The sequence below is a fragment of the Dasypus novemcinctus genome, chromosome 8, assembly GCF_030445035.2.
Source record: "Dasypus novemcinctus isolate mDasNov1 chromosome 8, mDasNov1.1.hap2, whole genome shotgun sequence".
Classification (NCBI taxonomy): Eukaryota; Metazoa; Chordata; class Mammalia; order Cingulata; family Dasypodidae; genus Dasypus; species Dasypus novemcinctus.
In genome coordinates this window covers 21,128,674-21,200,762 of record NC_080680.1, presented here as the reverse complement: position 1 = coordinate 21,200,762, position 72,089 = coordinate 21,128,674, and the positions used below count along the sequence as shown (strand labels likewise).

The window sequence follows — 72,089 nt, the reverse complement described above, 5'->3', positions numbered from 1 at the left end:
CACAGAGAAGAGATCATAAAAGATGCATCAGTCCAGGGAGCTGAGGTGGTACAAGGGAATGATCATCTCTCTCCCACTCTGGAAGGTCCCAAGATTGGTTCCTGGAGCCACCTAATAAGAATACAAGCAGACACAGAACACACAGCAAATGGACATGGAGAGCAAACAATGGAGGGAGGGGGAGAAATAAATAAAAATCTTAAAAAAAAAAAAAAACCATTGTATATGTGCACCAAATGGTTCAAAGAAAAAATGACAATATCAAATGACGGTTAGCATGTGGAGCAACTGGAATTCTCATAGCCACCTGGTAGAGTATAAATTGGTACAACCATTATGGAAAACAAATAATGTCTCCTAAGTTGAGCGTACCTAGGGAACACTATGACTTAGGATTTCACTTCTTGATAGCCAGCAGAAAGTCATATATATGTCCACTAAATAGATGTACTAGAATATTCATAGAAACACTAGTCGTAATTGCCAAAACCTAGAACTAATCCAAGTGTCCAGCAGTAATCCAATGAATAAGTAATATTGTCATATTCATAGAATGCAATGTGATATAGCAACAAGAATGGAAAAACAACTGCTACGTGCAACAACTTTGTAGAGTGTAGTGTGAGAGAAGCCAGGCACAAAAGAGTACATATGGTATGATTCTATTGATATAAAGTATAAAACTAGATAAAACTAACAAATGAGTTTACCTTTAGGATTGTAGAAACAAGAAGGGATCTTAAGAAGTGGTGCCTAGAATCCTAATAAGGTTCTTTTTCTTGAACTGGAAGAATGGTGTTAGATGCATTCACTTTAAGAAAATGCATCCAGCTAATATAATGAATTGTACATTCTTTGGGCACATTATAATTCAATAAAAATTTTAATCACCACCCCCCCCAAAAAAAAAATGAAGGGTCAAAATACTTTGAAATAGGGCTTTATAATGCATGTTAAGCTCATCTAATGAGAAAGTATTAAACAAAACAAAAATTTCAATGGAAGGTAGATAAAAAACAATGAGAATCTTATTTTGATGTCTGACCAGTAGAAAACTATATAAGTTTTTTCTTTGGTTCAGAATCCCTATGTGTGTGGATTGATTAAAGGAAGAGCATGAGTGTGTGCTGTTTGTTTATTGACTCAATTAACTCAATGGTTTTGAACAACCAAAGTAATTTTTTCTCCACCCTTGATTGGAGCCTACTTAAACAAAGGAAACATTTTCATGTAATGTTTATGAGTCATAAGATCAGGAAATCTTCAACAATCAGCATGTTCATAAACCATTTAAACATTGAAGTTTTCTTCCCATTGTATTGGTTTCTCTGTTTAACAATTGGCTTGTATTTCCTTGAGGCAGTATGTCATAATTGGCTTCACAGCCAAGCAGCACATTTCTGCACATGTACTATAATGCATTCATGGATCATGAGATTCAAATTAGGTCAAGTTTCAGGAATGAATCAATTTATATTCTCAAAATAGATCGTTTTTTAAAAATGTTGTTAAGAGAAGCATATTTTTTATGTTATAGTATTAAAAATCTGCTTTTATAAGAAAGTCCGATACAATAAGAAAGCAAAGAGGGGGCTCCAGGACATTAGTTACTGTTGAAAATTTAATAAATTTTCCCTATTGTCTTAGTTATTTAGATAAATAGGAAGAGCTAAAAGGAAAATCTGGTTGTGAGTTGTCGGTTTGGCTTTTTGCCTGTTTTAACGCAGGAAACAAAATAAGTTAACCGAATGCCATTTCAAACACACATTGATCTTTGCTGTAATGGCAAAACCTTTGGAGAAATAAGTGCAGCTCTGTGATTTCTTCAAAGCAAAAATCACAGTATGATGGATCAAACTGTGTTCCCTACTCTATATAACCAGGGGGAAAGAGACAAACATCTATTACTCCAAGAAGTTTATGAAAAGAAAGTCCGACATGTGTCCTTTCTCCTGCTTTCTGTTTCTATGATCATCAACCCTTTGCTCAGGGCTGGGTGTTCACAGGAAAGACGCCAGGACTAAGTAAGGAAGACGTCTATCTCATCGTGTTTCAAGTTCCAAGATCCTTGTTTGACAATGCCTCATGGCTGTCATCTTCCCAGACGAGTATATCAAAATGAGGAACAACGCAGGCCTGGCAGGAGAGCCTTCACGAGAGGGAGGTGAGGGACGAGAGGGACGTGTGGAGGCAGGAAGGGGAGAGCCAGGCCATCTGTCTCTCAAAAGCATTTGCTTCCTATCAAAGTGTAGGAGACAATGGCGAAAGCCATGGGGGCCGTCTGAGAGTCACTAAAATCCATTAATTCATTCCAAAATAATTACTGTGATCTATCAAGTGTCAGGCAATATTAGGGGCTTTGGGCATACCCTAGTAAGACAGGAGGAGGATCTGCTATCTCCGTGGTAATTCTCCTTCCCCATGAACCCTGTCCTCCTTTATTTTCAGTGCAAATTGCAAACATGGAGAAGAAGGTCCTGAATCAAAACACAATCTGCGATGATCATATTCATTCAAAAAATAATTTTCAGTGCCAACTATAGGAGGACTTCGGAATATTTTTTTTAAATAAAAAGAAACTCATGGCTTGAAATGCAGATGCTTCTAAAGTGAAATGTGTTTGAAAATTGCTATGACTTCCTTATGTATTTACGTAAGAAAAAAAAAATTTTTTTTTGTCATCGTTTCTTTTAGTGATCCTAGTGCCATAACTGCTAGAACCATGGCATATTGAATTTTTTGGTTCCTTGATAAGTTTCAAAAGATTTAACCTATTTCGAGGACAGTCATTGCCCTAACAAATTGTGTTAAGATTTGCATTCTCCTTCTTCCCTATTAGAACTAATTATTATTTGGCAGATGGCAACGTTTTTGGAATGGACAAATCTTGTACACACAGACAGTACCTTCATCCACATGTTTTAAGAGTGTATTTATTATCTGACTTGAGTATTTTTCAACAGATTCTAATATTTGATTGTTTTTAATTGCTTATAATGGCTTAACAGCATTTTAATATTTATATGATTTCACTAATTAAAATCTCTAGTTCATAGAAACACCAATTCCTTCCTTAAACCCAGACTGAATTCCTATGTCACAGCCTTTTATTTAAAACAGCTTAACTGAGGTATGATTGACAAATAAACTAGACATGTTTAAAGTGTAAAATTAGGTAAGTGTGGCATCTGTGGATATCAGTGAAACCACCACAGATAATGAGCATATCCATCCAAGAAGTTTCCTTGTGCCTCTTTGCAGCCTCCCTCACACCCCTTCCCTCCTCTCTCCTCCCTGCCTCCACTCCCAGGCAACTGCTGATCTGCTGTCACTCTAGATTAGATTAGATTTTCTAAACATTTACATAAATGGAATCATACAGTATGTACTCTATTTTTGTCTACTTCTTTCACTCAACATAATGATTTTAAGATTAATCCATTTTATTGTATGTACCAATAGTTTATTTCTTTTTTTTGCTGACTAGTATCCCACTATATGGATATGCCATGGTTTGTCTACTCCTTTACCTGTTAATGGATATTTTGGTTGTTTCCAATTTGGGGCTATTACAAATAAAGCAGCTATGGAAGTTATTATGTAACTTTCACCACTGTTTCCAGACTATTTTCATCATCCTACGCTAAAACTCACACTCTTAGCAAAAACTTCCATTCCCCACCTGCCACTCCCGATAACCACTGCGCGCTGCTTTCTGTCTCTATGAATTTACTTCTTGTAAGTTTTTCAAATAAGAGAAATAATACACTCTTTGTGTTTTTGTGTCAGGCTTATTTCACTCCACACGGTGGATTCAGGTTTCATCCATATCGTAGCATGCGCCAGCTCTGCACTTCTTTCTACTGCTGAGTAATATCCCATTGCAATTTGTTTATCCATTCATCTATTGTTGGACCCTGGGTTGCTCCAACCATCTGGCTATTGTGCATGACGCTATAATGAACATTAGGCTACACATATCTGTCTGAGTCCCTGCTTTCGATTCTTTTGGGTGTATTACTAGGAGTTGAATTGCAGGGTCATATGGTAATTCTATGTTTAACTTTCTGGTGGCACCATTTAACATTGCCACCAACAATGAATGAGGTAAGGGTTCCTATTTCTCTACATCCTTGCTAACATTGTTATTTCCCATTTTTTAAATAATAGGCATCCTAGTGTGTGTGAAGTGGTATCTCATTGTGGTTTTGATTTGTTTAGGAGGTACCAGGAATTAAGGTCGGGACCTCACACATGCAAAATAGGTACTCAGGCACTGAGCTACACCCACTCCTTATTGTAGTTTTAATTTTCATTTCTCTAATGACTAATAATGCTGAGCATCTTTTCATATATTATTGTCCATTTGAATATCTTCTTTGAAGAACTGTCTATTCAAATCCTTGTCCCATTTTAAATTGGGGTGTTTGTCTTTTTGTTGTTGAGTTGTATGAGTTCTTTATACATTCTGGATATTAAACCCTTAACAGATACATGGTTTCCAAATATTTTCTCCATTCTGTAGGCTGTTTTTTCAATTTCTTGATAATGTCCTTTGATACACAAAAATTTTTAGTTCTGATGAAGTACATTTTATCTATTTTTTATTTTGTTGCTTGTGCTTTTGACACAAAATATAAAAATCTACTGCCTACAAGGTCTTGAAGATATTTCCCTATGTTTTCTTATAAGAGTGTTACAGCATTAGTTCTTATGTTTAAGTTACTCACCCACTTTGAATTAATTTTTGTATATAGTGAGAGGAAGTGGTCTATATTCATTCTTTTTATTTTTATTTTTTATTTTTTTAGGAGATACTGAAGATTACATCCAGGACCTTGTACATGAGAAACAGGTGCTCAACCACTGAGCTACATCCACTCCCCCACATTCATTCTTTTGCATGTCAATTTCTGGTTGTTCTAGCACCAGTTTTGAGGACTATTCTTCCCCATCGAATGGACTTGGCATCCTGTCAAGAAGCAACTGGCCATGGATGTGTGGATTTAATTCTGAACTCTCATTATTATTCTATTGGTCTATATGTCTATCCTTATGCCAGTACCACACTGTTTTAATACATAAATTTTTTTAAAAAATATTAAATCAGTCCTGCATTCCTGGAATAAATCACATCTGATCATGATGTATTATCCTTTTTTATGTATTATTGGAACAAATTTGTTGAAATTTTATTAAGAAATGTTACATCTTATCCATGAAGAACATTGGCCTCTAGGTGCCCTTTCTTGGAATTTCTTTTTCCAGTTTTTGGTATTATATAAATGCTGATCTTATAGAATTAGTTGAGAAAAAATTGCCTCCTTTATAATTTTCTTCAAGAGTTCAAATAGAATTTATAATATTTGTTCTTTAAATATTTTATAGAATTCACCTGTGAAGACCTGGAATTTCTTTGTGAAGAGGCTTTTAACCACATATTCAACTTCTTTACTAAAACTTGGATGTATTCAAGATATCTATTTTTTCTTAAGTAAGTTATGGCAGTAACTTTCAAGAAATTTAGACATTTCATCTAAGTTGTCAAATGTTTCTGGCATAAAATTGTTTATATATTTTTTTAAGATTTATTTTATTTATTTCACCCCAACCCATTCCCCCATTGTCTGCTCTCTGTGTCCACTAGCTGTGTGTTCTTCTGTGTCCACTTGTATTCTCATTAGGTGGCTCTGGGAACTGATCCTGGGACCTCCCGCAGTGGGAGAGAGGCGATTACTCTCTTGTGCCACCTCAACTCCCTGTTCTGCTGTGTCTTCTTATTTTCTCTCCTCTGTGTCTCTTGTTGTGTCATCTTGCTGCACCAGCTCTCTGTGCTGGTTGGCACTCCTGCGCAGGGTGGCATTCACGTGTGGGCCGGCACTCCGTGTGGGCCAGCTCGCCACTTGGGCCAGCTTGCCCTCACCAGGAGGTCCTGGGCATTGAATCTTGGACCTCCTATATGGTAGACGGGAGCCCAATTGGTTGAACCATATATACTTCCCTAAATTTGTTTATAATAGTCTCTTATTATTATGCTTTTAATACCTGTAAAATCCGTAAAATCCTGATGTTGCAATTTTGTATCATCTCTCTTTTTTTCTTTCTCTGATCATTCTGGCATGGAGTTTTATCAATTTTATGGTTTCCAAGAGCCAGTTTTTAGTTTCATTTATTTTTCTTTATTTTTTTTAAACTTTCTATTTCAATGATTTCCACTCTGATCTTTACTATTTCTGTTTTTCTCCTTACTTTGGATGTAATTTCTCTTCTTTTATCTTAGCCTGTTAAGATAGAAGCTGAAGTCCTTGATTTGAGAACTTCCTCCTTTTCTTATATAGGTGTTTAATAGTAAATATTATTATCCTGCTTTATCTGTGTTCCATAAATTTTAATCGTTTTTATTTTTATTCTCTTCAAAATACTTTCTAATTTTCCTTTTGATATCTTCTTTGATCAACAGATTATTTAGAAATGTATTGCTTAATTTCCAAATACTTGGAAACTAAATAATATCAATATCTTTCTGATTTTGATTTCTAACTTAATTTCACTTTGGTGAAAGAACATACTTTGTATGACATTAACCCTTTTAAACTTTCAACACTGGTGTTATGGCTCAGGATATGATCTACCTTGTTAAGTATAATACACTTAATAAAAATGTATATTCTCCTGATGTTGAGGGAAATTTTCTCTAAGTGACAGTAGATAAACTTGGTTGATAGTGTTGTTCAAGTAGTCCATAGCTTTACTGATTTCCTATCCAATTGTTCTGTCAACTATTGACAGTGGAATTATGGGTTTTTCTTTCTCCTTGAAATTCTATCAGATCTTTCTGCAAGTATTTGAAGCTCTGTTGTTTGGAGCTTAAGTATTTAGAACTGTGTATGTCCTTTTGATTTATTGACCTTTCTATCATTATGAAATGACCCTCTTTATCCATGGTATTATTCTTTGTTGTGACATCTACTTCGATATAAAGTTAGTCATTTGATCTCTACAGCTGTTTTTGGCTAGTATTAACATCATATTTTTTTCATTATTTACTTTTAACCATTTTGTGTCTTTATTTTCAAAGTGTGTTTCTTGTATGCACCATATAATTAGGTCCTATTTTGTTGTTGTTGTTGTTTTTAAATCCCTTCTGACTATCTCTCACTTTTAATTGGGGTGTTTAGACCATTCACATTTAATATAATTATACATAGTAATTATTGATACAACTACTATATTACTATTTTCCTCATTGTCTGATATGTTCTTTGTTCCCTTTTTCCACTTTTTTTCCCCTCTTTGGGATTGAGAGTATTTTTATTATTTAATTTTATCACCTTCATTGGTTTAGTAGCTCTATCTCCTTGTTCTTAGATTTTAGTGGTTGAAATATGGCCATAATACACATTTTAAACTTATCACAAACTACCTACATGTAATATCATACTATTTCATATTATAGTATAAGAAATTTTCAACAATATGCACCTATTTCTCCTTTCCCCAAACATTTTCCTACTGTTGTCATATATTTTACTATGTACATTATAAACCCCACAGTATATCACTGCCATTTTTGCTTTAAAAAATTATCTTCTTAAATAAAAAGAAAAAAATCACATTTACCTATGCAGTTATTATATTCAGTGGTCTCCATTCCAACGCAATGTATTAATCCTGGATTCTATCTGGTATCATTTTCTTTTTGTTTGATGGACCTCCTTTAACATTTCTTATAGTTTAGGTACAGTGGTGATTAAATTCTTTTGGATTTTGAATAACTGAAAATGTCCTTATTGAGCCTTCATTCTTTTAAAGACGTTTTCACTGGTAATAAATTTTAAGTTGACAGTTTTTGTTTTTTCCTTTCAGTACTTTTAGTACTTACTTTCTTTCAGTACATGTTGTCATCTTTATTTTTGTTACTCTGTGTATATAATGTGCCTTTTTCCCTCAGGCTGCCTTTCTTGTTTTTGCTGGTTTTAAACAATATGCTTATGATATGCTATGATGTCATTTTCTTCATGCTTCTTATGTTTGAGTTTTGTTGAGTGTCTTGGATCTGAGTTTACAGTTTTCACTAAATTTGAAAAATATGGGGCCATTCAAGTATTTTGTATGCCCCCCTTCCTTCAGGGACTCCAATTACATCTATGTTCGATCAATTGAAGTTGTCCCAGAGTTCACTGATATTCTGGTCTCTTCTGCAATGTCCAATCCCATTAATCTCATCCATTGTAGTCTTTATCTAAGTCACTGAACTTTTCCTCTCTGCAAGTTCAATGTGGGTCTTTCTTCTCTTCCACTTTTCTGTATAGCATGTGCAGTCTTTTCTCTAGTTCTTTGAACATAGGAAATATAGTCAGAATAGCAGTACTAACATTCTCTTTTACTAAATCTACCACCACATCATTTCTGGATTAGTTTATATTCATTGGTTTTTCTTTTGATTGAGTGCTTTATTTACTTCTTTAAATGTCTGATAATTTTTGTTTGGATGTCAGACATTATGAATTTCACATGTTGAATGCTGGATATTTTTGTAGCCCCATAAGTTTTTTTGAGATTTTATCCTATAATGCAATTAAGTTGCTTGAAAAAAGCGTGAACTTTTTGGGTCTTGCTTTTATGATTTGTTAGATGATACCAGAGCAGCATGTAGTCTAGGTTTGATTTTTTCCTGGTCCTGAGGCAAAAACTTTTTTACAATTCTCCACTCTAGCTGTTGGGAACAGGCACAATTCCAACCCTGGGTGAACTCTGGGCACTGTTTGCTCTAATCCTTTTGGGTGATTCTTTCCCCAGCCTCAGTTTCCTTCAACTCACGCACTAGTTAGTACCTAACTGAATACTACAGATCTCCAGAGGTCTCCCTATAGACAATTCTCTCCTTTTTAGTACCCTGTCCTGTGAATTCTAGCCACTTTAGACCTCTTGCAACTCTGTCATCTCAACCAGAGGAGACTGCTAGATTCTCCCTGGGCTCCCCCTACCTGAACGGCAGACTAGAAACTTTTCCCACACAATAATCTGGGGCTTCTATAGGGCTCTCTTCATTTGTTTCCCATCTGATTGGGATCACTGTCCTTCACTACCTACGTATTGAGTACCATTGTTCCATATATTTTTGTCTGATCTTTTGGTTATTTCATCCATGAAGGTAAATCCAGTACCTGTTACTCCGTCTTGACCAGAATCAAAAGTATCTCCATCTTCTTTCTAAGCTTTTCTAGAACCCAGAGCTTCAGAAGCAAGGGAAGGCGTATATAATTTTTGAAATTCTGAGTGATTATATCATTGAAAAGTATAAAAGTGTAATATATATTGGTACAGTTTCTGAATCCATAAATATGCCTTTAAAATACTCTTCTTTGGGGACCTGGTGTAGCTCAGTGGTTGAGTGCTGGCCTCCCACATAACAACGTTCCTGACTCAATCCCTGGCCCCAGTACCTTAAACACACACACACAACTTTTCTTTTAATCTTACCAAATACGTGTTTCAAATTCTAAAGCATTGTTTCGATTTTCTTCATAAAGGAGTAAACTCTGTTGGACTGAAAAGGTGAAGACTCACTTTTTTTTGTTGTTAATGTTACAATAATTAAAAAATCAAACTAGACTTAAATTAAAACTCACAAAGAAATCAGTTAATATTTCCCTGAGTTAGAAATAGTTTCAATTCTCTCTTGTCTTGAGGCTTAAAATTTTGTGAGTTTGATATAATTTTAAGGGAGAAATGCCTCCCATTCTTTCAGAAACAGGAGCCAGATTAAGGAAGGATTAGAAATTCAATCTTCATCTTTTAGGTTTCAGCTTTTCAGAATGGCTCTAGACCTGCAATCTCACTGCCCTTACCCCTGCATCTATTCCTGGTGCTCAACAAACACAGATTAAAAACAAGCTTCTTTTTTGTTACCCATCTAAAAAAATCGATAAGAGTGAAATTTGAGCAAGCTTATGATTTTAATCAGTGCTGCCTTAGGCTTTAATGTCAGGGCATCAGGCATCGGGCCAAAGAGATGAAATTCGCCCAGAGCCTCACATCAATGTACTTGTTTTCTAAAGATGTCGAATCTCAACTCAGGGAATGCAACCTTGGCAGTATCTTGCGTTTGCTTAACTTTTGTTGGTTTGCTTTGGTATTAGGTTAAAACGGCATCAAGGACATTCCTGAAGGAGAAAGGAGCTCACAGCTAGGGGAGAGAGGAAGCGTGTAGATGGGAAGACTAGCCGACTCTCAACACTTGCTCTATCGTGGTAGGGGAAGATAGGGACAACGCATGAGTTGGCTGAATGTGTAAAACTCTCCCTTGTTGGAAACTCACCCAGTGACCAGGTTATGGATAGACAGATGTGCAGGAGCAGGTGAAGTCAAACTGGCATATGAGTCATCCACGGGCAAGCCAAATGCAGGAGAGAGAGGAATCTCAGAGGCCAAGTCAGGGCACAAGGAGCTAGGCTGGTGAGAGTCACACATGGAGCAAAAGGCTCAGGTCTGCTGGGCCATTCATTTTACCAACTGCTCCTGAGTCCCCCCTTGGGCCAGGCCCTGTGCTCTTGTCTCAAAGAACACATGAACGGGACGGTCCTGCCTTAGAGAGATGGCAGTGAAGGGAAGACTTCGGTCAGAATTGCCAGGAAAGAACCGCATTCTCTGTGATCTAGTCACCTTTTCTTACTGTGCGGAAGGGCAGAAATCAAGAGAAAAATCTAGTGTGGGCTGTGAGGGAAGGTCTTACTGGGATTTCTTGCCTTCTGAAACCAATCTATTCAGTTCTCCAAACTCTGTGCTTTCTTCTTTTACTCTTTTCTTTCTTTTATACACACACATACACACAAGGCTCAAAAAAGTCATAAACAAGTGGCAGAGCGATAATAAGAAATCTCTAAAAGTGGTACATGGAAAGCTTATAGGAAACACATGAGGGCGAAATCAGTTGTTAGAGGAAAAATGGGACAGAGAAGTTTCTAGAAAGGGGCATTTGAGTGCACTTTTTAAAAAACGAAATTCATGAGGTGGTTAGAGGAGGAATGCTGCAAGGAAAGGGCTAAAGGAAGAGGAAGCAGCATGACCAAAGGGAGAACATTGTGGGTGAAATCGTGTCTCCCAACAAGGTATGCTCAAGTCCTGATAACCCCTGTCTTGTGAATGTGACCAGATTTGGAAATAGGATCTTTGAAGATGTGACTAGTTGAAATGAAGCCAAAGTAGATCAAGGTGGACCCTAATCGAAATGGTTAGTCCTTATAAAGGGGGGAGGAGACAGCAGACAGACCTCTGAGAGAATGCCGGGTGAAGATGGAGGAGGCACACATACGTGAATGTCCTTGTTCTCAGGAAATGTACCTGAAGGCATTAAGTGTTCCAGGAGCATGATGTATACAACCTATTCGCAAATATTTAGAAAATAGAAAGAAAGAAGGATTGATAGGGCAAATGTGGCAAAATGTTAACAGTTGGTGGATCTCGTGGGGGTATGTTGGAGTTCTCTATAAGGATTCTGTCTTACTTTTGCAATAGTCCTATAAGTTCAAAAATTATTTAGAAATAAAAAGGTTAAAAAGAAAATAAGCACCAAACTCTGGGCACGTCCTGCGAGAGCTCCCAGTCCGGGGGGGATGTAGCCTCGCCTGGGTGCTGCCAGCCCTCATGCTCAGTGCTGTTGTGGAAGGATTCAAGAGGTGTGGAGGGGAAAAAATAAAAAGGTGGAAGGGACACCGGGGATCCTTAGCAACATACCAGAAACTACAAGAGGCAAGGAAGGGGTCTCCTCTACAGGGCCCCGATTTCAGACTTCTAACCTCCAGAGCTTTGTGGAAATACTCCTATTGTTTGAAGCCATCTAGTTTGTGGTATTTTATTACAGAAATCCTAGGAATCGAACACGAGGGGCCTTGGACCTTCCAAGCTTCCTGCTGTGTGTGAGCTTTATACCTTATCCAGGTGGAAGGCTGTGCTGGAAAGGGCCCTCCAGAGCAAGTCTGTGCTTCCCGAAGCTAGTTTGGGCAATTGAATGGAGAACAGATTATCCCATAGGGAGTTAGAGAAAGCACGGGAATCAATAAGGAAGTTATCATAATAGTCCAGGCAAACGATATCGGTGGCTTTTCATACCCTGGAACATTCCTAGCATGAGACTTTTATGAGCAAATAAAATTAGAGCCAACGTATGTATGCTCATCTGCTAAGAGAATCGGAAGAAGTGGGCATGCAAAGCTTTCCCTCCCCCCCCCACCACCCAGCCCCCAAAAGAGATTTTTTTTGGCCTTATCATAGCTTTACATTTTTCCGAAATTTTACCTGTCTGCTTTTCACAACACCTAGCAGGAAAGTAGGCAAAGAGAAGGTGATTAATAGATAACGTTGCCCTTAGAGAAAAGTAACACTGGCTAAAATATAACTGTGTGACTTGCCTCTTGCTCCCGGTAAGTACAAAGACAACACATACTCCCCTCGAGGGCCATTAAGGAAGTCAGGAGAGGATGTTACCCGGAGAAACAGGAGGTGCACAGCCCCCAGCCTGCATTCCTCAAAGGTAGGTCAAGCAGTGCATTCTGCCACCTGCCCTGGTCCCACACAACTGGGAAATGCAAAGAGATAAATCTCACTGATGGGGAGCAGATGTAGCTCAGTGGCTGAGTGCCTGCTTCCCAAGTATGAGGCCCTAGATTCAATCCCTGGCACCTGTTAAAAACAAACAATGAATGAAGACACCATCTCTCATCAGGGAGCAGATGTAGCTCAAGGGGTTGAGCGCCTGCTTCCTAAGTATGAGGTGCTGGTTTCAATCCCCGGTTCCTCCTTTAAAAAAAAAGATCAAAAAACCATTGAGTATAACGAGCCTGTCATTTAATTATTAGCCACCATTCAAAAATACACTGAGGGAAGCAGACCTGGCCCAATGGATAGGGCGTCCGTCTACCACATGGGAGATCCTGGGTTCAGCTCCTGATGCCTCCTAAAAAGAAAACAAACAGAGAGAAGACAGAGAGTGTGAACAATGCAGAATGTGGGGGGTGGGGGAGAAATTAATAAAGTAAATCTTTTTAAAAAATTGAAATTTTAAAAAAATCTATATATACTAACACCATTTCAGAGATAAGAACCCCTGAACTGCCCGTCAGAAGCCTTATTCGGAGCCTCTGCCTCACAATTAAAGTCCAAGAAGGAATCTTAAGCAAGTTTCCGCCTCCATTAAAGGATATAAACATTTCCCTCCCTATGTTTCCTAGATTGTTTCCAAGGTTAGAGTGAGAAAGTAAAAAAAAAAAATTTTTTTTAAATCTGTGAGATGATATGTAAAGCATAAATAAATAAAAATACATGCAACTCATTAGCTGACTTTAAAAATTAGGGAGTGTTTTCCCTTAACAACAGCTAACACATATACTACATCAAGTCCTAACACGTGCTGCGATAATATGGCATCTTATTTGTGACTCTGGGTCCCTGTGTCTTCTTTCTCCACTCTGTTTCTTTGTCTATTTTCACTTCTTTAAAAATCATTCTGAGGTACTGAGTGATCTTCCGAGGATGTCTTCCATGGCTTCTCAAGCCCTCTGCCATCTTTGCTGGCCTCTTCTTTTTTCCCCTTTATTCCTTCTGCCTTACCTCAGAACTGATCTAAGCCTCCTGGTCAATTTGAGAGACAGAGTTAGTGTCTGAGGACAAGCTCTACCGGAGGAAGGAAGTCAGGGGACTTGCTCATTCCCCTGGTGGAACGAAGTGCTAGCTGCCTCTCAAAGCTCTCCTGAAAGCTTTGCTGGTTTCAGGTGATCTTAGAGCTACAAGTCTCCTTCATGGCTGAGGAAAAGCACAGAGCTTAACATCTTCACTCTTCGCCCACGAAGACGTCCTCGTCACGTTGCTCTTGTCGGACACTGGTCTCCCACAAAAAAACTGTTACAAATATAATTTTTATTCAAGATATCTGTTTACCCTGGGAAATAGCACAAGTAAGAGAGCAGATGTTTGTGAAGTTCATAGTGGAGAAGAACTCATCCTGAGACGGAAGCATGACTTCAAAGCTTGAAAAGTCAGACGTTGATCTACAGCATGGATCTGCTTGCACGGCAACCTCAAGATCAAGGTCAACAGTGGGTATTATTTAGAGAATGCCTACTTTTGTGTGCTCTGCTGTCAAGCATCACTCTTGTCAAGGAGTTTCCAACATACACACTAGAGAAATACGGAGATCTGCAGGCAGATTTGCAGAGTATATTGGAGATATAGCAAAAAGATATGTTTTTTTATGCTTTTTATTTTATTTTTTTTATTTTTTTTAAAGATTTATTTTTATTTATTTAATTCCCCTCCCCTCCCCCGGTTGTCTGTTTTCTGTGTCTTTTTTGCTGCGTTTTGTTTCTTTGTCCGCTTCTGCTGTCGTCAGCAGCACGGGAAGTGTGGGCGGCGCCATTCCTGGGCAGGCTGCTCCCTTCTTTGCGCTGGGCGGCTCTCCTTATGGGTGCACTCCTGGCGCGTGGGGCTCCCCTACGCGGGGGACACCCCTGTGTGGCAGGGCACTCCTTGCGCGCATCAGCACCGCGCATGGGCCAGCTCCACACGGGTCAAGGAGGCCCGGGGCTTGAACTGCGGACCTCCCATGTGGTAGACGGATTTTTTTTTATGCTTTTTATTTTTTTTATTTTTTTTATTTTTTTTTTAGATTTATTTATTTATTTAATTCCCTCCCCCTCCCCTGGTTGTCTGTTCTTGGTGTCTATTTGCTGCGTCTTGTTTCTTTGTCCGCTTCTGTTGTCGTCAGCAGCAGGGGAAGTGTGGGCGGCGCCATTCCTGGGCAGGCTGCTCTTTCTTTTCACGCTGGGCGGCTCTCCTCACGGGCGCACTCCTTGCGCGTGGGGCTCCCCCACGCGGGGGACACCCTTGTGTGTCACGGCACTCCTTGCGCGCATCAGCACTGCGCATGGCCAGCTCCACATGGGTCAAGGAGGCCCGGGGCTTGAACCGCGGACCTCCCATGTGGTAGACGGACGCCCTAACCACTGGGCCAAAGTCCGTTTCCCTTTTTATGCTTTTTAATGTAACGTTCTTCATGATCTATTAACTTTAATTAAAAAGTGTTAAAAAATACAAACAAAACAAAACAAAAAAAACATAATTGGGTATGGAAAATCGATGTGGCTCAACTAATTAGGCTCCTGTCTACCATATAGGAGGTCCAGGATTCGATGCCCAGGGCCTCCTGGTGAGGGCAAGCTGGCCTGCACAGAGTGCCGGCCCATGTGGGAGTGTGGTCCCACGCAGGAGAGCCACCCTGCATGGGAAAGGCCGCCCTGCGCAGGAGTGCCGGTCAATGCAGAGAGCTGGTGCAGCAAGAGACACAGAGGAGAGAAAATAAGAAGATGTAGCAGGACAGGGGAGCTGAGGTGGTACAAGAGAGTAATCGCCTCTCTCCCACTCTGAAACGTCCCAGGATCAGTTCCTGGAGCCGCCTAGTGAGAATACAAGCAGACACAGAAGAACACACAGTGAATGGACACAGAGAGCAGACAACGGGGAGAACGGAGAGGAGGGGGAAAGAGAAATAAATAAAAAATAAATCTTTTTAAAAAAACCATAATTGGGTAGAAACAAAATGTAGATTAGTGGTTGCTTTAGGCCAGGGGAGGAGGGTGAGGGAGAGGCGGTGATAGCTAAAGGATACAGGGTTTCTCTCTTTATGGCGATGAAAATATTCTAAAATTGCCTGTGGTGATGGTTGCTCATATCTGTGAAAATACCAAAAATCACTGAACTGTACACTTTCAGTGGGTGAGTTATATGGCAGGTGAACTAAATCTCAATAAGGCTATTTAAAAAATATCTGAGTGGAGTGGTTGTAGCTCAGTGTTTGACCACCTGCCTCACATATGCAAGGTCCCAAGTTCAGTCCCCAGTACCTCCAAAAAAATCGGGGGCCCCTGAATTGGACACTCGAAAGCAGTTAAGTGGGAAATTTTGAGGTGTGTATATGGTTACTACAATAGAAAGTTTACATACATATTCAGGGTCCCAAACGCAAATGTCTTCAGGACCTATCGAGGAATATAAGTGTGCAGATGGAGGTGAGAAACAGAGGTTAGGGAGAGGGAGGACCTGGAAGTGGACAGCACACGATTTGCTGAAAGTATTCACATGCCGATTATTCTAACACGTTTCGTTTCATTTTGTTTAAAGATTTTTTATTTATTTCTCCCCCCTCCCTCCATTGTCTGCTCTCCGTGTCCGTTCACTGTGTGTTCTACTGTGTCTGTTGGATTCTCATTAGGCGGCTCCGGGAACCGATCCCAGGACCTTCCGGAGTGGGAGAGAGGTCCTCATCCTCTTACGCCACCTCAGCTCCCTACGTGTTTTAAAATATGCCTGTGGACTGCAACGGCTTGTGATCACCGCCTGAGACATCCTAATTCTGTTATGCCGCCAGCACTTATTTCTCTATTGCTATAGTTAGCACCAAATCGCATTGCCAAGAGTGCACCCAGTGAGTACTAGGAGTCACCAATGCTTGTTGTACTCAGTGGTTTGGGGCAAGAAGCAGAGAGAGAACAAAAGGTGCCATTGTTTCATGATGGTCATGGTAGGAGAAGCAAATGTCCATGAAACAAATCTCCGCCCTCGAGACCAGGAGTTCTAAACGTTTCCTGTTCCACAGACCCCTTTGCCAGTCAGGTGAAAACCACGGACCCCTTTCTAAGTCCACATTATGTACTGTGTATTATTTAATAAATATATATCACACCCGCACCAACACGTCCCCACAGGAATAACATTTTTTTTAATTTCAGTTCCAGCTCAAGGGTTAAGAACCCCTGCTCTAGAAACTTTGGAACAATTAGAGGAAGAACAGTATGTAAATAAAGACCAGATGATAAGAAGTGTAAGATTAGTACCAAAAATACGAGTTCAGATGATACCCATCCTGGGGTTTCAGAGTGAGAGAAATTCTTTCCACGTGTGGTCAACAAGAGAAGCATTACAAAAGTAGTTGGGATTTGTACAATCCTTGAAGCGCAGGTGGGATTTTGATGGCCGGAAGATAGAGTAATGTGAGTCAGTCAATTCACTTAATGAGAAGAAGTTTCTTTTGAGAAATTAAAATTATACAAATGGACATCCATGTGGCCACAGATCACCCAAGTCCATCTGTGGGACTTGACAAAGATGAGAAAGAGAGCTTTCGGGAAAAGGTGCCCAAGTCCAATCTGGAATGAAATCTGGAGATGGAATCTGGGAGCACAGATAACCCAGACCAGAAAATCAACAACGACAAGGTAAGTGCTGGGCAGACAGCTTCTCCCCATGCTATGAAATCTGCTGGTATTGAACCCAGACACCACTCCCCATCCCCAAGCTACAGCAGCAGTACCAACAGCTTGGATAAGGCACCAAAAGGAAAGCATAAGCTAATCCATAAAGAATTAATCTGTCAAAATATTTGTGTAAGCCCAGCAATTTAGAACTTCTTATTAATATGGTCTTTTCAACTCCGTTAGCTGTGCAAGAGTCCATAATTAACCTTCCAACAATAATTCACTTTGATAGGAGTTTAAAAAAAAAAAAAAGCCTTTGTAAAAGAAATAGAATGCCTGGTATGGCTATCATCTGAGGACATCTACATTATTCACAAACAATAACCTGTCTTCATCATTGTATCTATTAGGGTTCCTGGGTCACAAGCAACCCAAACCAGACCAAAATAATTTAAGTTAAAAAGAAATGTACTTGGGTGGCTCACAGAATGGAAGGCAAGGCTAAAGAAATAGCTCTCATGACACAGTAGGAGCTAATGGCTCCTCTCTTTAGGGCTTGAATAAATGCACGTGAATTGTTTTCAGTCTCTGTCTACCACTCAGCATCCAGAGTGTTTTAGTTTGCCAAAGGCTGCCAATGCAATATGGCAGAAATGAATCCGCTTTTACAGTGAGATTTCTGAGGTTAAAAGCTTACAGTTCTGATGCCGTGGAAGTATCCAAATCAAGGCATCATCAGAGATGCTGTCTCACCGAGATGCAGCTTGGATAAGTTACTGAAACTCTCTGTGCCTCATTTGCCACATCCATAAAACAAGGGTAATAATAGAACCTACTTAGTAGGGTTTTTATGGAAGTAAATGAGAAAATATTGATGAAAGCCATCATACAGAACCTGGGTCCAAGACAGCCCTTGGTAAATGCTAGTTAATATTGTTGATTTAGCTCGATGGGTGAATCCCTTCTACAGCTTCCCTAAGGAATGGTATGTGCCTCCCTAAGTGGTGAGTGGCAAGACAGGAGTATAATACCAACAGAATGGAAAAGAAAAAGAGGGGGGACTTGCCTGATGAATGTGTTTCGGGGCAGGGACTGTGTTTTATCTGTCTTTGTACCTCCAGAATCTAGCACATGGTATGTGCTCAATAAATATATGTTGCACTGAACTAATCTTTTCTCCCCCGTTGAGTGTACTACTCAGAACTTGGAAAAAATAGGAAAGGAGAAAGGGAAGGCAGGCTGGGGAATATTCTCTTTCCTTTCTTCGTACAGACTAGAGCCCCATATAGTACAACTCAAAGCCGTTCCTTGCCTGTCTCCAAGCAGGCTGGCAGAACATTAAATAGAAGGTCCTGCCTCAGGCCACCCCTCTGAGTTTTTCAGAATTCTCATCAAAAACTGCAGCCCAGCTGGCAGTGGCCTCCATCCTTCACCGTCTCTGTTCTAGAAGCTTCCACTGATGCTTAGTTCTTCCCTCCATCCTCAAGGTTCTAAGGAAGCCAAAAAATAAAGCTCTTTCTCCAAAGGTGGGGACCCTCAGAGCAGATGCCTGCATGAGGTATTGCTCAGTGTTCCCTACCATATATATCATAGCTACTGCTTGTAGATAACCGCCAATTTAATAATACATAAAATTTGCTATTTAAAGAAGGAAACATAGGTTTGAAAGCCTCTGAATCCTACTCATGGGGTAAGCTATAGATTATGCATAAGTAATAACTGTGACACTAGGCAAAGTGGGAGGTAATTGTTATTACTCACTCCTACGTGGTTTTTCACATCACATCTAGCCCTTGCAATCTAGAGCTTTCCTCCACCTCACACAAACCTCCCCTGGAAACTCAGGGTTTGCGCACTGCCAGGTAATACCCTGCAACCTGGCCTGAGCCCGAGAAAAGCCATAGAGAAAAACCATGCCAAAAGCACATGAACTAATTAGTTTAAGAAACAAAACAAATACCCACTTACATCTTCACTGATACCTCATCCTTTACCTGAGAACTAGCGTATGAGAAAATGGAGAGGCTCTGAAGCGGCTGCCTAACCTGGTGTGATTGCCTTTGCTCAAGGATCCTGCCAGGTTAGACAATCAAGGGCCATCTTGGGCAATGCTTGGTCACAACTCCCCTTCTACACTGCCGCTCATGTTTTATTACTAGTATGCCTTCTTACAGGAGTGGAAAAAAGAAGAGACAGAGGAAAACTATTAAGAGGAAATTAATATGAGGGCCTTGGTAATGTTAAAAAACCTGCCACTGATTTGTGCTTCAGTTATCTATTGCTGCATAATAAAGTAGCCCAAACTTAGTAGCATAAAACAACAATAATGTTCTTTAGAAGGAGGAGGAGAAGATGGGGAGGATCTCTTATACGTGCGTGCATGGCCTGGGCTCAACCAGGCAGTTCTCACTCATCTTCTCTTGTGTGTTGCTGTTATATGGATACTGGGACTGGTGTCTCTTGAAGACACTTCACTTGAATGTCTGACAGTGGAAGCCAGCTGAGGGTTGGGCTCTCGGCTGGGACCACTGGCCAGAACACACCCACAGGTGGCCCTTGGTGGTAGTTTGTCTTTTGTGAACTCCAGAAAATTTTGTTCTTAAACTGTTCCGTCTCTGTGAGTATGAACCTTTTGTAGGTGGGACCCATTGATTAGATTAGATCCCATTGGGGCCTTTTGATTAGATCACTTCAGTAAGGCATAGTGCAACACAGGTCTTAATCCTCTTCCTGGCATCCTTTATAAACAGGAAATATATATATATAGAACAGACCCAGGAGCTCAGATACAGAAGCTGAGACAGAAATCCATGAGAGCAAGAAGTTGAAATCAGTGGAACCAAGGAGAGAAATAGCAACAGAAGGAACAGCCAGAAGCTGAAGGCAGTGGAGCCTGGGGGAGAAGGCAGAGATTAGCAGATGCCACTGTGTGCCTGATCGCCCACAGGTACAGCCCAGGGAAAAAGCATCTCCTGATGATGCCTTGATTTAGACACATTCACAGCCTCAGAACTTTAAGTGTCTAAGTTAATAAATCCCCATTGTAGAAGCCAGTACTTTCTGGTATATTGCTTTGGCAGCCATTAGGAAACTAAAACACTCTCCGTGTGTCCACCCAGCTTGGCCACTGGGTTCCAAGGAGAAGTAGCCCAGGAGAAAAAGCCGGGTGAATGATGTTATCATGTTTTACAACCTAGCCTCTGCATTCATGCTGCTTCACTTCCACCACATTCTTTTAACTGAAAGTGATCCTGCGGAAGCAGATGTGGCTCAAGCAACTGAGCTCCTGCCTACCACATGGGAGGTCTGTGGTTCAGTTTCCAGTGCCTCCTAAAAAAGACAGCAAGCTGGCCTGACAAGCAGGCACAGCAAGCTGATACAACAAGGTGATGCAACAAGAGACACAAGAAGGAAAACACAATGAGAGACACAGCAAAACAGGGAGCAGAGGTTCATAGTGCCTTCTAAAGAAAGAAACAAGCAAGACAGCAAGCCGATGTGACAGGCAGGCTCGGCAAGCTGACACTACAAGATGACACAACAAGAGACACAAGAACCTCTCTGTAGTCCCAAACTTCTTCAAAAAGGAAGGGGGAGGAGCACTTGTGTGGGGTGTTATTGGTGGGGGGCACATGTTTGGGAGGGGGTTCTCCAGGGCATGTATACAGGGTACATAGAAAGGTTTGGATATTTTCATAGTGGTTTCAGTTGGAAATGACAGCTGAGAGAGTGCTGGGTTCCTGGCCAGGGGAGCTCTATCACATTTCCCAATGGAACAGCAACAATCCCCCAAGTGCAATGGCAAAGACCAACAAAGATGGATGGTCCAATGATGAGTCCTTGATACTGATGGCTACGATTATGAGCCTGTTTGCCTGAAATATGAACTAGGCCTAGAGCTGCAGGGTGCCTAAGAGTTACCTCCTGAGAGCCTCCATGTTGCTCAAATGTGGCCACTCTATAAGCCAAACTCAGCATGTAGATGCATTGCCTTCCCCCTAGTGTGGGACATGACTTCCAGGGATGAGCCTCCCTGGCACTGAGGGATTACTGCCAAGCACCAGCTGATGATGTAACTAGAAAAAGACATTGAATAAAGGGGTCAACTCAGACCGGCAGAATATCTCAACCTACGTGTAATATCAGGTGTTAAAAACTGCTTTTTGACTTTGGATAAAAGGGGGAAATAGAAAGGACAAGTGAGTTTATATGGCTATGAGTCTCCAAAAAAGAGTCAGGAGGTCATCAGAGGGGTCGCACTTATGCACACCTCAGCAGGGTACCAGAGACAGCCAAGGTAGTTGGAAACCCAGGTGCTGGTTCTCCTGAGGTCTGCAGAGACCCACAGGTTCTATGATCATGGCAGATGGCTCTGTAGTTCAGGGCCATGTCAGTTGGCTCTACTTTGGAATTTGTATTCCTGAAAGTGATGGAGTTGGACTCAGATATGACCTTTCTACACATGCCTCTTCTGTTACCTTTACTGGACCTGTGGTTGGTGTTTGGATTGGGACAGATGATGCATGAAGAGACAGCAACACATACTATAGACATTCCTTCAGAGAACCAGTACCTGAAGGCTTATCCTAAATTCAACTCAGGCCACAAAGTAACCTTACAACTAATGGTAAGGTCACAACCTGCTTCTGGCAGGGACTTCCTGAGAAGGCCATGGAGATGTGGAGTCTCAAGCTTAAGATGTGCATCATGAATGGAGAGTAGTCTGCACTTGCCTTTGTAGAGGTTGGCCAACTTGAATCTTCTAGTGAAATAGCAACTAACGTGTGTAGTCCTCCAGAAGTGACCAAAAAAATTAAACATGAATTCTCTCAATAGATCCTGAACACAGTCCAGTGGCATATTCTTGAATATACTATCATCTCATTTTCCGGCCTGGGTCTCTCATCTCTGTATGCCTCACACCTACAACATTGCCTGGCCCACAGCAAGCCTCACATGGCTATTGATGGTAAAAACTGAAGCTTATGGGGGTTATTGGTATTGAATCATGAACCCTACAAAAGACATGTTGAAGTCCTAATCCTCATTCCTGTTGTTGAGAAATAAAAAGCATAACCTTGCAAAAATATCTAAAAAGCCACTCCTGTAAATCAACCTGTGAGAACATGGCCTTCACAGAAGAATATCAAATGAATGACTCCTGCTCCCCGCTTCTGTAATCTAATAAACCATTCCTGCCCCACCCCCACTTCTGTAAATCAACCCGCAAAAGCACAGCCTTGCACCTGCATTCTGCTTCTGTAACCCTGCTTGCAAAATTTCGCCTAGTAATGTGTTAGCCAATGAGCAAGAGCCATGCTGATCCTACATAAATCCTATATAAACCTGTGAAAACTGAAAAATGGGGCTCAGAATTTGGAGACTGACTCTCCTCTGAGCCTGCGTGTAATAAATCTGTTCCTCCGTATCTCCGAGTGTCGTTTTGGGTTTCTCTGTCGTTCAGAACTCCTGGCTTTGCTGCAACACTGTGGAGGTGAGCCCATTTGTAAATAGCACCTTTGGAGATGCTATAGTCATTATTACTACTTTTTTGTTTTGGAGGTACTGGGGGTTGAACTCAGGACCTTGTACATGGGAAGCAGATGCTCAACCACTGAAATACATCCACTCCCCTGGAGATGCTACTATTAGTTAAGGTGTGGTATCATTTGTGAATAGGATGTCCAAAGATCCTGTTTTTGTATGAAGCTGTATTGAATCAGGGTGGGCTTTAATTCCTATGACCAGAGAGGAAAGGAAGAGAGGAAATTCAGGCACAGTCAGAAGTCAGTCAGAAGAAGCCTGAAACCAGAAGTAAGAGAAATCCACAGAAGGAGAAATCTACAGGAGACCAAGGAAAGAGACTGCCATGTGATAGAGGCAGGGGTGTAAGCCAAGGAAATCCACAGACTGCAACAAGCCAATGCCAGAACGCTTAAGGCTCTGGGGAGAAAGTGTGGCCTGTTGAGACCTGGATTTTGGACATCTAGCCTCCAAACCAGTGAGCCAAATAACTTTCTTTAAGCCAACCAGGTGTAGTAATTTCCAAAGCAACCGTGGAAAACTAAGGGACTAAATGACTTACCATTTGGAGAAGGCATGGAAAGAGGGCAGGAAGAAACAAGTGGAGGGAAAATCCTGTGCGACGGCAGGGAGGCACAAAATAAAAAGTGTCAAGTTCAGGCAATCAGAAATAACCCAACAAGGTACTTAGAGCAGCATTTCCAAGCTGTGTTCTCTCGACATGAGTGTCCTCTGAGATGTCCCCTAACTCTTACCAAGGTTAAGTCAAGACGAAGAACAAGGAAGTCAACCACCTACCACTCCAGTGGTCCCCAACTTGTCCTGGTTTGCCCAGAACTTCCCTGGCTTTTTCTCTAAAAGTACCACATCCCAGGAAACCCTCCAGTCCTGGGAAAACTGGGACAGTGAGGCCTCCTAACTGTTCCTCCCTCCAAACCCCAGGAGCACTAATTCAGACTTGGAGGGATAAAGCCTTCAAGGACGTAATGTCACAGCACAGATGAGCATGACTATTCATGCGCCATCTTCCACCTAGATGCATGGGCATCTTCCCATGCCTAGAAAGCTAAGGCTTGACCATTTCTCTCTGTGTCTCATCACCTACAAACGCCCAGGCACTGGTCACAAACTTGGCACAAGAAGGCTGGGCAGTGTGACCAAGACCAAGTTAAAGCTGCTCTCAGGATGCTTGCTTCCATTTTTTCTAGTACTTAGGGATAGGATTTTGACTTAGGAGTAGGACTGTACTTAAGTCTCTAAGCAAAGTGATTTGCCTGTTTCTATGATCCATCCCAACTCCACTGAACTGGAATTTGAAGATATGCTCCCACCTAGCCATGAAGGCTGGATTTCCAAATGCCGTAGAGTGATTAAAGCAGTCAAATCTTTGATCCTATTTCTATAAACTAAGGCAAGCAATACTGTCCAAGTATCAATCACGTTATCTCTACAAAAGTGCACTTGATTAAATGATGGGTAAGGCCTTTACAGTTTTAAAAAGAGTTCTGCGTTTCTCAGAATGATCATTAAAATAAATATTTTAAGCTTTTTTTAAAAAAATCCATAATTTAAAAACCCGTCCCTCCGGATCCTTTTACCAAATTTATTTATCTCATACATATCTATATCTCATAAGTTATTTTATTTCAAAGATGCAAAACAAAGCCTATTTCTTTGGCATATTTCTAATCCCCATAATCCTTTTATTATATTTAGAGAGATTTCCCTCAAAACAGCATCAAGGGTTGTTTGAAATTTACACAAATAAAGAAAAGCTGAATGAACAAATACTGAAGTCTTTATTTGATACTAAAGTCCTTCTAAGAAAGTTTTTAAGGGACTTACACCAAAGGCTACGAGTCTTTCAAGGACACTTTCAATCCCTTTGCTAAGGCCAGCTGTCATTTCAGGATGCAGGGGTTTCAGGCTCCCTGACAGTGTTGAGCCCACACGAGGCACTTGATAAGCAGGTGCTGACTGATGCCTGCTCAGCCTCTCTCTGGCTCAACCACCAAGCAAAGACGTGGTTGTGCAGGTTTTCTGACTCAGCCAGGACTTGGAGAAAGAATTCTTATCATCGGAGGAGCTTTATCTGAAAGTTCTTCATAGAAAATAACACTGGGAATACAGTCAAAGAAAGATTGATTGGGATTTCGTTGTCGCTGTTATTAACACAAAAGGCTTGCCTTCAAAACTTTCAATACTGAATTTAGAGCTTGACTTTGGATTTTTCTGAATACTTTTTTACACAAAGAAAAGAAAATCATTTCCAGGGTATTTTCAAAACATGACAGGAAGCACCAAGTTATATTTAATTATCAAAAGAAGTGATCGTATATGCCCAGAGGCACATATACATATATTTCAAATGTGAGAATCGGCAGCAGTCTAGAATGTGGCCACTGAAAACAGCTGGCTTAATTAATGGTGTCCAGATTGCTGATTAAACATGGAGTAATTGTAAGTCTGACTTGTCTTCTCTTTAAAGCAAACCAAGCATAAAAGAAAAAGAAATGATTTTTAATACATCTTTAATGAAATGGGCAATGTGCCATAATCTTGAGGCACATGCAAGGAAGAAGGACTACAAAGGGCAGCAAAAAGTGAATTGGTCAAGAAGAAAGAAAAGAATAAAAAAAATTGAATTGGTCAAGGCCGGTGGGAAATGGTGGAATTGTTCTTTGTTCACAAGACTCGCCTCCCTTCCCTGCGTAGCACACAGCCAGACTACAACTCCCAGCATACCTTGCAAGTGGGTGTGGCCATGCCTCTGGCTTTGGTCAACAGAATGAGGGGGAAGTGATGTGTGCTATTTCTCGAGGAAATGTTTAACAGGAATGTTCTAGTGTCCCAGCTACTAAAATAAATGCTCTACAATGGGTACCTTAACAGGAATTTATTGGCTCACAGTTTCATCCCAAGGTCAGTATGTTCTGGCTGGCTGTCAGTCCTCAGCATTCGTTGGCTTTTCAGTTACATGGTTCCATTGACTTCTGCCCCCCACCCCCTCCACCTCAGTGGCTTCTCTCTCTGTGACTAATTTCCCTTGCTTGTAAGAAGGAATATAAGATCAGTCACATTGGATTAGGGCCCACCCTCATTAAGTTTCAGCACACCTTAATTAATAACACTTTCGAAGGTCCTATTTACAAATAGGTTCAAACCTACCGGAACAGGAGTTGGGACCTCACCATGCCTTTTTTTTTTTTTTAATATGCATGTTCACTTGCCAAAGACTGCCACATTCTATTTTTTTTTGGACAATTTTTTTCTATTGAAGTATATCGTTCATACCTGAACATGCATAAACAATAAGCAAAGATTGTGAACTTACAAAATAAACATACATAACATCACACAGGGCTCTCACACATCACCCCTCCACCAACTCTTTGCATTGTTGTGAAGCATTTGTTACAAACTATGCAAGAGCATCATCAAAATATTACTACCAACTATAGTCCTTATCTTACATTTGGTGTATTTTTCCCCCAACCCATACTATTTGTTTTAATGTATTTTTGTTACAAATATTGTGAACTTGCAAAACAATCATACAGATGTGTAGATTTCCCATAACTCCACACCCTGATGGAACATTTGTTACAGATTATTAGACAATATCATCAGACTATTACCACCAATCATGGTCCATAGCATACATTTGGCACACTTTTTCCATACACCTCCATTATCAACACAGTACAGCTTTGGCACTAATGCAAAAATATTATAGTATTGCTGTTAACCACAGTCTATAGGTCACACAAATTGTAGTTTTCCCATGCTTCTCCATATTCCCAGCACCCTGCATTATTGATGTACAGATCTCCTCTAGCTCACAGAAGGACTCTCTTGCATTTGTACCCTTAACCACCTCTCTCAACTGCATCTGGGTTCACTGTGTTATTCAGTCCCTAAATTATTCTTTAGCTTTCTTTCTATTGACATTTACTTCCCAGACTACCTTTTTCAGCCACAATCCCATTTATAAACCAGTTGCTACTCACTATAATGTGTTACTATCAACTCTATCCATCTCCACACTTTTATAGTCAAGTTAATTAAAACTTCTACATACATTAAGCATCCATAGTTCTTCTCAACCCTCCTCTTATCTCCTAATAACCTATACGCTATGATTTAATTCCATGTGTTTATTATTTGTATTTAGTTCACATTAAGGAGACCATGCAATATTTGTCCTTTTGTGTCTGGCTTACTTCACTTACTATAATGTCTTCAAGACTCATTCATGTTATCACATATGTCCCAATTTCATTTCTTCTTATTGCAGCACAGTATTCCATTGTATGTATATAACACATTTTGTTTATCCATTCATTGGTGGATGGATTTTTGGGTTGTTTCCATCTTTTGGCAGTTGTGAACAATGCCACTAAGAACATTGGTGTTCAGATGTCTGTTCGTGTCAGTTTTAAGTTCTTCTGGATATATTCCTAGTAGAGGAGTTGCTGGCTCATATGGCAGTTCTATATTTAGCTTCCTGACTAAACTGTCTTCCACAAAGGCTGCACCATTTGACACTCCCACCAATAGTGAAGGAGTGTTACTATTTCTCCACATCCTCACCAGCACTTATTGTTGTTTGTCTTTTTAATAATGGCCATTCTACGTGGTGTTAGATGATATCACATTGTTGTTTTAATTTGCATTGCCCTAATAGCTAGTGATATGGAATATTTTTCATGTGCTTTCTGGCCATGTGTACTTCCTCTTTGGAGAAATGTCTATTTAAATCTTTTGCCCATTTTTTAATTGGATTGGTTGCTCCTTTATTGTTGAGTTGTATGATCTCTTTATATAGAATGGAAATCACACCCTTATTGGATAAGTGGTTTCCGAATATTTTCTCCCATTGACCGGGCTGCCTTTTAACCTTCTTGATGAAGTCCTTTAAATCACAGAAATGTTTAAGTTTGAGGAGGTCCCATTTATCCATATTTTCTTTCATTGCTTATGCTTTTGGTGTAAAGTTTAAGAATCCACCACCTACCACCGAGTCTTGAGGATGTTTCCCTACATTTTCTTCTAGGAGCTTTATTGTACTTCCTTTTATATTTAGGTCTTTGATCCATTTTGAGCTAATTTTTGTATAAGGTATGATATAGGGGTCTTCTTTCTTTCTTTTGGTTATGGATATCCAGTTCTCCCAACACCATTTGTTGAATAAACTGCTCTGCCCCAGCTGGGAGAGCTTGACAGGCTTGTCAAAAATCACTTGGCTGTAGATGTGAGGGTCTGTTTCTGAACCATCAGTTCAGTTCCATTGGTCTATGTGTCTATCTTTATGCCAATACCATGCTGTTTTTACCACTGTAGCTAGGTAATATAATTTAAAGTCTGAAAGTGAGAGTCCTCCAACTTCACTTTTCCTCTTTAAGATGTTTCTGGTTATTCAGGGCCTCTTACCCTTCCAGATAAATTTGATAATTGTGTTTTCCATTTGCTTTAAAAATGCTCATGGAATTTTTATTGGGATTGCATTGAATCTGTGTATCAATTTGGGTAAATTGACATCTTAATGATATTTAGTCTTCCAGTCCATGAGCATGGAATGTTCTTCCAATTATTTAGGTCTTTTTTTATTTCTTTTAGCAATGCATTATAGTTTTCTGAATACAAGTGGTTTGCATCCTTGGTTAAGTTTATTCCTAAATATTTGATTCTTTTAGTTGCTATTGTAAATGGAATTTTTTCCTAACTTCCTCCTCAGATTATGCATTATTAATGTATACACTGATTTTTATGTATTGATCTTGTATCCTGACACTCTACTGAAATCATTTATTAGCTCTAGCAGCTTTGTTGTAGACTTTTCAGGACTTTCTAGATATAATAATCATATCATCTGCTCACCTTTTTCAAAATTAAATATTTAATAATTTTATGAATACATTTTGTCATATGCTTTTAGACTAACTTAGACCATTTTATGATAGATTTTTATCACTTTATTACTTCATATAGAAAGTAGATTAAAATGAGTAGTTTAATACTGAATGATATCTTACATATTTCTATCCTGGAGGAGAGTTACTATGCTGGTAGAATTTCTATCCAGGTTTTTACTTTTTAATGATAATGAAATGATAATGATGATAATAATTTCAAACAGCTCCCCAAAATGAAAAGTGCAGGACCAGATGGTTTCACAGGTGAGTTCTACCAAGCAAACAAAGAAGATTTAATACCAATCTTACTCAAGCTCTTCCAAAAAATTCATCTAGCTGTGTAGTTAGATCATTGATTTTAGCTCTTTCTTCTTTTTTTAATGTAAGCATTGAGGGCTATAAATTTTCCTCTCAACACTGCCTTTGCAGCATCCCGTAGGTTCTGATATGTTGTATCCTCATTGTCAATCATCTTGAGATATTTATTGATTTCTCTTGAAATTTCTTCTTTGACCCACTGATTATTTAAGAATGTACTGTTTAATCTCCATATATGTGTGAATTTCCCCTTTATTTGCTGCTTGTTGATTTCCAATTTTATTCCATTATGATTAGAGAAAGTGCTTTGTATAATTTTGACTTTGTTGAATTTATTGAGATCTGCTTCGTGACCCAACATATGGTCTATAATGGAGAAAGATCCATGAGCACTTGAGAAGAATGTATATCCTGATGTTTTGTGGTACAATGTTCTGATTATGTCTATTAGGTTTAGTCCATTTATCATATTATTAAGCTCTCTGTTTCCTTATTGGTCTTCTGCCCAGATGTTCTATCCAGTGCTGAGAGTGGTGTATTGAAGACTCCAACTAGTATTACAGAAATGTCTATTTCTCCCTTCAGTTTTGCCAGTGTTTGCCTCATGTATCTTGGGGCATCCTGGTTAGGTGCATATATATTTATGATTGTTATTTCCTTCTGGTGAATCACCCCTTTTATTAATATGTAATATCCTTCCTTTTCTCTAATAACAGTTTTGCTTTTAAAGTCTATGTCATCTGAAATAAGTATAGTTACTCCAGCTTTTTTTTTTTTTTTTTTTTTTTTTTGTATACTGCATGTGTGGAATATCCTTTTCCAACCTTTCACTTCCAATTTATTGGTATCGTTGGGTCTAAGGTGAGGGTCTTGCAGACAACATATAGATGGCTTATATTTTCTTATCCATTCTGCCAGTTTGTGTCTTTTGATTTCGGTAGTTTAATCAATTAACATTCAATGTTATTACTGTAAAGGCAGTTCTTATTTCATACATTTTAGTCTTTGCATTTTATCTGTCATTTTATATTTGATACTCTTAGTTACTGTGTCTGATACAGTTGTCATTTCTAGACTCTCTTCCAGGCCTCTCTCTCCTGTCTTTTCTTTTCAGGTTGTAACACTCCCTTTAGTATTTCTTGCAAAGCTGGTCATTTTGTTATAAACTCTCTCAGTTTCTGTTTATCTGTGAATATTGTAATCACACCCTCATTTTTAAAAGATAATCCTGCTGGGTATAAAATTCTTGGCTGGCAGTTTTTCTCCTGCAGTATCTTAAATATATCATACCACTGCCTTCTTGCCTCCATGGTTTCTGATGAGAAATCAGCACTTAATCTTATTGGGTATCCCTTATATGTTATGTACTGCTTTTCTTTTGCTGGTCTCAGAATTCTCTCTGTCTCTGGCATTTGACATTCTGATTAACATGTGTCTTGGAGTTGGTCTATTTGGATTTATTCAGATGGGAGTACATTGTGCTTCTTGGACATGGATATCTATGTCCTTCAATAGAGTTGGGAAATTTTCTACCATTATTTCTTCAAATATTCCTTCTGCCCCTTTTCCCTTCTCTTCTCCTTGTGGGACACCCATGACATATATGTTTGCATGTCTCTTGCTGTCATTTAGTTCCCTGAGACCCTGTTCAATTTTTTCTATTCTTTTCTTCATCTGTTTTTGTTTGTTTGCTTTCAGAGGCCATGTCTTCAAGCCTGCTGATCCTTTCTTCTGCTTCTTCAAATCTGCTATTATATGCCTCCAGTGTATTTTTTATTTCATTTATTGCACCTTTCATTCCCATAAGGTCTTCTATTTTTCTATGTATGCTTTCAAATTCTTCTTTGTGCTCATCCAATGTCTTCTAAATATCCTTAATCTCTTTAGCCATCTCATTGAATTTATTAAGGAGATTTGTTTGAACATCTAAGATTCATTTTCTCAATTTCTTTATGTCATCTGCATGCTTATCTTGTTCCTTTAATTGGGACATCTCTTCCTGTTTCTTGATATGGATTGTAATTTTTTGTTGGCGTTTCTGCATCTGCCTTGCTAGCTGTATTTATTCTGGGTGCAGTTTCTCCCTTTAGTTTAGAGATTTCTTATCTTTTCTCCCTTGCTGGTTGTGTAGGAGGAGCCAAGGATGTAATTGGTACTGTAAGCTATGGTGGCTGCAGATACCCATGTTGCCCCAGGAAGTGATGAAGCTTCTCCCAACTTTCTCCTCTGTCAGGGGAAGGGACAGAGTTGCAACTGTGTATAATAATCCAAGTTGGGCACAACAAGACTGTCTGTAGTCACCCAGAGAGACTAATGAAGGTTCATACTCCTTCCTCCCCTACCTTAGACAGGGATGGAGGTATAGTTTTGGTCATCAATCTATGCTGTGTGGGTCCAAAATGACCACAGTTTCTCAGGTAAAATGATGTAGCACCAGACCCTCTCCTTGCCGGGGGTGGGAATGGACCCCCTGGAGTGCCCAACAATCTAATCTCTGTGGACCAAATACACCTGCAGTTCTATGAGAGGCTGAGGGAGTACTGTCCCTTCTGCCTTTTAGGGGGTAGGAACAGAGATACAAATGCTCTATAGTTCAGTCCTGTAGGCTGAAAGTAACCCCCGTTGCCTGGAGAGGCTGAGGATGCACCAGTCCCCTCCTATCCTATTGGGTGGTAGGGGTGGTTCTGTGGGTGCTCAATAGTTCAGTCCCTTTAGGCTGAGAATACCTGCCTTGAGAGGCTGAGGAAACACCAGTCCCCTTCTTTCCTCTTAAGGCATGGGGTTGGATCCACAGGCACTCGACAGTTCAGTCCCTGTTGGTTGAAAGTACCCACCATTGTCCAGAGACGCCGCAGAGACGCAAGACCCCTCCTATGCTATTGGAGGTGGGGGTGGATTCATAGGCATCCAATAGTCCAGTTCATGCAGGCCAAAGGTCTGCCATTGCCCAAATAGGCTGTGGAAAGACCAGACCCCTTCTTTCCTATTGGGGGGTGAGGGTGGATCCATAAGTACCCACAGTCCAGGCTTGTGGGCCAAAACACCTGCAGTTACCCAGAGAGTATGGGCAAACACAGTCCATCTCTTGTCCTATTGGGGATAGAAGTGGAGCCACAGGTGCCCAACAGGCTTATGCAGCCCTAAACTGTCTGAAATTGCCCTGAGAGATTGAGGGAACACCAACCCCCTCCTATCCTGTGGAGGGACAGAGGTGGAAATGGGCCCAAAGGCACTCAACAAACCTGTTCGTGTGGGCTGAAAAGTCCTGCCATTGCCCGGAGAGGCCGAGGATACCCAGCTCCTCTCCTGTTCTCTTGGGGTGCGGGGATGCAGCCCCAGGTGTCCGACTATTCAGCCTCTGCCAGCAGAGAGCACTTGGAAATGCCTGGGGAGCCTGGTGCAGGTCCCGCCAGCTACCTCTCTGCTGGAGGTGGGGCTGGAGCCTAGGCTAGGGCTGCAGTCTGATCTTGGTGGAAAGAAGCCCGTCCATCACTTCACTGGGTTTCAGTCAGCCAGGCTCCCCCTCAGGCCGTGGACGGAGTCAAGATGGCAGTTACCAGACTCTTTCCCATTTGGACAGGCTCAGACCCTAGCTGGCTCTAGGACTGTATTTTAGCCAGCTGAGTCCACTAATCAGTAGCTGAGGTCAGTGAACATCTGTCTCTTCCTCCACCATTTACGGGAAATGGAACTTTTAACTCCAGCCACAGAACAGCTCCTGAGGTGACTTGCACCCCTGAAGTAGGATGGGCACCAGCCTCTGCAGCGTGGCTTCAGCTTCCCAGAGAGGTGGTGCAGGTCCCCTCCGCTTCCTCCCTGCCGGAGGTGGGACTGGGGTTTAGGCTAGACTTGCAATCCAGCCTGGGTGGAAAGAAGCCAGTCCTTACAGGCACTCTGATTTTCAGTCAGCGCTGCTTGCCCTCGTGCCCGGGGTAGAGTCAGAATGGTGGCCACTGGCTTCCCTCCGACCTGGACAGGCTCAAAGTTCAGTTGTTCCTAGGATTATACTTCAGCCCGCCAAATCCACTAGTCAGTAGCTGAAGTTGGTGCCACACTGTGTTTTCCTCCTGCTTTCACTGGGGAAAATGGAAATTCCAACTCCAACCATAGAATAGCTCCCGAGGCGGCTTGCACGCCAAGGGCACCAACCTCCGTGGCATGGAGTGCTCTACTCACGATTCCTCTGTGCAGACGGGTAGTCTCCTCCTTCCACACTGTCAAGGATGTTACAGAATACTCCTCTGGTCTCCTGGGTCCTCCAAAAGGAGCTTTAGGCAGCTCTGGGTGACCACCAACTGCCCTGTTTCACGAGCTGACTCCAGGAGTGCCTTACTCTTGGCTCCACCCCCCTTACCATGCCTTTTTTAAAAAAAAAATTCTTTTTTTTGAGGTACAGGGCTAGGGATTGAACCCCAGACCTTGTATGTGAAAAGCCAGCACTCAACCACGGAGCCACACTGGCTCCCCTCACCATGCCTTTTTTTTTTTAATGTAATTTTTTATTTTTATTTATTTCTCTCTCCTTCTCCCCCGCTTCCCCCACTGTCTGCTCTATGAGTCCATTCACTGGGTGTTCTTCTGTGTCCACTTGGATTCTTGTCAGTGGCACCAGGAATCTGTGTCTCTTTTTGTTGCGTCATCTTGTTGTGTCAGCTCTCCGTGTGTGCGGTGCCACACCTGGGCAGGCTGGGCTTTTCTTGCATGGGACGGTTCTCCTAAAGGGGCACACTCCTTGCATGTGGGGCTCCCCTATGTGGGGGACACTCCTGTGTGGCAGGGCACTCCCAGTGCTCATCAGGGCTGCACGTGGACCAGCTCACCACATGGGTCAGGAGGCCCTGGATTTGAACCCTGGACCTCCCATGTGGTAGGCAAATGCTCTATCAGTTGAGCCAAATCCGCCTCCCTCACCATGCCTTTTGAAAAATAGGAACATGAATCCATCTCCAGCAGGAAATATGCCTCCCTCATTGTCTTTTCTCCATAATCAGAATGCATAGGCTTGGAGACCAAGGGAGAAACTTTAGAAATGGCCCCTCTCATTTTTACACCAGATAATTTGCTGGGGAAATTTATTCTCCCACCCAAAACTAGGGAACCAAATGACTTGTTAGTCCTAATGGTGAAAAGAGAAATTCTCTTTTGCTAACTCAGTTTTGATTCTGTTAAATGAGAAGTTAAGGCTGTTCTGTGGCCACTCTGTGCATTGTACGACTTACCCAACAGGCAGAGAAAAAAGTCACTTCACTGACAAGGTGGCAGGCAGACATTGGGATGCTGTTACTCAGTAGAGGTGAGGAGCATTAGGTCTGGAACCCAGGCATTTGGCCCTTAGCACCTGTTGATCCAAAAGTTCTAGTCAATGGAAAACTGAGGCAATCAAAGAAAGACAAAGTCAGCAAGATCTCCGACAGGAAGAAAAGTTTGAGTCATCCCACCAGGTAAAGGAGATGCAACTCAAATGCTGGCAGAATAAGGAGAACAGGAAATGGGGTGTTTTGCAGCTCTTCCTGGGGTAGGCTCTGCCTCCGCTCTCTTCTGCCTCTGGACTTGAACACATGCTGGCTTGTGACAGAAACTATTAGTGCTCACTATACCCATGTATATTGACTTACCAGTATCCCATCTAATTTAACCTTCCAAGCATGCCATACAATTAAAGTAGCTAGCATCTCTTTCAAATTTCTCCTACATCATTTCAAAAATGAGTTCAATTTAAAGCCCTCAGTAGGTGAAAGGACTAACCACATAATCATCTCAATGGTGGCTGAAAAGAGCCTTGAAAATGAGTGTACCTTTGATACAGTCTACTCCTAGGAATTGTTCCTATGGGAATCATAAATAAAGACAAATTTGTACCTACAAAGTGTGACAGAAAGGAAGCCTTGTGGATTCCAGAAAGGATCATGCTCTTGGAGCTAATCCATCCCTGTGGGTATGGGGCCTTTTGGTTGGATTGGATTCAGTTGGGGAGTCTTTGGATTGCTTCAGTGAGGCATGGCCCAGGGTGGGTCTTGCTCCTCTTGCTAGTGTCCTTTATAAACAGAGGACTGAAAGCAGCAGACCTCCAGGAAAAAAGTGGCAGAGGCAGAGAAACCCCAAGAGGCTGAGAGAGAGGTTGTGGCAGCCGGAAGCTAGAATCAGCAGAGCCCAGAGGCCAGAAAGAGGCCCCCCCGAGAGGCTGCAGAGCTGAGGCTCGGTGGAGAGGGGAGAGATGAGTGGACTGGCCCTGTGCCCTGCCATGTGCTTGATCGTCCACGGCTGCAACTTTGGTGAGACAGTGTCTCTCGAAGATGTCTTGATTTGGACGCTTTCATGACCTCAAAACTGTAAGGTTTTAACCTAAGAAATTCCCATTATAAAAGCCAACACATTTCTCGTATATTGCTTGGACAGCTTATAGCAAACTAAAACACTAAGGTATTCTTTACAGTATTATGTAACTGTCAACACTGGAAACAAACTAAACATCAACCAATAGACAAATTGTAAAGTAAATTATGGAAATGCCATAAGAAAGGATTTTACAGTCATTAAAAATATATGTGAGCAGATATAACTCAAGTGGTTGAGTGCCTGCTCACCATGTACAAGGTCCTGGTTTCAATCCCCAGTACCTCCTAAAAATATATATATAAACATATATGTGTGTGTGTGTGTCTTTCAGCTTGGAGGAGTCCGGGGTGCTGTTGGAGTCGCGGACCTGAAGGGTATCGGGAATGAAAGACAAAGAGAGATTGGGATCAGGGGATCTGAGAGCATTGAAGCCTCAAGCGCATCAGACAAGTTTATTAATCTCAGGGGCTTCTTTATATACCCCAAGCAATCGTGAGAACAAGCAACTATTCTAGCTAACTATTCCCATTACCTCAACCTGTGTAACACAATGGATCAAACGCTACGATTATAATTCAAAGTTCAAAATTTCAATGTTCTATTATATTGTTGAGAAAACATACCCATAAATCTTGTTGCCCAGGTTGTTCCATTCTACCTAGTCCTCATTCCACCTGAATGTACACATCTCCTTGCTAGATTTATGACCTGCACGTATAGCTATGGAGACAGCATGACTCAGTGGTCAAGGAAGTAACTTGCTTCCATGGAAACAACATCCTTTGTTTCCCACATTGGGTGAAGCTTTCTTTGGCCATCCTGCATCTGGGTTCATCTGATACCATCCACGTCTGCCATGCCACCAAAGTTCGACCCCAATGATATCAAAGCCTTGTATCTGAGGTGGGAAGGTTGATGCCACATCTGCCCGGGCCCCCAAGATCAGCCCCCTTGGTCTGTCTCAAAAAAAAGGGTAGTGATGACGTTGCCAAGGCAACTGGTGCTTGGAAAGTTCTAAGTATTACAGTGCACCATTCAGAACAGACGGGCCCACAGCGAGGTGTCCCCTTCTGCCTCCGCCCTGATCATCAAAGCCCTTAAGGATCCATCCAGGGACAGAAAGAAGCAGAAAAACAGGAAGCGCAGTGGAAACATCACTTTTGATGGGATGATCAGCCTTGCCCGACAGATGGGGCACCGATCTTTAGCCAGAGAACTCCCTGGAACCATTAAAGAGGGATTCTGGGACCACCAGTCTGTGGGCGGCAACGGTGATGGTCAACACCCTCATGACATCATCGATGACATCGACAGTGGTGCAGTGGAATGCCCAGGTAATTAGGAACTACAAGGGAAAATACTTCAATAAAGGATCATTTGACAGCCAAAAAAAAAAGGATGTGTGAAGGACATGGGGGAAAAGCTTATGTAGGAAAAAAAAAAGTCAAGTATCAGGGAAAAAGAAAACTATATACAGTACAAACTACAGTGGACAAAACTATTTCTGAAACCTAAGTCTAACTGTATTTTTTAGTTTTAATGTGTGTGTGCCTATGCTGTTTTATAATTAGGGAAGAAAAGATTTTAAGGTAGTTCTCCTCATATATGACTTTTATCTCAGGTCTCCATGTGTGCCACAAAGTCAGAGCATCATCAAGTACTAGGAGTGCCTTCTGAATTTGCAAAATACCAGTCCTTATGTATTAATTTGTAAGTTCAGGCTTTTTAAAAGTCTTAAGAGAATAGGAACAATGGATTTTTTTTTTCAAGAAATCTAATCCTTCTGGCAGTCAAAGGACCATGAGCTATGCCTTAGCAGAGAGCAACAGTACTGAGGTGTACATCTTTTCCACGGATTCTATTTCCTCTGGCTCCTCTGACAAGAAAAATCAGAACACGATGATTCACCAGTTCTTTTTCTTTACATCACAAAAAGCACTTACAAGTCTCTTGGTAGCAAGAGTCAGAAAAAGAAGCTGAACAATTTGCAAATTGTTGCCTTCCTATATAATTCCAACGATTTTGAAATAAGCAACTGCAGAATTACTCCATGAGAAACCATAAGGAAATAGAGTGAGCAAAGCCCCCTGAGCCAACTATATCATATTACTCATAAAAGCAACAAAATCCAGGCTCTTGGCTGCAATAAGATGCCCTGTGGCTAAATCAGAAAGATAAGTCATTGTCTTGGGGAAAATAATGAAAGCGACAGAGTTGGAGATGGGGAAAGGGGGCAGAAAAAAGAAACTATTACTCCCTAAACTCCCATGCTGAGATGTGATTGTGTTTCTCGGGTCATGTAGCAAAGGCAACATAGAAGAATGCATTTATAGTCAACATTGTCCTTTTGAAGGATACTTACACACCTGTCTTTCCTTCAGATCCCTATAGAGTAAATCTCATATTGAGGTTTTCCATTTTTCCAATGGGGCAGCCAAGGAGCCCATAGGCACTCAAATTTTTAAATTAAATCCTTCAGTTGTAAGAATTTTCTGCACCAAATCAAGGATTTTCAGGTTTATCGTCTTCATTTCACACATTTCACAGGATAAAGGGTTTGTCCCTCCCATTTAAAATAAAATGAATCCCTATCTCAATAGAATTGCAATGCATTCTATTTCCCTATGCAAAAAAAGTATCATGCCCAACTATCCATTCTCCAAAGTAATACTTTTATCTATTCTTCAAAGTAATATTTGAACCAAAATAATAAAACTAGCAATCAAAAAATAAATATTTCATGCCCAAATTAAATGAAGCAGATAACAAAATTGCTTAATAGCATGTTTATGTCAAATTCAAAGATGAAGAATTCAGCCATGTTGTATTTTAAAGAATATCAACTTTTTTTTCGTGGTTCTCTCTTTGCCCAGTCTCATCCTCTTCCAATCCATTAACCAGAATGCAATAAGAGGATTCTTCTAAAAGTCACAAATTGGATCCCAACGCTTCTTTTTTTATTTTCTATTTTTTTTAAAGATTTATTTATTTTATTTATTTCTCCTCCCTTCCCCCACCCCCACAGTTGTCTGTTCTCTCTGTCTATTTGCTGCGTGTTCTTCTTTGTCTGCTTCTGTTGTTCTCAGCAGCACAGGAATCTGTGTTTCTTCTTTTTGTTGCATCATCTTGTTGTATCAGCTCTCCGTGTGTGTGGCGCCATTCTTGGGCAGGCTGCACGTTCTTTCGCGCTGGGCAGCTCTCCTTAAGGGGCGCACTCCTTGCGTGTGGGGCTACCCTACGTGGGGGACACCCCTGCATGGCAGGGCACTCCTTGCACACACCTGCACTGAGCATGGGCCAGCTCCACACAGGTCAAGGAGGCCCGGGGTTTGAACCACGGACCCCCCATGTGGTAGGCGGATGCCCTAACCACTGGGCCAAGTGCACTTCCCAACACTTCTGTTTTTATAACCCTTCAATGGCTACCATTATCCTTTGTGTGAAGCACAATTTTCTTAATATGGTACTCAAGTTCCCAAACTCTGTGGCCTCCTGTCTCCCTCTCCAGCCAAAACTGCTGCCTGCCAAAACATCATGTCTATCCTATGCTTCTACCAAGCAAGAGCTTCTCAAAAATGCACTACCATCTCTTATCTGTGGATCTGCACACATCGTTCTATTGTAAAAACTATTAGGTTTCCCCATGTATCCATGTCTTCCTTTGTTTAGAACCTGTTCAGCTGGGATGGGTCCCGAGACTAATCATTGCCAGTGGCATATGAGTGGAAGTGAAGAGTCATTTCCAGTGCAAGGAGTTAAGCACAGGTGTGTTGTCCATACTCTCATTCGCTCTCTTCCTATCTGTGCAGGTGGAAGTGAAGGGCTACAGAGCTGCAAAATGGAAGCAGCCTGGGTTGTAGAGTCACCACTTGGAATGAAGTCATGTCGGAGAGATGTCTCATCCATCCTGGGCATCATATGAGTGAAAAAAGAATCCTTTAGGATATTAGTAACTGAGCTTTTGGGTTCTTGCCTATTACAGCAGAAACTATTGTTTACCTGATAAACTACCTATCCACTTTTTAACCTACAATTCCAACCACCATCAATTTTAACAGAACTTCTATTCCTCTTTAAAGTTCAGCATAACTCTTTTCCTAAAGGGTTCCTTTCCTCTCACAGCAGATCTCATAAATTCACTCATCATATTTCATTTAATTTCTTGATTTAAGTTCTTTATTCCTAAATGAACTTTAAGCTCTAAAAGGGGAGAAACTAAGTCTATTTTGTTCCCAGCTGGATCCCCGGTGCAGAGTTAGTGTCTGGTACAGAAAAAGTAACATACCCAATATTTAAGAGTGAATATAGGGAAGCAGACGTGACTCAACTGATAAAGCATCCATCTACCATATGGAGGGTCCAGGGTTCGATCCCCAGGGCCTCCTGACCCGTGTGGTGAGCTGGCCTATGCGCAGTGCTATTGCACACAAGGAGTGCCATGCCACGCAGGGGTGCCCCCATGTAGGGGTGTCCCACACACAAGGTGTGTGCCCTGCAAGGAGACCCACCCCACATGAAAAGAGCGCAGCCCACCCAGGAGTGGTGCCACACACACGGAGAGCTGATACAGCAAGATGACGCAACAAAAGAGAGATGCAGATTCCCAGTGCCGCCTCATAATGCAAACGGACTCAGAAGAACACACAGCGAATGGACACAGAGAGCAGACAACGGGGGGAAGGGAGAGAAATAAATAAAATAAATCTTTTTTTAAAAAAAAGAGTGAATATAGGGGAGCAAATGTAGCTTAGTGGTTGAGCACCTGCTTCCCATTTACAAGGTCCCAGGTTGAATCCCCAGTACCTCCTTAAAAAAAAAAAAAAAAAGAGTGGATCTGTTTACTAGGGAGATTGTGGGAATGGGAAATGATGGAGTTGGAAGCTCCAGGAACCAGTCCCTTACCCAAGCATTAAACTGGCAGGAACCATCTGAATCAACTATTTTGATACTCCAGAATCCTGTAGAACACTGTGCAGCACTGAAGAAAGAATGGAAGGAAGAGGCTGGTAAACTGCAGTAAGTCCTGATGAACTGCACTCGCCATGCAGTGGCTACCACCCCCCACACCCCAGCCTCACAGCAGAAAGCAGTGAGATCCTTAGCCCTGGCTCCTGGTGTAGCTTGATAGTGCCAGGCCGGATATAAAGACCTAGTTCCTCAAGATCAGGGGGTGCGTGGCATGATCACTGATCCCTGCTTTTGAGCAGCTACTTCAGATCTCTGGGGGCCCAGTTCTAAGGGTGGCCATTGTTCCAAACCATTGGGGCAAAAGCGGAAGAAGAGTCTTAAAGATGGTACCTGTGGCAGTTTGAAATTATTTTATGTACGATGTCCCGTATCCCGAAAAAGAGGAAGATTATGCTTCTAAACCAATCTATTCCTCTGGATGTGATACCCTTTGAGTGCGTTGATTAGATTGCTTGATAAGATCGCTTTAGAGCATTTGATTGGACCACGGCAGTGGGGCATAATTCACGTTGAGTCTCTGCCTTCTTTCTGGGTCTGATAAAACAGACACAGAGAGAGACACAGACAGAAACAGACAGGAAAAAGGAGCCATCACATGATATTTGATCCTGTCATGGCAGAGGGGATTAGAAGACCATTTGAGCACAAAGCCCCTAAGAGGCCAGGCCCATGGAGCAGCTCAAGAAGAGACAAGCTTTATGCCTAGTTGCCCTCAGCTGAGCTCAGCCCTTGGCAGAGATCAGCAGGCCTCTTGCTGCAACACGTAGCAGCTGACTTTGGTAAGAAAGCACCTCTCATGGTGCCTCGATTTGTACTTTTCACAGCCTTGGAACTGTAAGCTTTTACCCCCAAATAAATCCCCTTTATAAAAGCCAACCCATTTCTGGTACTTTGCTTCATAAGCCCTTTGGCAAACTAAAGCAGCACCCTTCCTCAAAACTACAGAAAAGAGTTAAAGGGCTGCATTTACAAGGCAAATGCTCATTAAGAAAATGAAGCTTCCAGAGCCCTAGGAGAAGCTCCTGGAACCCTGGTGGCCCCTTCCTCATCTCCTCCACAAGGCGATGTGGAGCTGCTCAGGGCTCCCTGTAGGGTCCCAGCTGGGAAAGACTGACCTAGGAAACCCCTCTCTGGTTAACCTCCTCCAGAGTTTGCCCTCCAGACCAAAGCAGTTTGGGAGAGTGAAAGCAGCTTAAGAAATGAATTGGGCAGCCTGGGGAAAAGGCTTATCTGCTTTACGTTGTATGGAAGAGGGAGAAGGTTTAGTTCCTAAGGAGTGGAAGAGGCATTCAAATTCCTGTAAACAGGGGAACTACTAAGACCACTAGCAAACACAAGCCCGGAAAAGACACTGGCTCAGAAAAGATAGAGTGAACGCTGCACTTTGCATTCTCATTGGGCTGATCTTCTTGATAGGCATGCTGAACTGTGGAGGACAGATGAGAAGCCAATTTGCAAACACTGTGAAAGGTGTTTTTTGCATTGATTTGCTTGGTCTTCTTACCTCCTGCCACTCAAGAAAATCTGTCATACCTCTAGCTGGATACAAACTTAATAAACAGACAGTTCATGGAGTAAATCCCAGAGATAATATTTTCAAATATTAAAATATTAAAATTTCTTTGTTGTCAAAGAAACAGAAAATGATGGGCCATCAAAGGAAGAGGATAAAAGCCAGAAAACATAAATGAATAAGACCAGACTGTTGGCATACAGTCTGGTGGATAAAGACTTAAAAAAAAAAAGACCCTCAGTTGCTCAGAGAGATGAAGGAAAATACAGACAAAGAATAAAGGATATCAGGAAAACAATGAATAGAACAATATAAGAATTTCAATGAAGGTAAATAAATTTTATAAAAGAACCAAACACAACTACAGGAGTTGACGTCTAGAATAACCGAAATAAAAAATTCACAGAAGCGTTTTAACAAAAGATTGGGGCTGGCAGAGAAAAGAATCAGTGAACTCAAATACAAAACAATTGAAATGATACAGGCTAAAGAGCAAAAAGAAGAAAGAATTTGAAAAAGCAAAAACAGCATAAGCGACCCATGGGACACCATCAAGCATTACAATATATGCTGTATGTGAGCCCAGAAGGAGGAGTAAGAAAGGAACAGAAGGAATATACAAAGAGATAATGACAGAAAACTTCCAAAACATAGCAAAAGACATGGCCCATCCTAGAAGCCCAATGAACACCAAGCAGGATACACTTGAAGAAAAATACTTCCAGAAACATAGTGCTCAAACTATTGGCTGCAAAGGATAAGAAAAGAGTACTGAAAGCTGCAGGAGAAAAGTAGCATGTTATGTGCAAAAGAGTTCTAGTGAGATTAAGTGCCGATTTCTCTTCAGAAATGATGGAAGCAAGAAAGCAGTGGAATAAAGTACTTAAAATGCTGAGCAAAATCAATTTTCAGCCAAAAATTTTATATCCAGCAAGACTTTCTTTCAAAGTAAGGGAAAGACTAAGACATTTCCAGATAAACAAAACCTGCCCTACAGGCAGTGCTAAATGTAGTTCTTCAGACTGAAAGGAAAAGAACTAGAGTGGACCTAAGTGGCATAAATAAAAACCTCTGGTAAATGTAACCATTTGTTACTATAAATTCCAGTATTGATGTGTTATAGTTTTTTTGTATGTAACTCCACTTCTTACTTCTTAAAGATGCTAAACTATAAATACATAAAAAGTAATGGCATAATCATGGTTTTGGACATGCAATGTACAAAAATATTATTTGTAACAAGTGCCAAAAAAGGTGGAGGGTGGAGGGGTATAGGAAGAGTGTATGTATATGCTATTGAACTTAAGTTGGTAGCAAACAAAAAAATATTGTTATAAGAAGCGAATGTGGCTCAAGCATTTGGGTGCCTGCCTACCACATGGGAGGTCCTGGATTCAGTTCCCAGTGCCTCGTAGAGAAGACAAGCAAGACAGCAAGCCAGCATGACAGGCTGGTGTGGCAAGCTGATGCAACAAGATGACACAACAAGGAGACACGAAAAGGCAACACAATAAGAGACACACAAAGCAGGGAGCAGAGGTGGTTTAAGTGACTGAGCACCACTCCCACATGGGAGGCCTGGGTTCATTTTCCAGTGCCTCCTAAAGAGAAGACGAGCAGACACAGAGAGCCCACCATGAATGGACACAGGGGGCAGACAGCAAGCACAAACAATGGGGAGGAAGGGAGAAATAAATAAAGAAAAATCTTTTTAAAAAGTTATTGTTATATATTTAGGCTGCTCAATTTTAACCCCATGGTAACCATAAAAAAATATATATATATGAAAAATATATCCAGAAATACATGAGAAGCCTCAGCTGGTCTACCTGAGAGCCAACCCTAGTCCCCTGCCTGGCCCTATTTCCATCCAACAATATGAAACGATCATGAACCAGGAGAAACGCACCACAGTGCAAGCACAAGTACACGTTGATGGGAAGGGAATGGCTTATACAAAGAAGGTGGTTCATAGAACAATGACAGCAGATAATAAAAAATGTTTCAGTTCTCCTTAAAGAAATTGGGGGTAAACAATATCTCTGGTATTGAAGAGGTTAACATGTTTACAAACCAAGGAACAGGGGTCCACTTTAATAATCCTAAAGTCGGGCATCTCTGGCAGTGAACATTTTCACCCTCACAGGTCATGCTGAGACCAAGCAGCCGACAGAAATCTACCCAGGATCTTAAACGAGCTGCACGCAGACAGTCTGACTAGTTTAAGGAGACTGGCTGAAGCTCTGCCCAGACAATCTGTGCACTGAAAAGCGCCACTTGCTATTGGAGAGGAGGAGGATGAAGTTCCAGATCTTGTGGAGAATTTTGATGAGGCTTCCTAGAAATGAAGCAAACTGAATTGGGTTGACTTCTGAAGAAAATAGAATTTGAAGTTACTTAGAGCTGCTATTTTATATTACGACTGCTTTATTCAATTGTTTTATTTATGGACCTAATAAAATCTAGAGCTCTAAGCCCCTTGGACTCTGCAGCTCTTCTCAGTTTTTGTTTACATACAATTTCATTCTTTGCAGCTAATTAAGCTGAAGAAGCCTGGGGGTAAAGTTTGAAAACAAATATTAATAAAGGTCTTTGCCTGGTTTAAAAAAAGAAAAAAGGAAAAGAGAAATGAGAAGAGACTTAATATGGTATGGTACAACAACTCAAATAAATATGAAAGTAAGCATTAACAGAAGAATTGAGGGTCAAAAAAGGTATAAGGCTTACTATAAGACTTACAAAGACTGACTAGCAAAAATGACAGGAGAAAATTCTGTATTATCAGTACTTTAAATATAAACTGGGGAAACGGATGTGGCTCAACCAATTGGTCTCGCGTCTACCATGCAGGAGGTCCAGGGTTTGAGGCCCAGGGCCTCTTGGTGAGGGCACGCTGCCCCACATGGCACGCTGGCCCAGGCAGAGGGCCTGCCCAAATGGGAATGTTGCCTCATGCAAGAGTGCCGCCCTGCATGGGAACACCACACAGTGTGGAAAAGCCGCCCCACACAGGAGTGCCGGCCGACTCAGAGAGCTGGCACAGCAAGATGATGCAAAGAGACACAGAGGAGAGACAATAAGAAGGCATAGTGGAATAGGGAGCTGAGATGGCACAAGAGAGTAATTGCCTCTCTCCCACTCCAGAAGGTCCCAGGATCGGTTCCAGGAGCCACCTAATGAGAATGCTAGCAGACACAGAAGAACACACAGCAAGCAAATGGACACAGAGAGCAGATAGCGGGGGAACGGGGAGAAATTTTTTTTTTAATGTAAATTGCCGGGAGCGGATGTGGCTCGAGTAGTTGAGCACCTGCCTCCCACATGGGAGGCCCCAGGTTTGGTTCCAGGGCTTCCTAATGAAGAAACAGACAACTAGCAAAACGAGAAACAAAGCCGTACGCAGACAATGAGTGCAAACAACGAGCAAAAACAATGAGCAAACAGATGAGGGAGCCATCTGGGGGGACAGGGAATATGTAAATGACTGAACTATCCAGTCAAAAGACACAAATTGGCAGAATAGATTGAAAAAAAAAAAAAAAAGCATGACTCACCTTAAATTCAAAGCCATAAGGTAGGTTTAAAATGAAAGGATGGGGAAAATATACCATGCAAGTAATAACCAAATGAGAGCAGAGATAGCTACACTAATGTCAGATAAATTAGACTTTAAGTAAAAAACTATTACAAGGGACAAAGTCAGTTATTATATATCAATAAGAAGGTCAATCCAACAAGAAGACATACCAATTATAAATATATATGCACCTATCAGCAAAAGCCCAAAATTTGTGAAGCAAATATTGTCAGATTTTAAGGGAGAAATAGATGATTCTACATCAATAGCAGGAAACTTTAATGCACTCCTTTCAATAATGGACAGAACAACTAGACAGAAGGGTAATATGGAAATAGAACACTTAAACAATACTATAAACCCAACTATACATAAAAGTCATATATAGAACACTTCATCCAACAGCAGCAGAACACACATTCTTCTCTGTAACACATGGGTTATTATCCAGAGTAAACCATATGTTAGGTCATAAAACAAGTCTCAACAAATCCAAAAATAAAGAAATCAGTCAGTGTATCTTCTCCAACCAAAATGGAATGAAACTAGAAATCAACAACAGAGAAAAAATGGAAAAATTCACAAATTTGTGGAAATTAAACAATATACTATTAAGCAATAAAAGGGTCAAAGAAGAAATCACAAGGGAATCTAGGAAATGTACTGGAGTGAATGAAAATGAAAACACAATGTATCAAAACTTATGGGAGGAGAAACCAGCAAGATGGCAGCAGAGTAAGGAGCTCCTAGAGTCAGCTCCTGCCACAGGGCAGTTAGTAAATACCCAGTACCTGTTTGGGGGCTCCAGGAGGCAAGAAGGGCATCCTGCAACATCCTTGAAGGAGTGGAAAGAGGAGACTGCCCATCTGCAGAGAAGACTCATAAGTAGAGCACTGCATGCCACGGAGACCTGTGCCCATCCTCCACTGGAGGCACAAGCCGCCTCGGGAGCTGTTCCGCAGCTGGAATTGAAAGCTCGGCTTTCCCAAAATGGGGGAGGAAGAGATGGGTGGGCACCAACTTCAGCTACTGATGAGTGAAATTCAGCAGGCTAAAGTATAATCTTGAGAACAGCTAAAATTTGAGCCTGTCCAGTAGAAAGAGGCCAGGAGCCACCATCTTAACTCCACGCCTGGCACGAGGGGAAACGAGGTGGACTGAGAATCCCAGTGCTGGTGGGGACTGACTTCTTTCCATCTGCGTCAAATTGCAGGTCTAGCCTAAGACCCAGTGCCACCTCCTACAGGGAGGAAGCTGCAGGGACCTGCACCAGCCTCTCCGGGAAATTGCCGACCAAGCCACGAAGGCCGGTGATTGTCCTACTCTGGTGGCACAAGCCACCCCAGGAGCTGTTCTGTGGTTGGAATTGGAAGCTCCATTTCCCAAAAACAGGGGAGGAGGAGACAGTTGGCTGCCAATTCCAGCTACTAATTGGTAGATTCAGATGGATAAGGAATAACCCTAGGAACAGCTGGGGTGTGAATTTGTCCAGAAAAAGGCTGGTGACTGCCATTTTGACTCCACCCCTAGCCTGAGGGGGAGCCTGGCTGACCAAATATCACAGTGACAGTAGGAACTGGTTTCTTTCACCCAGATCAGCCCGCAGCCCTAGCCTAGACTTCAGCCCCTTCTCTGGCAGGGAGGAGGCTGGTTAGCTCTGCGCCAGCCTATCCAGGTAATGTTGGGTACCTTTGGCTGCCACAAACTGAATAATCTGAATTCTACTGGGGCAACTCTGGTCATCTTGGACCTGCACTGCATTGATTGCTGCCCCAGGCAGAGGAGAAAGGGGCTTGAAGCTTCATCAGTCTCTCTGGGAAACCACAGTCTAGGCCTGCATGACTTGGATTATTACAAACTGTAACTCTGTCCCTACCTCTGGGAAAGGAAGAAGTTGGGAGAAGCTTCATCAGTCCCTGGGGCAATGAGGACAGCTTAAGCCTCCACAGCTTATAGCACCAATTACATCCTTGGCTCCTATTGCACAACCATCAAGGGAGAAAGGGCAGGGAGCCCTAAAGAGAAAAAAAAAACCCACCCAGAATAAATACTCTAGTAAACTAGATGATAAGATACCAACCCAAAATTACAATCCACACCAAGAAACAGGAAGCTATGGCCCGGTTAAAGGAACAAGATACACCTGCAGATGATATAAAGGAGCTGAGACAACTAATCATAAATGTTCAAACAAATCTCCTTAATGAATTCAATGAGATGGCTAAAGAGATTAAGGATATTAAAAAGACACTGGATGGGCACAAAAAAGAATTTGAAAGCATGTGTAGAAAAATAGCAGATTTCATGGGAATGAAAGGCACAGTAAATGAAATTTTAAAAACATTGGAGTCATATAATAGCAGATTTGAGGAGGCAGAAAAAAGGATTGGTGAGCTTGAAGAAATGGCCTCTGAAAGTGAACATACAAAAGAACAGATGAAGAAAAGAATGGAAAAAATTGAACAAGGTCTCAGGGAAGTAAACAAGAGCAAGAGATGTGCAAACATCCCTGTCATGGGTGTCCCAGAAGGAGGAGAGAAGGGAAAAGGGGCAGAAGGAATATTTGAAGAAATAATGGTAAAAAATTTCCCAACCCTATTGAAGGACATAGATATCCATGCCCAAGAAGCACAACCTACTCTCATCTGAAAAAATCTGAATAGACCAACTCTGAGACACATACTCATCAGAATGTCAAATGCCAAAGACAAAGAAAGAATTCTGAGAACAGCAAGAGAAAAGCAATGCATGACATACAAGGGATACCCAATAAGATTAAGTGCTGATTTCTCACCAGAAACCATGGAGGCAAGAAGACAGTGATCTCATATATTTAAGATACTACGAGAGAAAAACTTTCAGCCAAGAATTTTATATCCAGCAAGACTGTCTTTCAAAAATGAGGGTGAGATTAGAATATTTACAGATAAACAGAAACTGAGAGAATTTCTAAGCAAGAGACCAGACTTTCAGGAAATACTAAAGGGTGTGCTAGAGCCTGAAAAGAAAAGACAGGAAAGGGAGGCCTGGAAGAGAGTCTAGAAATAAAGATTATATCAATAAAAGTAACTAAAACTGTTAAAAGAGTGGTGAAAATAAAATATAACAGATTAAACTCAAGTAGTCAGGAATAAACTTAGCCAACAATGTAAAGCACTTGTGTTCAGAAAATCACAACCCAATGTTAAAAGAAATTTTTAAAAGTCCTAAATAACTGGAAGAACATTCCATGCTCATGGATTGGAAGACCAAATATCATTAAGATGTTAATTCTACTCAAATTGATATACAGATTCAATGCAACCCTGATAGAAATTCCACCAGCATTAAAATAAAATTTGAGAACACAATTATCAAATTTATTTGGAAGGGTAAAGGGTCCTGAATAGCCAGAAACATCATGAAAGGAAAAGTGAACCCTCATCTCAGGACCTTACATCATACTACCAAGCTATAGTGGTAAAAACAACATGGTACTGGCATAAAGACAGACACAGATATAAATGGAACCAAACTGATGGCTCAGAAACAGACCCTCACATGTATGGTCAAGTGATTTTTGACTAACCTGTCAAACCCACACTGCTTGGGCAGAACAGTCCATTCAGCAAAATGGTGCTGAAGGAACAGGATATCCATTGCTGAAAGAAGGAAAGAGGACCTCTGTTTCACACCTTATCCAAAAATTAACTCAAAATGGATCAAAAACCTAAAAATAAAAGCAAGAACCATAAAACTTCTAGAAGAAATTGTAGGAAAATGTCTTCAAGATCTGGTAGTAGGTGGTAGATTATTAACAAAGGTAAGAGAAGGACTGAGATGGACTAATGATGTTTAATGTATGTAGAAGTTTTTATAAGCTTTACTGTAAAAGTGTGGAAATATATAGAATGGATGGTAACAAATAGTGAGTAATAGCTAGTTTATAAATGAGGATGTGGCTGAAAATGCCAATTGACAGAATGCTAGAGAATAATCTAAGAACTGAATATCACAGTAAACCAAGAGGTGGATAAGAATTGTGATTGATGGTACAGATGCAAGAGTGTCCTTTGTGAGCTAGAGCAAATGTATATCACTACTGCAGGGTGTTGGGAAAGCATGGGAAAAATAAACTGGAATGACCGATGGACTGTGTTTAGCAGTGAAAATATAATATTCTTGCATCTATGCCAAAGATGTACTGTGTTGATAATGGGGCAGTATGGAAAATGTGAGCCAAATTTATACTATGGACATGGTAACAATCAGATGATATTATCTTATCTGTAACAAATGTTCCACCACAGTGTGCTGTGTTGATAGAGGGGTGTTGTTTGGGAATTCTGCACATGTGCATAATTGTTTTATAAGTTGTTACAACTTCTGTCATAAAAAAATATATTTAAAAAATAATAATAGGATGGGTTGGGGGAAAAACTTAGCAAATGTAAGATAAAAATTATGATTAGTAGTAAGATTTTGACAAACATTCTTTCATAATTTGTAACAAACATCTTATAACAATAAAAGGTGATGGTGGAGGTTTGATGTATGGGACCCCTGTATGATGGTATGCATGTATGCTTTGTAAGTTCACAACTTTTACCATACACTTAATTGTTTGTGTAGGTTTACATATCAATGATATAAAAATAATAATAATAATAGGGAGGGTTGGGGGAAAATACTTTGGTTAGTAGTAATATTTTGACAGTGCTCTTTTTTTTTTCCTCTCTTCTTCCCCCTCCTCCTCCAGTTGTCTGTTCTCTGTGTCTATTTGCTGTATGTTCTTCTTTGTCCACTTCTGTTGTTGTCAGCGGCACGGGAATCTGTGTTTCTTTTTGTTGCATCATCTTCTTGTGTCAGCTCTCTGTGTGTGCAGCGCCATTCCTGGGCAGGCTAAACTTTCTTTCACGCTGGGTGGCTCTCCGTATGGGGCGCACTCCTTGCGCGTGGGGCTCTCCTACGCGGGGGACAACCCTGGGTGGCATGGCACTCCTTGCGAGCATCAGCACTGCGCATGGGCCAGCGCCACACGGGTCAAGGAGGTCCGGGGTTTGAACCGCGGACCTCCCATGTGGTAGACGGATGCCCTAACCACTGGGCCAAGTCCGTTTCCGGACAATGCTCTTTAATCATTAGTTAAAAAGGTTTAACAACAATGTAAGGTGTTGGTGGTAGGGTAAGTTATGAGAGTCCTGTATGATGTTATATATGTTTGTTTTGTAAGTTCACAACTATTACTATACACTTATTGCTTATGTATGTCTGTGTGTGAGTTATATATTTCAATAAATTAATTTTTTTTAAAAAGTATCCAATGCAGCAAAGGTGGTGCTGAGGGTGAAATGTATAGCTCTTAAATTAAAAAAGCAGAAAGATCTCAAATCAGAGACCAAACCTCGCAACTGGAGGACCTAGAAAAAGAAGAGCAACTAAACCCAAAGCACAAAGAAGGAAGGAAATAGCAAAGATTAGAATGGAGATAAATGAAATAGAGAATAAGAAAACAATAGAGAGCATCATTGAAACCAACTGTTGGTTCTTTGAAAAGATCAATAAAATTGGCAATTCTTTAGTTAGAGCAACAAAGAACAAGAGAGAGTGGACATAAATAACTAAAATCAGAAATGATAGGGAGGACATTACTACCAACCCCTTTGAAATAAAAAGGACTATAAAAGGACACTATGAACAACCATATACCAACAAATTAGGTAACCTAGATGAAATGGACAACTTCCTGGAAACACACAGACTCTCTACACTGACTCAAGAAGAAATAGAAGATCCCAACAAACCAATAACTAGTGAAGAGATTGAATAGTAATCCCAAAACCTCCCAACAAAGAAAAGCCTTGGACCAGATGGCTTCAAGGGGAATTTTACCAAACATTCCAAGAAAAACTAATACCAATCCTGCTCAAACGCTCCCAGAAAATTGAAGAGGACGGAACACTCTTAACTCATTCTGCCCTTATACCAAAGCCAGATATATACACCTCAAGAAAATTACAAGCCAATATCTCTTTGGAATATGGATGCAAAAATTCTCAAGAAAATACTGGCAAGCCAAATCCAACAGCACATTAAAAGAATTATACATTATGATCAAGTGGGATTTATCTCAGGTATGCAAGGGTTGTTCAACATAAGAAAATCTTTCAACATAGTACACTACATTAACAGAATGAAAGGGGAAAAACAAAAACAAAAAACCACATGATCGTTTTAATTGACACAGAAAAGGCATCTGATAAAATCCAGCATCCTTTCTGGATAAAAACACTTAGACTACCAGGAACAGAAAGAAACTTCTTTAACATGGTAAAGAGTATGTCTGAAAACCCACAGCTAACTTAAAGGTGAAAAACTACAAGCTTTCCCTCTAAGATCAGGTACAAAATGAGGATGCCAGATATCACCACGATTATTCAACATTGTATTCAACATTTCAATGTTTCAAAAACATTGAAAATCTGTTTTTACAAGCCCTCCAGGTGATGCTGATGCCGAAGTTTGAGAACCACTGTTCTAAGTCAGCAGTGCATTCAGATCTCAATTACCCCATACCCCAAAAATATTTATCCTTTGTGGCCTATTCACAAGTGTCACCAGAAGGTTCTTTCTCTAGGAGAAGTTTCTACCAGCCTGTTACTCCCCCAGCCATCGCCACCCAGAGCCAGATGAGCGCCATCTGAACAGCTTTTGCATAGCAGTAGCCTCCACTGAAACATGCTGTGTGTGTTTCTGTCCCTTCTTTTTCTGTGCCACCTGCTTTTATGATCTGTTAGAAGACAAACACACCAGTTTTGGCTGTGCCCAGTTACGAACTGTTCCTAAGAACCAGCCAAATAATTCTTATGACGTGACTACCTTCCTACTGAATGTTGCTTTATATTTTTAGAGATTGCTGAGTGTTGGTCTAACATAGAAATGGATAGCCTCTAAGCTGAAATATTATTTTTTATAGAAACCAGAAAAATCTGAGTCAGATTCATAAGAGCAGTTTTCAGTAGTAATGGATTTCTCACACAAAAAATTCAAGTATATTTATTACCAAGTATTTGGGTTGAGATATACTACGTAAAAATGCCAGCTATATTTTTACCCTATAAAAATATATAGTTCTAACTCTATAAAAAATGTGTATTAGTCAGGGTTCTCCAGAGAAATAGAACCAACAGGATATGTGTGTGTGTACATGTATGTTTATATATGTATTTACACATATATGTAACTATAAAGAGATTTGTTTTAAGGAATTGCCTCAAGCAATTGTAAGGGTGGCAAGTCCAAAATCTGTAGGTCAAGCCAACAGGCTGGAAATTCTAGTAAAAACTGATACTGCAGTCTTCAGCCTAATTTCCGTGGGGATGGCTAACAGCGTGGGAACTCAAACGGGAGTTGGCATTGTCGTCTTGAGGCAGAATTTCTTCTTCCTCTGGAAACTTCCACTCTCTGTTAAGGCCTTCAGTTGACTGAAGGAGGCCCACCACATTATGAAGAGTAACCCCCTTGAAAGTCAACTCACTGTAGGTGCCCATCACACCTACAAAATACCTTCTCGGCAACATCTGGGCCGGTGTTTCACCAAACAAATGGACGCCAACGCCTAGTCACGTAAAATGAACCCCCATACCCTGGAACACAGGAGGCTAAACGATAAAGAGGGGGAGTTTTGCCTTCAAGCTTGTTTTAACTCCTTAGCTGAAGTTTTCTAATTTAAAAGTTCACTAAACAAATTTCATTAGAGGCTTCACAGTGTTTTAAGGCAGTCTGGACCAGGAAAAGATCCAGGTTTTGGGGAGTCTAAAGCTTAAGCAGTCTCAAGATTCCTTTTTCTTAACAAGGCTACAAAATTGTGTATGGATGTGAGGGAAATCAGAAATCCCAACAATCACCAGGTTTTTAACTGATAAATATCATAAGCATCATAAAATCTAGGGAAAAAATAATTTTAACAATTCAAGTTCTGACCTAGCCACATCTATGGGTATAATATTTTTCTCCCTACATTTTTGACTGAATACTTCTCGGCCACCTCTTCATATGACAAAGACTTTGGAACATCAAAAACAAGATCATTCCTCTAGCATCATTGATCCAAAAAATTTTAATTGATAGTTTAAAAGCTCCTTTCGGCCTCACAATTGTTACTGGTAATGCCACATGAGTTTTGGGGATTGTTGTTGAGTTGGGGGACATTTCTATCAAGTTTCTTTCACGTATTAGCTGTAGTAATCAGAAGAGATTTTAACAGACTGGCTTCAGCTCCCAGCCTTTTAGACCTTGCCCTACACACATGCATGCAGGCTGGTTAAGGAATAAAGAGACGGATCTGGAACCGGGCAGAAACCGTCGCCATTCAACACGGGTCCGTCTGTACCCCCAAGATGGCTGCTGGAAGAACCTGCAAGATTCCCCCACTCGAAACGAGATTTCCTTCAGAACAAAGGAGAAGCCCTGGATGTTCCCCAGCAAGGCCCCTCCCGGAGGGATTGATGGGTGGGGTGATCCATCCAAACAGCAAACAGCTGGGACTCCTCCCCTGCCATGAGCAAAGGGGTGGAATAATCAAGCGTTCAAAGAGCAGGTGGTAGGGCCCAAATGGCCCTGCTCTTCCCTGCCCCCTCCCGGCTCTTGTCTTCTCCCCGCTGTTCTGGCCTTCTTCACCCTCCACCTGCATCGAAACGCAAGTAATCAGAAGTAGGACAACTAGAAGACGAAAAGCAATGAGCTTAGTATATCACAAACTAAATATTCATTCCTCAAATAAATAAGAACCAACTGCACTTCCTGACATGAGGTCAGGGAATGAATAAGAACCAACTGCACTTCCTGACATGAGGTCAGGGTGGGGAAAAAATGTTACACGGTGGTCATTATAAGTAATATGATTTCAGATCAAGAAACAGTGTTTTTAACTACACCAGTAAATAGTTATCAACTCAAAAAGAAAACGCAAATAGAGCTTGGGGTTTAAAATCTGTACTGGGGAACTGTCGTCTGTGAACGGGCCCTCTTTATCCCTCTTCAGCCCCTTCCTCTCCACCTGGGACCCAAGATCGGTGACTTTCTCCCATTTCTCTTCCCACCCTTTAATAAATGACTGGCCTAAGTGATCCGGCTTGCTCCCGAAATTCATGTCTTGTAACTTAGCCAAGAACCTAGAGAAAATCCAGCAACACTCTCGTTAGGGTACCAGGTAGCACGGCCGTGTTCATTTCCCAAGGGGACCCCTGCAGAGTGGCCTTCCTGAAGCCACACTCGTCCTAAACGACGCAGACAGGACTGTGGCCCAATTAACCATTTCCCCCTCGAGGCAAATTAGATGTGTACCCAAGGTGATTTTCCTTTAAATTCCCAAAACCACGCCCACAGCCACTCAAACTCCACCCAGGATCTGAGGGGAAACAGTGGGGTGGGATTTGAAGTTAAGCTCTCTTAATCTGGAAATTTTACAACACCTGCCGAGGGGAACGGGCTGCGAGGACCGGTGCAAGGGAGGGAGCCTGAGGCTTCCTCTGAAAATCCACCTCCGTTCAAGAGAGAGACCGCCTGTTTGTGTCCTGGAGAGCCCTGGCAGGGGATCCAAAGTTCTGTGCCTTTAACTGACCAAGGAGACGCAGGGAAAGAGCTCAGGCTGACCGAGGGGGCTGAGGAAGGCACTGTAGAAAACAGTCCAGGCCCGGGGCTGTGCAGGGAAGGGGAGAAAGCACACACTGAAGAAGATGAGCGTTTTGAAAGAGACAAACGGGCAGGCTCCTGGTTCTGCAATTCCGCCTGGACGCAGCAGCCAGGCAAATTTGTCATAAATGATTAACTTCTGGAAGAACAAATCATTTGACCTCTCCAGCTGAACAAACACAGAACTGATTAAAAGAGCCAGAGGCAGTGTCAGGCGCACCGAACACATTTTCATAAAAGTCCTGCCATTTTCGATCCCAGGAGCCTTGGGGAAGCTTAAATAATGGTGTCCCTTTAGCCAAAGGAAAGGAATTCCCTGGCCTGGGGGTGGGGCTGCAGTCTGGGGAATCATGCAGAGACTGGCTCCAGATCGCAGGGGCTGATTTTGCTGTAGCTTTGGAAACTGTGGCCTTGGGGGTCCTATAAGGAGGGCTTGATTTATGAAAAATATTCCAATTTCTGGCATATCAACCAAAAGACGGAGTGTGGACAGCAAAAGGCTCTAAGGAGCTCCTGGTGGTACCATGTGCAAGTTTCAAGTGATCTGTGATTCTATTCTTAGGGCTCAGCCATCAAAATTCATTCAAAATAGCTTTTACCTAGAAGAGTTCAATGGATACAAAATGCAAATGTGCAGCCCTATTAATTCCAAACTTCCCTGTTCCTTGCAGCTACCTATCACAAGTAGATTTTTAAATGAAAAGTGCCCCTGCCCCCAGGGGATTTCTTGTTTCATTCAGACAAAATTTAGCAAGAACTCTAACAAATCAAACGCAAAGGTGAAAGGAGAAAACCGAGTAGAAACAAAGACCAGAATTCCTTTTTCTTAACTACTTCCAAACCACTATTCCCTCAAAGAAAACTTGAAGAAATGGCAACAAGCTAAAATCAAAATGCAGGTCACCACTTATTCTCATTTGCCGTGATCTTCTTGAACTAAAACGAACAATCTGGTCAACCCAGACACCAGTCTTAAAGGGTATTGTCCCTTACGAAGCCAAGGGTCCAAATTCTGTTCTGAAGCCTGCGCCTGACCCGTGATTACTCAAAAATCAAAATGTTCTCCTTGCAGGTGCTCCCCACGCTAAACAATGAGACAACAGCCCTGATGGACAGTTGAGTTCTTTAGACAAGGCACCATATACATATATTAGAGCTTTATTTTAAAATAAACTCATATGCCTACACACACGGACACACACAGCAAGTTCATTGTAAAGTCCCTGTTTCAGCTTAAGTTTAAAAAGTTGAGGCTCGCAGTTTTAGTTCAAGTGGCTGAGCGCCCACTTCCCATGTGCAAGGTCCTGCGTTCCCTCCTGATTAAAAAGTTGAAAGATGGAAATAACTTATGAGAAAATATTTTAAACAAAAGGCATTCATGTTTAGAGTACCTGTATTAAATGATTATAAGTAACACATTCTTTTTAAAAAAATTAATGCTTCTAAATTTTAAAATAAAACTGTGCTTATCACAGAAAACATGGGAAGAAAGAAAAAACAGGAGACAAAAGAGAATCACCTCTAAACCCATTCACCATCCGGGGGCAAAGTGGGCCAACCTATGTGTTTATCTTCCTCCAATATTTTTGCTGTTCATATTTTTAAAATACAGATGTCAGTGTATGAAATCTTCAGAATTATATAAGCTTATTTTAAGTTTTTTTCCCTGATTATAAAAATAAAGCCTGGGGAAGCAGATGTGGCTCAAGCAATTGGGCTCCCATCTCAGTTTTGGATGCTACGAGTCCAACCTCCAACCTCAAGGTCTCGACAGGCCATGCTTTCTCCCAGTCTCCGGTGTTCTGGTGCTGGCTTGCCCATGATCCTTGGCTTTCCTTGGCTTGCATCTCTGCCTCCATCACGTGGTTTCTCCTTCTAGCTTCTCCTTCTTGTGCTTAGTTGTCTATGTCTATGTACAGATTTCCTTTCCTTAAAAGGACTTCAACCACATAGATTAAGGTCCACCCTAATTCAATGTGACCTCATCTAAATAGGATCTTTGGAGATTCCATTCACAAATAAGTCTTAACAAATAATAACATCTTCAAAGGTCCTATTTACCAAGGGGTTCACACCCACAGGAGCTCAGATTGAGCCTTGAATGTGTCTTTTGAGGAGTATGTGATCCAATCCTCAACGCTACTTGATGAAAGGTTTCATTTGTTTTGTATGTCGAGACATTTGGGAATCTTCCTTTTGAGAGGCTTTCCTGAAAATGACCTCTTTGGGCATAGGGCTATGGGCTATACTCCCAATTCTTTCTCCAGGGTTAAGTTGGATGGGGATGGCTTAACACAAAAGAATCACTTCAGGGAAGTGGATGTAGCTCAAGTGGTTGAGTGCCTGCTTCCCCTGTATGAGGTGCTGGGTTCAACCTCCAGTACCTCCTTTAAAAAAGTGGAGGGGGGAGTCCTTCAGGGATGAACTGTTAATGGCAGCATTGTAAGCAATTTTGAAAGATGAAGTAGGAGGAGGAAAGAAATTATGTGCTTCACAAGTTGTAGCAGTTTGCTATGGTTTATGAATTCAAAAATAGATAACGGATTATGTTTATAAACTGGTCTGTACACAGGCATGATTGAATTATGATTAGGGCTTTCATTGGGCCAAGTCAGTAGGACATTGAGTCCCCACCCCCTTGGTGGTCAGGGACTCAGATAAAACTAAACAGCAGAGCAGAGGAGTATGTTGGAGTTTTGATGCTGGAGTTTTGAGCTGGAGCCTGGGAGGTAAGCACACAGAGGAGCACAGCAGCTGAACGTGGAGAGAGTTGAGCCCCAGGGAGAGGGACAGAGCCAGTCACCTGAGAGTCTAAAGCTGGCCTTATGGAAAAAACAGAGGAGCTGAACCCAGACAGAAATGAGTCCCAGGAAAAGAGGAACCCTGAACCCTGGCAGACTTCAGCAGCCATCTTGTTCCAACACATGGCAATAGACATTGGTGAGGGAAGTAACTTACGTTTTATGGCCTGGTATATGTTAGCTTCTACCCCAAATAAATACCCTTTATAAAAACCAACTGATTTCTGGTATTTTGTATCAGCACCCCTTTGGCTGACTAATACACAAGTAGAAAACTTGTTACTGCTTTCCCCAGGCACATAGACTTCTGTCTTCCCCTCTGCCTATAATTGGTTTTCAGAACTGGGCTGAACAATGCCTCACCTCCAGGCTGCTCAACATTTCAAGTGCACTGAGTTTCAAGTGTACGAGAATCAAAATACCCTTCTCTTCAAATGGCATGTACCTAGGCTCTAGCACCATCTCTGAGTTGGATTATGATCATGCATCATTTGATGTGGGACAGCAAGCCTCCCTAGACACGGCCAGCCCCGGCGGAAGGCAGACGCGTAGCCTGGAGCCAGGGGTCAGGGTGGCTGGCACGGGCGCAAGCCCTCAGCCTGCCCAGGCCTACTACCGGGCGGCTGGAATGGGCGGCCGCGTCCTCAGCCAGCACGGGCATGACGCCCTCAAGCCCGCCCAGGCACCAGCAGAGGCTGCGCCCATAATCTCCTGCCTAAAACATCTGGTCGGCCCCTGCCACTCCACCCTTCTTCCTCCCCTCCCTCTCCTGCTCCCTTCCCCCCCACGCAACTGCTTTGTTCTCTATTTCCCGCCACAGCCTAAGAAGCTCAAGTCTGCCTTCCACTCCAGCAACGGCAATAGCCAATCTCCTGCCACCACCTCTCCCACTTCATGTAACCTCTTACTAGCCTTCCCCCCTGGTAACTGCTTACGGCAGCCAACCAAAATATTGCTCACCTCTGAACCAATTAGCATTCCCCACGCCACCCCCCTGCCCTATAATACTATGCTCACTTCCTGAGTAAACCAGACCCGTGCCACCAGCCTCGTCTCCGTCTCCGTGGTCTGAGTTCCTCTAGCCCAGCCGCGTCATCCTCACCTAAGCCCGCGACCCCAAGAAGCCCCACAGAGGTTTCGGGGTCCCCCACGAAGCCCCCCAGAGGCTTCAACAATTTGAAAAGCACCTCAGTGCTTCTGGTGAACACTGAATGTTGAGAACTGCTTTTATTTTTTTTTTTTGTCTTTATTTTTTAAAGAAGTCATTAAAAAAATATGAGGGTGCCATATACCCCCACCCCCCACACCCCACTTCTCCCCCCATAACAACAATCTCCTCCATCATCATGTGACATTCATTGCATTTGGTGAATACATCTCTGAGTACCGCTGCACCTCATGGTCAATGGTCCACATCATAGCCCACATTCTCCCACAGTCCACCCAGTGGGCCATGGGAGGACATACAATGTCCAGTAACTGTCCCTGCAGCACCACCCAGGACAACACCAAGTCCCCAAAACACCCCCATATCTCATCTTTTCCTCCCATTCCCTACTCCCAGCAGCCACCATGGCCACTTTCTCCACACCAATGCCACATTTTCTTCGATTACTAATCACTATAGTTCATGAATAGAATATCAGTAAGTCCACTCTATTCCATACTCTATTCCTCCATCCTGTGGACTTTAGAATGGTTGTGTCCACTCCACATCTACATCAAGAGGGGGCTTAGATTCCACATGGATGCTGGATGCAATTCTCCTGCTTTCAGTTGTAGGCACTCTTGGCTCCCTGGTGTGGTGGTTGACCTTCTTCACCTCCATGTTAGATGAGTGGGATAAGTTCAATAAACCAGAGTGTAGGAGTTGCAAGTCTGTTGAGGCTCAGGGCCTGGCTATCACATGGTCAGTCCAGAGATTCAGGTCCCCTGGTTATACATTGAACCCCAGCACTAACTACAGTTCCGGTAAAAGTAACAGGAGAGGCTTGTGAGCAAAGATCACATCTGAGTCCAGCTCCATCACACAGAAACACAAACTCCAAAGTAGGGCCAACTGACATGGCACTGAACTCCATCTGCCATGACCATAGAACCTGTGGGTCTCTGTAGCCCTCAGAAGAACCAATACCTGGGGTTGTATCTACTTTATCTGTTTCTGGGACTCTGCTGAGGTGTCCATAAGGGCAACCCCTCTGATAAACTCCTGGCTCTTTTTGGAGACTCATAGCTATATAAACTCATTTGTCCTTTCCATTTCCCCCTTTTACTCAGATCAAAAAGCATTTTTTAACTCCTGGTATTATATGTAGACTGAGATATTCTGCTGATCTGAGTTGACCCTTTTATTCAAGGTCATTTTCTAGTTACATCATCAACTGGTACTTCGTAGTAATCCCTCGGCACCAGGGAGGCTCATCCCCAGGAGTCATGTCCCATACTGGGGGGAAGGCAATGCATTTACATGTGAGTTTGGCTTCAAGATTGGCCACATTTGAGCAACATGGAGGCTCTCGGGAAGTAACTCTTAGGCACCCTGCAGCTCTAGGCCTTGTTCTTATTTCAGGTGCACAGGCTCACAAGCATAGTCATTAGTATCAAGGGCTCATTGTTGGACCTTCGTTCTTTTTTGGTCTTTGCCATTGCACTTGGGGGACTGTTGCTGTTCCTTTAGGGACTGTGATAGAGCTTCCCTGGCTAGGAACTCAGCACTCCCTCAGTTGTTTTTAATTGTAACCTCTATGAAAATATCCAAACATTTTTATGTACCCTGGATATATGCCCTGGAGAACTCCCTGCCAACCATGTGTCCCCTCTCAATAACATCCCACACCAGTATTCCTCCCCTGCCATTGTTGAACCTCTCTGTGATCCAAAACTTCTTCAAAAGTGAAGCCCAATATATTGCCAGGTTCCATTAATAGTAAAATGGAATATAGTGATGAGTTTAAAAGTTAGATATAGAATACATATTAATTTAGAAAAAATAAGGTAAAAATAAATTGGGGTATCAAAAAATTTAAGAATGAAAAGCTTTGTTTTTGATGTTTTGCCTTCCATCAGTGCAATAAGTGTTGCCCTGTATGCAAATTGGCAAGGCAACTACTTCCATCTTTTCCTCAGTATTATGTCCTATTTTTTCTTGTTTTTTTTCTAATTATTAAGCTTATCTTCACAAAAGTTTTAGGTCACAGTAATTCATATATACAATATACAGTACACCCACATATCCAACATAAAACCCTTTTCCCTTCCACAGCAATAATATTTTTACATATTCATACTATATTTACTGAAACTGATGTACAGATATTGAGACAATAGCTTTCAAACAAGGGTTTACATTGTGGTTTATATTTTAGACTATACAATTTTCTAAATTTTTAGTTATCTTATGTTTTACATTATGATTTACATTTTAGCCTATCGGCCCGTATATATTTTTGGTGTGATTTAACATGTCTTGTATCCATCCTTGTGTACTCTTGTGGAACACTTCTATTGCCCACACAGTTACATTGGTTCCATCTATTCAATACCTCTTTCCCCCTCCCCTCGGGGCCCACAGTGACAGTCAATCTTCATTGCTTGAAGGGCCATGTTCAGAGATACTTGCAACAGTGTTGAGGGCTTGACATGCTCAACTGCCCTAATGCACTGGGAGCCACCATTTCTCTTGAGAGATACAGTTCCCTCTGTTTGAGAACATCAGTCCTCCCCAGGATGTGGGTATACCTTCACTCTCATTATATGGGTCTCTACCCAATGGTACAACCCACTATGGCAAAATGAGCACTCACACACTCCCTAGGACCCTGTCCTGTGTCGGATTATCCCCTTTAAGCATCTTAAACAGGTGATCTTCCTTATTATATTTTTAAAAAAGTTTTCTCAGCATTATACTCTCAACCAAAAACCTGACAATCTCCAAAGTTCATATGAGAACTGCTTTTAGATTATTCTGACTGATGCGGCTTTTTAAATGCTTCAGGCTCACCTCAAACGTAAACAAGGGGGATTTAGCGCTCAGCATTGAGAATGCCTCCTCTCATCCCCAATTCTCAACCACTGCCCATTCACCAAACCATGGACGCAGTGCCTCTGGAATGTGGAATATCTGGAATTCTCCATCAGTGCCTGAATCCCAGAGATGTGACACTGAGGAATTCCTGCTCTGAAAATGGGGGACCTCTAACTGCATTGCCTGATAGGGATTCTACAGTTTGCTGAATTAGACTTTTCCTCATACCGTACGTAGTTCTAAACTCGCAGGTTACCCGGATTCTGCAAATGACTGCAGTGAACCTCTGGTGTCTGTGTCTGGGAACGCCTCCTCCTTTGGGACACATTTCCCATCCTGGTCCACATGGTTCTGATGGGCTGTCAATCAGAAGGGCCCATTGCTATGGCCACCGCAGGGTTGACACATGAAAGAAAGCTGGGCCCATCCGTCTCTCTCTTCCACAAGTTTGAATCTTTAGCAAGTGGTGGGAGGTGAACCTTATGAAGAGAGCAGTGTCTACACAGTCCTGGCTGACGTTCTTGAAACTTACCTGGTTCCAACTTTTCCCAAATTTTGTTTTTCAAGAAATTCCTTTCATATTTTAGTTACTAAGTATGCTCTCAATCAACTCTTGTTTCTTACTTGAGTTAGTCAGAGTTGAGTTTGAGTTTTTGGGGGTTTGTTTTGTTTTGTTTTTGTAGCTAAAGAACCCTAAGTAAGACAAAATTGATGAGAGAAATTGGATTTCAGGTTATAGATCCACAAAGAAATGTGTTTTATTAGAATTAGTTATTGAATCTAAATGAGAAAAATAGAGTGAAATTCTCCATTTATGTACCTAAAAACTACTGACCTAATTAGCACCTTTGGTCAGGTAGGACACAGAGTACCACTAAGAGTAAAGGTCTTGAGAACTAGCTAGCTGTGGGGGCTATGAACCAATTTAAAGAGAATGAAAAATGGGGAGCAGGTGTGGCTTAGTGGTTGAGGGCCTGCTTCCTATGTAGGGGTCCTGGGTTCAATCTCCATCCTCCTTTTAAAAAATTAATTAAAAAGAAGAGAATGAGGGGAGCAGATGTGACTCAAGTGGTTGAGTTCCTGCCTCCCACAGGGGAGGTCCCAGGTTCAGTTCCTTATGCCACCTGAAGAAACAAAAACAAGTAAACAAATGAATAAACCAGCTCAGGGAAGGTGCTGTGGCTCAGTGGTTGAGCAACAGCTTTCCACATACAAGGTCCTGGGTTCAATCCCCGGCCCCGGTACCTAAAAAAAAAAAGGGAGAGAGAATAAGAAATGCAAGGAGCAAGGAGTAGGATGGTTTCTTCTAACATAACTGGATATTTTAACTATCCTCAAACTTTCTTATCTTAAGATATGGAATAAAACTCAGGAGGATCCTGGCTCTTTGATGATTTTCCTGAGTTACTGTACCGGCTCTGGATTTCTCACTCTGGACTTTTTGTTTAATGAGAAAAATAAACCCCTTACTTGTTTAAGTCACTGCACTTGGGTTTCTGTAACATGCAGCTAAACACAATCCTGAGAGCCTTGATCTGTGGGTGATGATGGACCCTGAGGCAGCTGCTTCAAGGATTGGAATCCAGCCACCACCAAATGTTAAGCCAGTATGTGCTTCTCTGGGTGTCCCCTTGCTGAACCTGGGATAGGATGAGAAAGTGATATTGTGGCATTGAGGAAAGGGCATTGCTTGGAATTGCTCAGTGAGGTACGGGCTTGTATGTAAGCAAAATGGTAGCGAGGCCCCTTGGCAGTGAGCAGCCTAAGAGTCAGGCGTGTTCTAATAAATTCTGGATTCTCTGACATGCAAATCCTGCCGAGGTAAGCTGCACAGCGAGGCGACGCAGAGCAAGACCAGTGGGCACAGCGACTCGTGCCCAGTCACCACCAATCAGCTCAGCCACCTGAGCCCCAGGGGCGGCGTGGTTAAGGCCAGAGAGAAGGCTGGGTTGTGCTGAGAATAATCTGTCCTCATGGAAACGAGGAGCAGGGAGAAATATTTGGGTCCTGCTGCACCTCACTCCTAGACTTTCTAAAACCCCACCAAAGACTATCCTTTGAGTTGGTCATTCACGTACTGCCCAGGCCTCCTCAGCACAACCCCATAGTTTATTCCATCCTTCATGTTTGGAAATGAGGAAATGTATGTCAATCACTTAACACGCAGAGCCAGACACATAGTAAATATAGCAGATAAGATCATGATTTTTATTGCTATAATTATTAACACAGGAGAAGCAGTTTAGTGTATTTGAAAAATTATGATCCAGAGACCTGGAATGTTTAGCTAACCGAACAACTTGGGCAAATCATCTTCCTTCTGAGCTTTGCTTTCTTGGTCTGAAAAGCATTTGATAATTTGTGTTCAGGGTACAACTCCAGGAAGCACCATTCGCAGACTAGAAAGCACATTGTATTCCCTGGAGTTGCTAACTCCCCTCATTGCCCCAGCCCAGTAAAGAAGTGTAACTTTCTTGGCGTGTGGTCAATGCAAACTGATTCACCTTCTCCACAATCAAGTTGTAATCCATTAGTCAATGTGTGTGCTTGAAATCAGTGATAAAATGCCTGCCAGGGAATTAGCCAGCCCTGCTATAACTGAGTTTTATGCTTGTGAGATTGTAGTATGTGTCAAGTGGAAAACAGCGAATATAAATCTGAAACAGCTAAAGGGCAGTAGAATGCTTCACATCTTCTGAAGTTCTAATCTCTAGGGGGAGTGGCCAATCAGGCTAACCACTGGTGTCTGAGCTTTGAAGACCCCTGGAGATCTTTCTAGAAGGAGGTTGGGTGGAAACAGGAGGGCCAGCTGGTGCTAAGAGAAATCTGAGGCTCTCATATATGTACCTATGAATTAACTACTGGGGATGGTTGTCTTGTAACTTTACCCCCTTCCCCTCCATACCATCTTCAGCCTACTTATTTCCTTCTTGTGACATTTCCACTTCTTTCCTCTTTTAATATTAGTTTGGTGTTTGTAATTCATTAAAGCTTTGGCTCAGTTTCACTTAGACATAATGTTGTCAGTGGGTTATATCAAAGGGTAGCGAGCAGATTCATTTGCTAGTGTCATATGGAAAATATGTGATCTGAGCATCTCCTTAAAAAGTTAGTACTCAATATCATTGCTCATTAGGGAAATGCAAATCAAGACCACAATGAGATACCACTTCACCAACTATGGGCCATTATAGGATGGCTATAGTAAAAAAAAGAAAGAAAGCAAGAAAAATACCAAGTCTTGACGAGGATGTGGAGACACTGAAACTCTCATCCATTGCTGGTGAGAATGTAAAATGGTGTAGCTGCTATGGAAAGCAGTTTGGCAGTTCCTCAACAAGTTAAATATTAAATTACCACATAACCCAGCAATTCCATGACTAACTTTATACTCAAAAGAATTGAAAATAGGTGTTCAAGCAAAACGTCAAAACAGCACTATTCACAAGACTCAAAAGGTGGAAACAACCCAAATGTCCATCAATGAATGGATTAAAAAATGTGGTATATCCATACAACGAAATATGGTTCAGCCATAAACAGGAAGGAAGGACTGATACATGTGACATCAAGAATGAACCTTAAACACATGCTAGACCAAAGCAAGTCACAGAAGGCCCCATAGGGTGTGACTCCATTTATATGAAACGTCCAAAATAGGCAAATCCATAGTGACAGAAAGGAGATTATTGGTTGCCAGGGGCTGTGGGGAGGGGGAAATGGGGACTGTCTGCTTAATATATACAAGGATTCCTTTTTTGAGTGAGGAAAATGTGTTGGAGCTGGATAGTGGTGATGGCTGCACAACACTGGGAATGCCCTTAACGCCACTGAACTGTAAAGTTTTAAATGGTAAATTTTGTGTCATGTGTATTTTACCACAATAAAAAAAAAAAATTAATGGCCTACTTTTGGCCATGTAGCACAAGTCGACATCTGGATTAAAAGAGGAATTCTAAGAAAGGAGATCCATGAAAATCCTGTCCCGCATTCCACACCGCATGCTTCTGCTCCCCTATTCATACCAGATGTTCAGGCGGGTGATTCCAGCTGTATACAGTTGTATTTTGGTAAATGTCTAATAACTGATTCTCCAGAAAAAAAATAATTTATAGCATTTGTTAATGCCTCTGGTGTAAATGCTCCTACTATGGCAGGTTTCAAGTGATCAGTGTGCTCCTGTTTACAGAATTGGGAAGAGATGTGCACAGGCAGCTCTCATCAGCTGGAAAGAGCCAGCTCTAGCGCACACTGGCATAGTTTTAAAGCCTTACTGTTTACAGAAGGCGACTGTCAGACCTCTGCCAATAATCCTGCAAACCCCAAACCCCAAGATTTAGTTCGAAGGGTAAAGTGTTCAGAAAACTAAACTAAACCCAAAGCAGCTTCAGTTCCACTAACTCACAGATACGATTAACTCGAGCCTCTGGAAAAACAAGGGGTGAAGGAGACCACACTCCCTTAGCAAAGCGCCTGGAATATAATAAGTATTCAGTTATCACTTAAAATGTCAGCCATATTTGAGCGCCGACTATATGCTTATTTATAAGGATTTAAATAAGTTTAAATCCTTTTTCAAAAACTTCGCTTCTTCCTAAACAACTATAATCTTTAAAGCATTTACTCAGTGACCTGGTTTTCAAATACACATTAAAACAAATATTTAACCATTAAAATAACAAACGTTCATCAGAGAGAACCTCCAACCGCCTATGGCAACTGTACCAAACTTTGTGAAGCAATGCGCTGAGTAAATGTTGACCATCATTATTAATATTTATCTTTGGAGTGCAAGCACTCAAGGACTCCATTTAATAATGGAGATGGTAAATTCTCAGTACTATATTTAGATAAATCATCAGGAAACTTGGCTCCAAATATCCTGAAGAGACTTTAAGGAAAATCTCTTTAACCTTCCTTTAAAGGTCACTGCTGCCAGGCAACCCCTTTCTTCCCGGTTGTCGACCACCGCTGGGAGATGCTGTTAAAGCACCCGTCTTGTTGAGCTGGAGCTGGAGGAACACGTTCTGCCTCTAAGGGGGTTTCAGTAAGGGAGCCAGTGAGCACAACGGGACTCGGAGGTGCCCACGCGTTCCCGTCCCTCCTCGGGCATTCCCGGGGCAGCCCCATGGCCAGGCAGCAGGCGAGGGACTGGAAATGAGGAGCCGTGCGTGTCAACACCAGCTCTGTGCCCGTTCCACAGGGCATGGCTGGCCGGCCTCCCAACTTAGGTCCCCTGTTTGTCAAACCCGTTGGGGCAGGAGACAGGATCCCACTACAGGGAAGATCAGATTTCAGAAATGGAAGCTGTTTTGCCTCCTCCTTCCTCTTGAGCGGCTGGGTGGCAACTATTCACAACCGTGGGACAGGGAGGGTAATTTTCCCTTCATTGATTTTTTTAACCCTATTGGAGAGCGCTTCTCCTGTAAATCTGAAAGGGATGTTCTAAGCTTCTGAATTACGATTTGTTTTTCTTGTTTTAAAGGGGACTGTGGTATTCAAACACAAATCCAAATCAGAGCTTAATTTCCTCAGGTGGTTAATTGAATCCAAGGAAGAGTGGCGTCTAATTACCAGCGGTCCTCTGATGGAAGGGTTATCTGGATTCATCACTGACTAGTAAATTCATAATTTAGGAAGCCCTCTACAGCCACTTGCCTTAATAGCCCTCATTTTAGAATGCTGCTGTCTTTGAGCCAAAGGATGCTTAACACAACATTTGGGAAGGGTGATAGCAAGGAACCACTTACGGAGAAGGGAGTCGTTTCCTCATTCATCTCTGCTTCTCCTCTAAGCCAGTGCATCAGGGCTGCTTCTCCCCTCACAGACGCGAAAGGCTGGGAGTCCTAGGAAAACCAGCACCCAGTTGCTGAATCTGTTATCACTGAAGAGGTCATGACAGCTGAGTGTACTTTTCAGCATCAGTGCCGAGCTACCGATCCTGTATTTTCTCACGTTAGGGCTCAGTGATGAGGACTTTTTTCCTTGGCAACAGTACCTGCCCTTCCAGTTTCTCAAGAGAGCGTCATGACGGGGAAGGTCTCTTCAGGAAGAGGACTCTGTCTCAGCAAGACCAGAGCACAAGTTTGGAGCAAGAAACAGGCAGGATTTCTGTGAAGGAGGCTGTGCCCGGTCAGAGGGAAGGCCGGCCATCCGCCACCCGCGGCTTTGCCCAGAAAGGGCCCACGCGGGAGGCAGGCCCAACAACGCCGAGAAGACTCCCGAGCAAAGCGGATTTAATCTTGGGCAATTATTGCCTAAAAAAGACTTACAGTCTCCAAGCTTCTAACTTAAAATCCTTTCGAGTGGGGGAAAACATCCTCCACGGTGAGTGGGGTGCACTGGTGGGCCAGCGTCCCGGGAGGGGCTGGGCATTGCAGCCTGGGTTTGAGATGGTAGACACAGCACTTGACGTTTTTGAGTGTAAGTTTTTCCAGTAGAAAAGGAGTGAAACAAAATGCTTTCTGAAGTAGCTTCTAGCCCTACGAGTCTATGGCTTCACTGCTTCTCTTTACTTTTGGAAACCCACTTATTTCTCTGAACGGGTAAGTCACCTTTCTCTCTGGGATTGTAGGGTTGAGAAATCAGTGACACCCATGAGGTTAACAGATTTTAGAGTCTGCTTATCCTGCCTCCCCTCTCCCCAAGGCATTACTGCCTTTCATTTTCTTTTCTGGGCTTAGAATTCACTGTCAGTGAAGACCAAGTGTCACGTCTTAACTGCCATCTCCTTAGTCTTTCCAATGAAAAATGGGAGGCACATAATGCCAGAGACTTAAGTTCAAATTCCAGCTCACCCACTTACCCCCTGAGTGACTTTGGCAACTACTCAAGGTACCCTTTCGGTGAAGAAAGAATAAAAATATTTTAGCATGAGGCATCGTCTCAAAGGCATTTAATGGCCATCCCATTCCTGCAGACTTCCACAACTGCGTGGGTGAGCCATCCTGCACCTGAGAGGTTCAGCTCCTCTCCTTTCGTCCTCACTGGTGTTCTGCTTTTCTTTTTTTTTAATGTGGAACTCTTCACGGATTTGCGTGTCATCCTTGCACGGGGGCCCATGTGGATCTTCTCTGTATCATTCCAATTTTATTACATGTGCTGCCAAAGGGAGCACCCAATTGGCGATCGACTTCCTTGGCCATAAGAGGGCCATTTTGTCATCCCTAAAGCCATGGTCGCTGAAAATCCACTTCAGTATCCCATTCTCTGACCACTACCTCTTGTCTCTACCTCCCTTACTCTAGTACGCCAACGATCCTTCAGCTTCAACTCAAATCCTTTGGCTGTACCAAATTTTCACTATCAGACACTTCGTCACATCCCCACTTCCCTCCTTATTCAGTGTTGTAGTCAGTGGACCAGGAACAGGGCTCGTCCCCAAAGAAGAAGTAGGAGAGGACCCAGCTGGGACTGCCCCAACCCCCCCTACAGCGGGGCCCGCTGGGATTCCAAAGAAAGAGCAGTAAACACCAGGGCAATCCCTCCAAAAGCCCTTCTCAGGGGACTTTCCAGAGAGCTGCAGCTCCCTCACGACAGGCCACTCAAGTGTTCTACCCTGATAGCAACCGCTCTACAGGTTATACGTGGTTGAGGAACACATGTGATTAAGTGCCAGCGGCTTGTATGCAAGTACTGGAAAAACGCGTTGGTTTTTGCTCTTTTCTCAAAACAAATTGTACTGGGGACGGGCTGTGGTCAAGGTTATAGTAGCCAAGGTCGTGCTTCCAGGGAAGGGCTGTCTGAGGAGGAGGAGGAGGAGGGCAGGGGCAAGGTCACTTCTCAGTCAGGTAGGATGCGCTAGTGCTCCATGTATCACACACTCACTTAGAGTCCTTGGCCCACCACTGTCATTATCTATTGCACATACCACAGATTCCCTAGACCCTCTCCCCAGGGTTTACTTGTCTAGCAAACCCACAATCTTGATTAAACCCAATTCTCCACCTCCGTTGTGCCTTCATTCAAGCCTTTTTGTAGAAAATCATACATATCTATGTTGACTGGTCTTTCCTGACCACAAATCTCAATTGTGCAGTCAATTCCACTCAGCAGCCTTTTTTTTTTTTTCATTTAAAAAATTATTTAAAAATTATTGAAGTATATCATTCATATACATGAACATACTTAAACACTAGGTATATAGTAAAAGTTGTAAAGTTACAAAACAAACATGCATAACATCATACAGGGTTCCCATATACCACCCCACCACAAATACCTTTGCGTTGTTGTGAAACATTTATAACAAATTATGAAAGAGCATCATCAAAGTATTACTACTAATTCTAGTCCATATCTTACATTTGGTGTATTTTCCCCCCAACTTACCTTATTGTTTTTTGCTGTTCATAAACCATACAATTTATCTAAAGTGTACAATCAATGGCATTTGGCATAATCACAGTGTTGGGTATTCATCACTTCAATCAATATTAGAGCATTTTCATTAGACCAAGAAAAAACATCAAAAAACAAGCTACAATCATACCCATAAGTTTGTGCTATTAATTATAAATCCCCTGATGTACTTTCACCATTTCTGTTCATTTCCAAACAACCTTTTACCAATTCTGCAGAGATTAAACCTCAGCTTTCCATTCTCTAACCACATTCTTTTCTCTGGTGACTTATATTCTAGCTGTTAACAATGTGAGTTTTCTCATTACAATTAGTTCATAATAGCGAAATCATACAGTGTTTGTCCTCTTGTGTCTGGCTTGCTTCACTCAACATAATGTCCTTCAGGTTCACCCACGTTGCCATGCTTCCCAACTTCCTTTCTTCTGACAGCTGCATAATATTCCATCATATGTCTACACCACAGTTTGATCCATTCACTGCTCTCAGTTCTTCTCTCAGCAGTCTTATTACGCTCCCTAGTAGATTAGCTCCCCCCCATCTAAAATGACCATTTCACACCTTACTTTCCTCAGCTCTTTACATTCCTCCCCATTTGTCTCATATTCCACTGAGGAAATAGAAACACAAGCTGTGTGCCCTCATTGTCATTACCTGAATACTTCCTGCTAGTGACCTCTACTTTGCTCTTGGCTTCATCTTCTCTTAATCCTCAAAGGCTTTATTCCTGCAATTATCACCTGCCTCCTTCCCCCAGTACACTCAACAGCCACTACCTTGAGCCAAATATCACGTTGGCCCTGGGATGCAATGACAAGACACCATTCTCGCCCTCGGCTCTCCCACATGGGAATCTAGACCACTAGCTGTAAGGCCACTTGATGGTTGCTCTCAGAGGCATGTGTAAACAGTTCAGGGCTAAATTGTGTTGGGGAGATTAGTGACAACACAACAATCCGTCATTGTTTATTCAGGTTATTTAACTTTTTCCTCATCATTAATAATCATATTCTCTCATTATTGGAATCCTGGACCTCTTTTAACTTCTTTTTTTTTTCAGGAGGTACCGGGGATTGAACCTGGGACCTCCTACATGGGAAGCAGGTGCTCAACCACAGAGCTGCACCTGCTCCCCCTTTTTATAAAATGAAATCCTCTCAGTTGTATTAGATAGGTTGCTTATCTTGATGGGAATTCATTCACAAATTTAGGGACTGTGTAGCAATTTGGCACTGTTTACGAATTCCAAAAATAGATATTGGATTGTTTGTAAACTGGTCTGTTCCTCTGGGCATGATTAAACTATGAATAAAGCTTTGACTGGGCAACAGCAGTAGGCTGCTGAGTCCCCTCCCCTCGGTGGGTGGGGACTCACAGAGAAAAGACATAGCAGAGAAGAGAGTTTGGAGTTTTGACATTGGAGCCACAGGAGAGGAACACACAGGAGAGGAACACAGAGGAAGAGAGAAATCTCCATTACATACGGCAGAGGCCCCAGGAGGAGAGACCAGTCATTCACCTGAGAGTCTACAGCTGACTCTGTGGAGAGACCAGAGCAGCTAAGCCTGGGAAGAAACGAGCCCGGGAGAGAGATGAGCCCTATCCCAGCCTACAGCTGATATTGGAAGCAGCTGGGACCATGGAGCTTAAGAGGAAGAGGAGGATGCGGATGTGGCTCAACAGACAGAGCATCCGCCTACCATATAGGAGATCCATGGGTTCGATACCCAGGGCCTCCTGGCCCGTGTGGTGAGCTGTGTGCAAGCATTGCTGGCCCACACAGGGATGCCCCGCGTAAGGGTGCCCCCTGCACAAGGAGAGCCGCCCCGCATGGA

The 72,089-nt window shown here is 42.0% G+C and overlaps 1 long non-coding RNA gene and 1 other non-coding gene across 2 annotated transcripts; both read right to left on the bottom strand.

Moving 5' to 3' along the window:
* Positions 1-12,829: 12,829 nt before the first annotated feature.
* Positions 12,830-67,870, bottom strand: LOC139439485 (uncharacterized). Its single transcript, XR_011649357.1, has 3 exons — positions 67,644-67,870; positions 34,222-34,340; positions 12,830-12,955 (listed from the first exon to the last, which is right to left on the bottom strand). It is a non-coding gene; the product is annotated as an uncharacterized lncRNA (long non-coding RNA).
* Positions 67,871-68,902: 1,032 nt separating this feature from the next.
* On the bottom strand, positions 68,903-69,010 carry LOC111767212 (U6 spliceosomal RNA). The gene has a single exon (XR_002799094.1). It is a non-coding gene; the product is annotated as a U6 spliceosomal RNA (small nuclear RNA).
* Positions 69,011-72,089: the final 3,079 nt, after the last annotated feature.